The 72089-nt window shown below is 35.9% G+C and overlaps 3 protein-coding genes and 1 pseudogene across 5 annotated transcripts; all 4 read right to left on the bottom strand.

Moving 5' to 3' along the window:
• Nucleotides 1-14348: 14348 nt before the first annotated feature.
• On the bottom strand, nt 14349-19282 carry LOC144439879 (aqualysin-1-like). The gene is made up of 9 exons (XM_078129111.1): nt 19244-19282; nt 18904-19023; nt 18252-18365; nt 17501-17612; nt 17096-17208; nt 16355-16496; nt 16058-16239; nt 14966-15137; nt 14349-14362 (listed from the first exon to the last, which is right to left on the bottom strand). Exons 1-9 carry the CDS (start codon nt 19280-19282, stop codon nt 14349-14351), a joined length of 1008 nt encoding a protein of 335 aa, XP_077985237.1.
• An 8809-nt stretch (nt 19283-28091) lies between these two features.
• Nucleotides 28092-38739, bottom strand: LOC144439878 (aqualysin-1-like). Its single transcript, XM_078129110.1, has 9 exons — nt 38617-38739; nt 36558-36677; nt 34759-34872; nt 34292-34403; nt 32850-32956; nt 30821-30962; nt 30177-30361; nt 29067-29238; nt 28092-28108 (listed from the first exon to the last, which is right to left on the bottom strand). Exons 1-9 carry the CDS (start codon nt 38737-38739, stop codon nt 28092-28094), a joined length of 1092 nt encoding a protein of 363 aa, XP_077985236.1.
• Nucleotides 38740-42690: 3951 nt separating this feature from the next.
• On the bottom strand, nt 42691-59659 carry LOC144440083 (uncharacterized). 3 transcript variants are annotated; one of them, XM_078129336.1, is made up of 6 exons: nt 59631-59659; nt 50781-50862; nt 50041-50196; nt 49094-49237; nt 45713-45844; nt 42691-45180 (listed from the first exon to the last, which is right to left on the bottom strand). In XM_078129336.1, exons 2-6 carry the CDS (start codon nt 50824-50826, stop codon nt 44981-44983), a joined length of 678 nt encoding a protein of 225 aa, XP_077985462.1. In that variant the 5' UTR covers nt 50827-50862; nt 59631-59659; the 3' UTR covers nt 42691-44980. The 3 variants fall into 3 exon arrangements, with proteins under 3 accessions (XP_077985462.1, XP_077985460.1, XP_077985461.1); XM_078129334.1 differs by lacking the exon at nt 59631-59659 and adding an exon at nt 54697-54793; XM_078129335.1 differs by lacking the exon at nt 59631-59659 and adding an exon at nt 54235-54311.
• Nucleotides 59660-70444: 10785 nt separating this feature from the next.
• On the bottom strand, nt 70445-71281 carry LOC144439877 (sepiapterin reductase pseudogene; annotated as a pseudogene).
• Between the last annotated feature and the right edge of the window lie 808 nt (nt 71282-72089).

Here is a 72089-nt window from a genome sequence, read left to right as displayed (position 1 = left end):
TAATTGATAACATTTTTAAAAATTATATATAATCGGTATATATGGTTACATTCAAAGCCTACAAAATGTTTACTGTATACTTAACTTGCAAGTGTTCATTAACAGTTTATTCAGGCAGTACACCCTTCATTCTAATAGAAAGTATCTATCCCATTAGCGTATTCTTGACAACCGTACATGCTAGATACCCTGTATAGTCTCTATGGACGAACACTCACTTAGATACAGGTGGACAAATAGACAAATAGATACAAACAGATATAGCATACGGACAGGTAGGTAGGTAGGTAGGTAGGTAGGTAGGTAGGTAGGTAGATAGATAGGTATACTTACATGGTAGTTATACTATGGACAAATTTACACACCCGATAGTTATAGGACATAACAGACACACCTGATAGTTACAGTATACAGATAAATATATATACCTGTCATAGTTATGGTATACAGACAAATAAACACACCTGATATATATATATATATATATATATATATATATATATATATATATATATATATATATATATATATATATATACTAATTCAGTGTAAGAGGTAAGTCATAAACTGAAGGAAAAGCGCTCAATACTGCGAAGTAGAGCTGTATTTACACAAAATACACAAGTTATGGTACGGAGCCGTTACTCAGAGTTTCACGCTTGAATGCGATCTTCGGACGACTATATATATATATATATATATATATATATATATATATATATATATATATATATATATATATATATATATATATATATATATATATATATATATATATATATATATAGACAAATAGACACCTAATATTTATAGTACATAGAACAAATTCAAACACATGATATTGATCGTTGTTACTACAATAAAAGGATCATTTCCTGTTTAATGAGTTTAACAGGAATGTCAGGAGTTCTTTTGGGGTTTTGTTTGATTATTTATTTAATTGTTTTGAAGGTGAAACCTTGCAAAAATAATTGACATTTGCTCCAAATGTGTCATTTCATTCTAAGTCCATAATTCAGTTGGCGAGGAGATGTATTATAATGCAGGTATACTGCAATGTGTTTAGTGCGAGATATTTGTTCCTAAGCAACACTATACACTATTACGCAAATTTGCAAGTAAATTCTCTGTTTGTTTGTTTTTTATTCAAGAATTTCAGACGTTTGCTTTAAAGGAATGTACAAAGTGGAAGAACCACTCACAGTATTGGTTAACAAAAACAAAACCCTTGCTGGTGGTTCAATATTCAGATCTTGTGCAGGATCCTGTACATGAAACTCGGAACATGTTGGAATTCCTGGGTGAGCCCTTACAGAGAAGTAGACTGAAATGTCTGATAGATGACTTGGATGGTAATTTTAAGAGAAACTCTGACCACACCAGTATCTTAGACCACTTTTCACAGAAGACAAGAGTAGAAATAAATTCGGCACTCAAGGTTATAAATGAATTATTGAAGAAGATAAACCTAAAGGAATTGCAAAAATCTGTGTAACATAACAGGCTTCGTGACAATAGGATAATTATGTCCATTCTAAAACAGTTCACTCTTATCATAATCAAGGAATGGTCCATTTGTCTTCACGTTCTTTCGTACGTGAATGTCTGTCACACCAAAATTCTAATTTATACAAACCTGACACAAATGTATAGATTAAGACCCTATAGTATATCATGTATGTGCAGTGTGAAATCACTTCAAATATTATTTAAATCTACGACCAATCATAATCTCAAAATGCCTGTCATAACTGGTTTCCCATATATGCAAATATCCATACCTAGTCATAAATCCGAAATGTTTGACTTTTCAGAGTTTCTGACTCCAGCTCGAAAGTGGTATTATGTGTTTCTGCCTTTGGTTAACCCTCTGTACTTATGACTTTAATTGTGCCTTGTCAAACCAGAGGGGCTTGAAATTAGCCATATTTGTTTACAAATAGTTGGGTTTTTTGTTTTTTGTTTATGTTCTTTCTTTCTTTCTTTCTTTCTTTACAAAAATTATTTCGTTTGTGTACGTATTTTCTGCTCTTTAAAAATGTCTTTTCCCTACAAGGTGCCATGTAATAAAGTGATCTGCAAATCTTGTTTTTTTTCTAAATCAATTTTAACTTGTTCTTTTGTTGGTTTTATTACACCACCTTCACTATACTATGACTGACTACCTTATAAATTATTTATGAGTTAGTTCTACTGAGCACCCTCAACCGTTGACCCTTCCTCGTCCCCACTCACCATGAAAAAAAAAGAAGACTTTTGTCATTGACATTGATGGCCAGCCTATGGTAGGACCATATATATCCATACATTAGCACTGTTGTTCACTTAACCGCACATTAGTGATGGGGGGGGGGGGGGCTTTGTCTTCGAAGTGGAAGACTTGCTTTGTATTCTCAAAATATTCTAACATACTATGTAAGCTTAAGTAAGCCATGTATGTATGTATGTATGTATGTATGTATGTATGTATGCATGCATGCATGTATGTATGTATGTATGTATGTATGCATGTCTGTCTGTATGTATGCATGCATGTATGTATGTATGTATGTATGTATGTATGAATGTATGCATGTCTACAATATGTATGTATGTATGTATGTATGTATGTATGTATGTATGATGCATGCATGTATGTATGTATGTATGTATGTATGTATGTATGTATGTATGTTGACCTTTCCACAATATATTATCGGGGTTTTTTCTATGTGCATGTCCATGGTACTATGCACATATTTGTTTATGTTTGAATGTCTGACTACACCTCCTTACTAGAGAGGTTTAGATACACATTAGAACGCGTACGCGTACTGGAGCATTTAGACAGGTTCGGCTACAAGTTTTACGTGAACGCGTAGAACCCACGTTCGCGTCGACGTAAACATCCACGAGCAAAAAAAAAACGTTTGACTTCGCGTTAACCGTCCGTGTAGTGTTGCACGCGCAATCTCCATTTCTGATAATGGCTTCCCTTGCAGAATTAGATTTATTAACAGCAATTACCAGTTACTAACACTTGCGCTATTAGAAGATGATGGTAATATATAGTAATTACAGTACTTACAATGCCATCACAGCGGAGCGTTTTAACCTTAATACGATGACTGATGATCAAGTGAAAGTGAATTTTCGGTTCGAAAAGACGGACATTCCCAGATTAGCTTTAGCACTAGGTTTGCCGAAACGCAATACTTTCACTGACAGAAGTGTCGCCTCTGACGTAGATACATTATGCATGGTGTTAAGAAGATTAATTTTTGCATATCCCAACAGACTCTCTGACTTGGAAATTATGTTTGGTAGGCCTAAATGTACACTTTCTACAATGATAAACGAGATGTTTGATGCCATATACGACAGATTTCACCACCTTCTGACACATCTTAACCAGCCATGGCTTGATGGTCACCGCCTTGAAAGTTATGCCAATGCAATACACGACAAAGGTGCCCCATACACCAATTGATTTGGCTTCACTGATGGTACTGTGAGATCTGTTTGTAGGCCGAAATATTTACACCGAATGTGTTACAACGGACACAAAAACGGGTACACAGCATAAAGTTTCAATCACTGGTAATACCCCAGATGGCATCATAGCAAGTCTGTATGGCTCAATCGAGGGTAAACGCCATGATTGCGGCATGTTAAATCAAAGTGGCTCCTTACAAAGCTTGATACCCTTCCAACTGATCCTACAGGCAATGCGTATTGTGTTTAGGGTGACCCAGCCCATCCTATTAGACCACAGTTACAGACACCTTTCAGAGGAGCAGTCATAACGCAAAAGCAGGCAGATTTTAACAAGAGAATGTCATCTGTGTGGGAATGTGTTGAGTGGATATTTGGCAAAATCATCACTAACTTTGCTTTTCTTGACTTTAAGAAGAACCAGAACATATTTTTTTACAACCATTTGCGAACTACTACCTAATAGGCGCATTGCTGACAAGTTGTCACACTTGTTTATATGGCAGTATCACTGGTTCCTATTTTGGAATAGATCCTCCAGTTTTGGAGGACTATTGAGTAGCTCAATAAATGTCCAGGAGAGAGAAGAGAGGGGGAGAGTTGGTAGGAGAGAGAAAGAAATCTAAAGAGAGAGAGACAGAGAGAGACACGTACTTTTAGTCTTACCTTGTGAAAATTCAGCATTTAATGTTTCAAACTACTTTCAAAATGTGTTTCCACGAAAAAGTACAACTCATTTAGATAGTTGACAATATGTTGCTGAGACATATTATTCTTTTATTTCAATAATTTTGTATAAACTCATTTTTGTTGTTCTACTTTACAAAGCATACGAAAACATTTAGTTTTCAGCTTTTCAACCAGTACAGAGTCAGTGTATGTTTATTACCAGCATTTCTAATATTGACAGGTAAAATACATTCTAATCAAGTCACGTATTCACACATACAGACTGTCACAGTGTACTGACAACCACAATATTCAATATTTCAACATGTTTAGAATATGCCAAGATTAGCCGTGTCAACTGTTTCCCAGTAACGAGGCCGGGTGAAGCAATCCATCAATTTTTTCGGCTAAGAATAATATTACACGGCATAGTTTCTAGGCAACCAATAAAGCTACTAAACTAATTTTTGACATGAAACCTGAAAACACCAGTACACCTATGAGAGTACCGGAAATTAAAGTATGGTTACAAAATACTGCATTGTATGCACAGAAAATTATTTTCAAAACACAAGATTTTGACCGAAGGCCCGGTCCGTGCACACAGTTACTGTGCGAGCAAACTGCCTTCACGTAAAATCCATAAGGCCGTCTCCGTGTACGCCAGCGTTGACAAGCAATTTGATGACGTCATCGCAGAAATTCGTGACGCATCCCGTTCGCGTTCACGTACAACGTGTAGCCAAACCCGGAGCCAAACCTGTCTATTATCGCGCAGGCGTACACGTAATGACACGTACAAAGTTGTGTGTAGTTACGCGTTCAGAACGCAAACGTGAAAGAGAGTGGAATGTGGACGCCCGCGTTGGCATCGTTTCTCCAGAAGGCCACACACGTACGTGTCAACGACTCTGTACAAGTTTTCTGAATATGTCGGTATTTTGCTATTTTTCGGCTATTACCTAAACGAAACACCGCACAATTAGTTTACAGTTATGCTTCACAGTTATGCTTCCTAACTTTAACTTGCAAAAACCGATATTTGATAGAAGAAAAATGACACAAAAACAGTTACATGTAGACTGCCATTTTGACTTAGCATCGTCTGATACAGAAGGCGTGGGCAGCTTTGAATCACGTGACTTTGACACTAAGCGTATAGAACACACACGTAAACACGTCCACCCAAATCTCTCTATCTTAGCAAATAAAGGGACTGCTATTCAGATGCGGAAGAGGTCTTAGCTGACATGTATATAATTTGTGTTATTTTTAAATTGTTCATACACATACCCATCATTCCGTGTTGACACAATATACAGAAGTTAGCAAAGTTTCATTTCCTGAATGATATGAATAATATGAACAGTTAGCAATATAATAACCTTTTCATAATATCATTATCTCAAAAACTATTATCTTATATTTGGTTGACTTATGCTATATGTAGCCCTTGCATATCAATTGGGGTAGATGGCGTTCATAGTTCTACATATGTTCACACATTCCAGTCTTTCCCTTTGAAAGAATACCATGTAGTCTCCTCCATTAAGGTTCTATTATTATAACATTAATAAACAATGGAAAAATATGGGGGCGGAAACATAATATGGAACCGAAATGTCCAGGGATGTTTTTTATGAGGAACGAAATTTCTGTGTTTAAGATAAGAAAGGTGATATCTCATGCACGATTCCCTATTGGTATTTCCGGCATGACAGTGTTTCGATTCCGTCATTGTATCAACAACCAGTGGTTTTATTTACACAATAAGCCAGACGTAAGGACGGTTCACGTTGCTGTGCTCTTCAGTTTCTTTGACAGATCTTCCTGGTCCTACCCTTGCCGTGACTGCAGTGCAGAGACTACACAGTCCACCAAAATTATCAAGATGTATCCGTTATTATGGATTAGGCTATGGACATACGTGTATTTGCAGATACTTCTAATAACAACAGGTAAAACAGCTTCATGCTTTGTATTGTTTCTGACAGTTAACATATTACACGTTGAATATTGTTCACACCACACCTTTCAACAAAATGTGAGTTTCGCAATATCTGTAGAATTATGTGCATAATAATACACTATGATAATATGTGTTAAAACCTTTTACAATACACGTATACACAGCATGGTCATCGTATGGGCATATTCCACAGTGTATCATCTTCATTCTCGATCGGTTCAGCGTGTATGCTATTTCAGCATGGTAACACAAGTTGTAAGAAATGTGCTATTCCTTCCCACGGAAATGACTGCGGCGATTTTACCCGAGGTTTCGCAAAGTGATTGTTCTTAAAAGTGGCTGAAGTCGACGACTTATTTTGGATGCACTTAGGATACACTTCAAACTTTGCATCGTTTGTAAATGTCTGTTTTTTGTGAAAAAGAGTGACCGCCATTTTGTTATTCTGTGACTTTCGAAACCTAAAGGCTAACTAAGTAGTTTGGCTTAATCTCGGCGGCAATTTTCTTCTCACTTCCGGTTTTGTTATCTTTCTTGGTATTTACTGAACAAAGTATACATTTGCTCACTCTTACGTGGACATGTATAAGTTCGCAATGATCTTCCCACGTCTTTCAGAGATTAACTTGTATGTGTAGCACCGAAACAGTCGTAAGCACTGTATACTTTCGATTGCTTACCAGTATAAACTTGTCATTTCTGTGTATTGTCACTATAAACGGAATATCTCTCAACAAGCAATAGGGTGTAGACTACGTGCTGCCGACACTTGAGCTTTTACGGCATCACTATAACGTATAAACCAATGACCGACGTATTTTTATGTGGGGAAGTTTATTTTTTGCAAGCGCTTCGCCTTCTTGAGCCCTACATAAACTACGCGTTAAACTACAAAAAGTTCCAAGGGATTGGTGTATTTCCAAAGCAAGGGTTGGAAATCAAGCAGGCAGAATAGTTTCTACTTATGGTGATAAGAACATTTACTATCATGGTGATAATTGAACTTTATATATAAAATACCAGACTTTAGCACCACTTTCATGTGTGAGTTCAAGTAGTTATGTTTTCCGTTGTTTTCCATATGGTCTCTGTGTTATTAGTTTCTTCTCATCAGATGTACAGCCATTACAGATTGGAAGAACAGTTTTATATTGTCTTTTTACGTTGGTGTCAGTGTCCGCCCCCACTATTTCTCGCCAGAGTTAACAATTTTCGCGATTTTATTTTTTTCTCTCGAATATGTAAAAAGAGTTTTAGTATAGGCCTAAGCAAGTTTTAGTATATAATGAGACAATCAAAACAGTCAAAAAAGAACGGTTTAACAACCTGAAATGTAATCCGCAGACCAGCTGTGAAAGAAAGTAAAACAAAGCCTATTAAAATAATCATATTAGAGACCCAAAGCTTATACTGCTTCATGCAATCCAGGCCGACACAAAACTTACCAAGTGGTTTGATAAATTACAAATTAAACCATCGATAACAGAGTGTTGTTTGTCGTAAGACTTGGGGAAAATGTTTATTTTAGTAACTAATGAAATGAAATTACGTGAGTTCCAGTGCGAAATTTCTCCATCGTTTTACCCCATGTAATAAGTTTTTGTGTTATTGGAAAACCAAAGACAATATGAATTGTACACTTTGTCAGGAGATTGATTCTCTTGAACACAAATTATTGTATTGTGAAATAGCGTTAAGATATTGGTGGGGGTTTTTTGGTGATGTTCTTCGTAAATTTTGTCACGTGGAGGTTAAGATTTCTGAACACAATATTATTTTCACTGAATCTCCTGAAGGAATTACAAACAAAACAGATTGTAAAACAGCTCAGTTGTTCATTCTCTTAGGAAAGTGGTGTATTCATAAATATTGGATAGGAAAAAACATTCCGATAGAAACTCTTGTAAAGTACGAGTTTGTTTTAAGATTAAAGATAGCAAAAAGGCTTTTCAGTAAACCCACTGTCTTGTAAAGTTTGAATAGACTAATGACAGTGATGTAAATTTATTGCATGGTTGTTATTATTTTCCTTTTCTTTCATAAGGCTATAAAATTAAAAAATTAAAAATTAAAATATTAGCGACACATTAAATTGTAGCGTTACAGTAATATATACACACGCACATTCAGATCTAATATTGATATATAATTTTATTATTCCTCTACAGATGTTGTTGGTGGTAAAACCGTATATGTTCTGAACGAGGAAAAAGCATCGGACACGCCGACGTGCGGATTATCAATTGGGGAACCATGCAAATCTATACGGTACGCCATCAGTGAAAGGTCGGAGGTCAATGACAGCATCCTCCTCCTGATGAACCAGCAAGGACTGCCATACAGACATGATTCCCAAGCACCAATCAACGTGACCAAGAGTTTGACACTTGAAGGAGCTGTTGCCGGGGTAACGGTCGAGTCGCGTACACAAAGTACATTCCTGTATGTAGATGGGTATAATCATAGCAAAGCATCAGTATTGACTCTGCATTTGTTTGACTTAACGCTCTCTGGTTTCGAGACTGTTATTCGAGCTCGTGATGGCGCTATTCATATCACCAACGTCAACGTGTCCGATTGTTGGTATGGTATACGTGTGAATCACTATCCAATTTTAGTCAAGTACATTCACCTAAACGACAGTTGTTATTGGGAGTGTAATTACATGCTTGTGTCAATTGTCAGAAGTCGTTTCCATGGTGCATTCTTTGGACTTTATATTGATGCATGTTTCCATGTGACCTCAGTTTTATCGTATTCAGCGTTCTACGACACGAATATACGTATTATCATCGATGAACGAACGCCCTCGGTAAATGCTACAGAAACGTTTAAGCCTCGTGATAGTTGCGATTTCCATGCTCCGAAAACGCTGTGTTTTTTAGCAGACAATGTCGCCTTGTCTTATCAGACAATTACCGAACTGAATCCCGCACACATCTACGTCATTGTTAACCCTTTACACGTGAAGGTCAACGATATTGTAGGGTTGATACAGTTGAAAAATTCCGAGATTTTTTCGAACAAGATGGGCGCTATTTTACTGTTCGCAACAAGGACTCAACAAAATTACTGGTTGAACTTGACAGTGAACATTGATGCTGTAACTTTTCGAAACAACACTGGGGGCGCTATCTATTACTCTCTACATGACGGGTTCCCCCATATACAATGTAATATATATGTTAATATTACAAACAGTTTATTTGAAGATAACAAATCTATAGATTTGAAATATGGTGCTGTTGCCATCTGGACCACACTGTACTACGATAACTATTCAGCAATTGGTCTTACAAACATACAGAATACATCGTTTGTACGAAATAGTGTGACAGATCCAGAAGGTAAAGGCGGAGCGCTCAACTTCCTTGGAATTCGTGTTCATTTAGAAGATGTTACATTTATCGATAACACGGCATTTGTCTTGGGAGGCTCAATTTTTGCAAATTATGCTCACCTGGAAGCATACGGTATACTCGTGAACAACTACAATATTTCGCCACCATATTTGGGTGAGGCGTTTTATTTTTCAAATACAGAGAGTTATCTGAAAGATGTAGCTATAAATTCCCATGCCCAATATCAGAGGGAATCTGTCATATTAAGTGATGGGGGAAGTTATAGCCTTTATACTTATACTCTGTCCTGTCCAGAAGGGTTATCGGTTGTTCAATATAACGTACACAAAACAACGGTTTGGGTTTTCCACTTACGGAAATCAGTGGCAGCATATCAAAACCAACACTCCCTCTGTAGTGTCTGTTCGCTTGGCGAATATAACCTTGACAACATATACCATACTGATAAAGAAGTCAAAAGCAACCAAGACAAGAATTGTTTCCCATGTCCTTACGGTGCGGAGTGTTTTGAGGTCCCGCGGGCAAAGCCCGGATTTTGGGGCAGTGTTGTAGTTAATAACGGCACGCGGATTTTGCAAATGTTAAAATGCCCGACAGGATATTGCTGTCAAGGCGACAGCAACTGTCAATCATATACTTCATGTAACGACAATAGGGAAGGCATATTGTGCGGCAGGTGCAAAGATGGGTTCTCTGAAGTTCTCTATTCTGCCGACTGTATTTCAAATGACGATTGTGGAACTGATTGGTTCTGGCCTTTAGCTATCTTATACGCCCTTGTATATTTCGTGTTTCTTCTGTACCACCACGAGCTTGCCAATTTTGTTTCAAAGCAATTATTTTCTTGTTGGAACAACAACCACGATTCGCATGACCCAGCCAGTATGCCACTTCTCACCGAGAGACTAAATCCCTGTCACGTGGATGACTCAGCTGAATTGTTGGATGTGTTCTTCTATTACCATCAAATTGCTATTCTGCTGAGGGTTAGACTCGTAGGCATAGAAGATGTTTATGATATAGAGGATACCATCACAGAGGTAGTCTTTGGTTTCTTTTACTTTCGACTTGGTGCTATATACCATTCAATATGCCCGGTTCCAGGTTTAACACCAGTTTTAAAATTACTGTTTCAAAATTCTCTCGTCGTGGCATACTATGTCCTTCTCTTTTTTGTGTATATTTGCCATGACCTTTTCTGTCGTCGACTAGGCTTCTTCAGAAAGCAAACAAGTCAAATATTTCAATCACGTTTGGCAAAAGGTTTGATGGTTCTACTTATAGTAACATATGTCTCTGTTGCCAAGTGTGTGTTTTCTCTACTCAAATGTGTTCATGTGGACGGGACAGCAGTGTTGTGGGTCGATGGAACACTGGAATGTCGTGAAATCTGGAGAGCTCTGCCACTTGCGTACTGTTTTGTAGTTTTAGTGCCTTTTCCATTCGTTCTCGTATTCGGTAAAGATCGTCTAAAATCCGGCTTGATATCGGCAGCTCAGTTCTTCATGTCATGTTTTATGCCATTGCCATATTTAGCATTCTGGTTCATTACATCGATTGGAAACCGTTGCCTCGGACTAAAATACAGAGCCAAATATGAACTAACTGAAGTCAGTGAAGCAATTCTACATCACTTGGAACATCCATTCAAGACCAGTGTTGATGGCACCGGTGTGATCAAAGGTCAAAGATCATTTTGGGAAGCCATATTGATTGCAAGAAAGCTCATTCTTGTAGCCTTCGCAACGTTTATTCCATACCAAATTTCATCCTCGTCTACTCTTGCTGTGTCGTGCATGTTGTTCACTGTGTTGCATATAGTAGCTTCGCCATATGCTAATACAAAATCAAATATTATAGAAAGCATTGCCTTAATCACACTTTCCTTCATTGCTATAATGAATGCTGTCAAGGCAGTTCTTTCCTCCAGTGGGACAATTCCACAAGGTCCAGTCAGGGATACAGTTATTGTATATAATTGGATAGAAGTTATTTTAACAATAGGATTACCGGTGGTATTAATAGCTCTAACTGCTATAGCTGTTTTTATACGTTTTATTACCTGGTTTGTCAATGTTTTTCGGTGTTTATTAGTCAGGTGCTTACATGTATGTCGTGATGGTGATACGCTCTGATGCAAGACCCAGCGCTCATGAACAATCAATATGTGGTATTAGCCTCGACTGAATTGATACCAGCTGTCACTGCACTCGTTGGCGCTGGAAGCATCACCTCGAATGTTGCCCCATTCATTCGATGTCTTTATTTCTGCGTTCGTAGTACAAATAAGTATCAGTCCAACTACAGTGATACGGTGGGAGAAACTTGTCAGCACAGATGGACTTTAGTATAGCATAACTTGAGTTCAAATAAAAGGACAAGTCGTGTTAAAACGTCTGCGTTATCTTTATTTCACTAGAATCGTTTGATTCGTTGACTGTCATAAACGGTTGATCAAATATACCATGTGTACTGTATGTAAAACTAGCTTGCAGATATTCAGCTAGTCAGTATTGAGACATGGATTATATTTATATATAATCCCATGAAATCAATGTTAGTTTTACGTCATAATGCTCCGAGTATGATTCCGCGGACTAATACAAATTCGAGCCGGTAGGCGAGAATTTGTAGTCCGCGGAATCATACGAGGAGCATTATGACGTAAAACTAACATTGATTTCATGGAATTATATATTTATCACATAACTAAGTATTCCCCGTATTTTTCTAAAATTTTCATTCGTATTTTACGAATACTGCATCATTTCATCGCACTATATTCTTCATCGCGTATTAAAAAATGGCGCCCAACGGCTATGCAAATTGCATAATCGCGTGACCTGTCGCGAGGTCAAGCTTACCACAAACACTGTATCGGTCATACTGTTCTGTGGTTTCTCAACCAAAATTATCGGTTATAACCTTGCGATGTACATGTAATATCGAATTTAGTTTAAAACGTAAGTAGAATTGTCTGAATACGACTTTTGTGTCGTCATTTTAATCATATTTTCTCGGGTTGTGTAAGTTCGGAGATCTGAGCTCGACGGAAAATCGGAAGCTTTCCGGCTGTGACATCGATAATCTACGTGATTTTTAAATAGAATAAAATGTATCAAATACAAATAAAATGTATCAAATACTTCTATGTATCAAACTCATGCCATCCAAGGATATATGTAACGTTACTAACGTAATGTATGCATTTACGTTTTGAAAGCACATAATTATTACGATAAACTTGATCGTAGCGTGGGATTGACACGAACACTTCAACAGTACGGAGAAAAAATAGTTCGGTAGAACAGGGGTGATATGCTCTGAAATCACCCCTGTTTGACGTCACACAGTAGAAGATATGCACGTATTTATGTGATAATTAGTCATATTCCTAAATAAAAAAAATCTTCTGAAATACTCTTTATTTAATACTAATAATGTGCGCCTACGTAATCTATATACCATGCGATATAATAATCAGAATATACAGTGCACGTTGGTTTGTTTAAAATATGGTCAATACTTCCAATAAATGAGATATTAACTCCTAATTCGTTTAAAGTCTCCCTGTTTGTTGAAAGATTCACTCCAGTTTCCCCATCAGTGTTTGTGTACATAGGTTGATCAAATATATAGACCTTTATATTGGATCACTCTGTAATCCACATCAAAAATTGTTTGTAATCGGCTCCAACTAATTTCCTCGCCAATGCCTTTTGACACTTATGTAAATTAGAAGTTGCCAAGCTATCAACTCATGAGGAATGATACTATCCATTTCCAAGTCTTTGTCTTTGGTGTCACTAAATGTCTGAGGAACATGAGTTTTTAGATTTCGTGTGTTATTGTTATGAAGTGCTCCGTACTTTGCCGTGTATTCGAGAGCACATCATATGAAGGGTGTTCCATTTTGGTCCCAAGTTCGCAAACTATATGTTTAGTTCTTTAGACTTTTAATGACTGATTTTCTTCGTCGGAATCAAATGATGGCTTACAGAGATTAGTTTGCATTGCGATGCCATTACAAGCGAGAATGTCAATAACATAATTTGAACATTTAGATTGCAATACTAGTGTGTGTACAATTACCGGGAACGTCATCATATTGCAAACCGCCATTGAAAGCTAGAGGCCAGATAGAAAAGAATAGAAATTTCGAGGATCTGGTCTACACATTTATTATTCAGAAATATTCAGCACTCACTCATCACAACGTAATAAATAGTTACAACAGACTCAACGGTATTTGCTTCTAAATCACAACATTTATTTATTTTCAAAATTCAATAGATTGTTAAAAGTATCATCAGTTTCTTGTCTCCTGAAAATATAAAGATAAATAAAATAAGTAACTCAGATATCGTTATATTAGATTATTAAATTACAATGTATTTGAGAATCTAGTAACATTCTATTTTCCTTCTCACATTTTTATTTTGTTACCTTAAAAGAAATGAAAACTTCACGAATACATAACCCAGGACACAGAAGACTTTACATGAGACAAACCCTGTTAATACATAATAATTCCATCGATTTCCTATGTATTCTTCAAAATTGTTTTGTATCTCATGACAGAATATCCGGATATTCTACATCAAAGACTAGTACAATAAAATATGCTCATAGGCCTTTATCTTCATCATCATAGATAGAGTGTCTCACTGTCTTAGACGTTTGGTTATTTTCGGTGATATTATTACATTCTGAGAGAAATATTCCTAATTTTCAAACTCGTTTGTCTATGTTTTTTATATAAATATATAAATATATTTTGATTTTCTTTCTTTTTCCAGCCAAAAGGGCTACCAAAGTCCTGGCATAAAAGTTCTATATACCTTTTACATATGGAGATACAAGGGCACAACATCTTAAGCTTGTACACCTAAATAACAATAAAAAGAATGTAAAACTATAATGAGCCTAGCTTCAATACATATTTATGTAATTGTAAAACTGTAATATCAGAAATATTGGCATGACGTTATTGTTCTGACAGTTCGATTTTGTCTGTATCTATTTCTATGAATTTTTGTAAAAAGAGAACTACACTGCTGAATTACCTAACGTCAAAACAGACTTATTAATGGTATTGTCAAAATTCTCTCCTGAAAGTCTTTATGTGAGTCTTATAAATATTACTATAATAGTTCGCCGTTATTTGTTATCAGTCTGTTTCGTTCCCGGTACATGTTGTAAAGGTTTCTGAATCACAATGTCAATCATATACAATCTGCAGTACATGAGTGCAAAAAATAACTTGAGTCAACGCCGTTCAAATTTTTAAAAATATTTCAGTAGAATTTCTTTGATAAATAAATGTCATGTTTACTAATTAAAAAAAAAATCCGCAAATATATATTCAATATTTATTAGAATGCGATCATGGAACGAGAACCACTATGTTTTTTACATATAATATATGTAAACTTCAATTCGTTTGTTTTTGTTATGCATTTTCTGCACTCTTCTTAATTTGGATACGTACCTGATTCGTATGCTGCAGCCATGGATGTACCACTAATGGTTGCATAGCAACTATCACAAGTATGAGATGCACTACGAATGTCAACACCAGGTTGGTAAGTATCAACACATGCACCATAGTTGGAGAAACCAGCTCTGTTGCCATCACCATCATTAGCACCGACTGTTGTTGCCTACATGGTGAAATCGTGATAACAGATATATCACAATATAATACACGTCACGTATGTGTTGAGTGAACACCAACCACATAATTTTATTTAATCTCATTGAGTATTACATTTGTTATTGTTCTTATATCTTATTTAGTTTGTGTTGTTCTCGGTAGTTCTGTTATTGTTCATTCTCTTCCAGTTTTGGTGCTGGTGCTGGTGCTGGTGCTGGTGGTAATGAGGCTAGTGGTGGTAGTAGTGGTGGTGGTGGTGGTGGTGGTGGTAATGTTCTTTTTCTTGTTTGTGTTCTTGTTATTGTTGACGTGGTGATATATTCAATAATAACATTGAACTAATACCTCAGCCACATGAGTAGGAGAAACATATTAGGCATCACTGTATATTGTGTTGTTGTTGCTGTTGTTGTTGTTGTTGTTATTATTAGTAGTATCATTGTTGTTGTTGTTGTTGTTGTTATTATTATTATTATTATTATTATTATTATTATTATTATTATTATTGTTGATGGTGGTGGTGTTACTATTCTTAATATTGTTATTGTTATTGTTGTTGGTGGTGGTGGTGGTCATTACATTGTTGTTGTTCCAGTTGTTGTTGATGTTGTTGTTGTTGTTGTTGTTGTTGTTGTTGTTGTTGATGATAATGCTGATGATAATGATGATGATGATGATGATGATGATGATGATGATAATGATGATGATGATAAAGTTGACTTTTGCCGTTACACAAGAAACTTCTAGTCGCTTAGTTAAAAATCATTTACATCAGAAAACAAAATGCCCGTTTCAACGGCACGGAAACAAATGTTCAAGAAAGGTATAAGTCAAAACAAATTGACAATTGTGAAGAAAGGGTTCATGATGATGTTGGTGTTGATACTGATGTTGTGGTGGTGTATTAAATATTAACAGTAAACTTACCTCAGCGACACGAGCAGGAGAGACATTGCAGGCATCACCACCATTATTACCAGCTGCTACTACAGCAGTGTATCCGGCTCTAACGACTTCACGTACAGCCTCGTCAAGAGCGGCATTTGGAGCACCTCCAAAGGACAGGTTAACCACTCCTCCATTTCCACCAGCGGCGACAGCCTCAAGACCTTAATAAGAACAAACAATTAGCTTGCATTATCTATAATAACTTGTAAAAGTAAATAACATCTGTCTTTTTTACTACCTAGGATTTGTCACTTCTTTGGCTGATTTGATACTCACCATCGACGATATCAGATGTAGATCCACTTCCGGCACAGCTGAGAACACGAACACTGAACACGTTTGAGTTTCCTGATTGACCAACAGAGCTGCCTCCAGCAGTACCAGCTACATGTGTACCATGGCCATTACAATCACTACCCTGTGGAAACGACAGTTAGATATTGTCATTCCAAATAACACATTTTATTTTAGATAGTATTGCATCTACTCCTCAGGGAGCCTTCAGGAATTACCGGGGTAAATCAGACCACACTGATACTATGGTACTTAATGCTAGCACTAACCGTAACCCTAGCCCTAACGTTAACCATATCCCTAACCGATGTTGCAGCAGTGGAATGCCAAATTCCTCAGTAAATGCTAAATTACATATCATAATGAGTCAAAGTAAAATGTCATTATCCTCTTATCCCATTTTCTAAAATATGCCCCCCATCCCCATGAACCAATTTGTTAAAGTTGACCCCCCCCCCACTAATTCCCCCCCCCCCGCGCCCTTATAATTACTGGATGCGCCCTTAATTTGTACACATCTTTCATGTCTGTTTTACGAATGACCATATATTCAGCATTCACATTTTGAACACTTATAGTCTCGAACACGTCACCTTTCTATATGACTATATGACAGAACTAGGAATATAACTCGTCTGTTAATTTATGTTGATGTGTCTTGAATACTTGCATCAACAGCTCAAACAGAATCTGACTACCCTAATACATATGATAATAATAAACACTTACATCTCCACCTTCGTAATCGTGGAAACCTGAGGAACGGCCTCCGAATTCAACATGAGAGTGTCTAATACCAGTATCAACAATGTAGATGTCCCCTCCGGCATCAGCTCCTGTTGTGACAGTTTAAAATGACGTCTAGATCAATATTGAAGTGTTGCTCTAAGCAAACTAACCATGTTTACGTAAAAAACTGGCTAACACAGAAACGAAATTTGCTAATTTGTGTATTTCTTAAGGAAACTACTGCAAGACATGGTTCCAGATCAAGAAAACAACATTTATGGTTTCAGACTATTAAGGATTCTTTCCGGACAATCAAATTAAACCTCTTTTAAATGACACCATGTATACGGTGTAAGAACATGGGGACACGAATACTAGTTATTCCAAGTTCTATTTTACCTTGGCTTTTGACAGGAACGGATCTCTGTGCAACACGGTTGAGGTTCCAATTACTGCTTGCTGTCAGAATCATGTCATCTTGAATATATTCGACATCAGCGAGGGAAAGAAGCTGAAATTTAAATTCAATTGTAACAATTAAATACCGTTACGAAGTTTAATCTGTGTTAAAGATATTGTAACATTCGAATTTCCATTTCGAATTATTACTAACTCAGGTTTCGTATATTGCACACCAGAGGAAAAAACCTAATATATTAAGGTATAAAAAAACTCTGGAAACCTGTGTCCGTGGGCATGCGACATGTACCGGGTGGAGAATGTCGGACCTCATTCGGTTTTACACAGATCGACATATGAGAACAAAATACATGGAATGTACACGGTACAGAAATTAGAACTTGAACGGGTACTGAATGAAATGTGTCCGTCTACGAAGAGAGCACTGACTAGACTGCCAGTTCGTACTGAACCAGCGCCCTACACACATGGCAGGTCATTCGACACGTGACCATCAACTGCAGGCCTCTATTTGCTCAAGGTAAATATTATATTTAGGCGAAATGTTGAACCGCTATACTACGTACCGTGTGCAAATACCCTGAGTACACCACACTTACACTCGCTCGTGTCATGTATTTCTGTTATATTACTGTAGAACAGGGATTCAGCTGTTTCAAAGCATGAAACAGCCATGCAATGAATGTTTTTCAAAAAATAAGTTAGTTGATATATTCTTATATTTACTCACTTTGCTCACGTCCTGAGTTTCTACAGCCAAACCATTGAATACTTTTGTCCATGTAGATTTCACAGTCACACCGAAGGGCAGTTTCCTAGAGAAAACAGTTGGGTGAACACCATCCTGTGAACGATAATGCACAAAATTGTCACTGACATCATATCCTCTATCAAAATAATGATAATAATAATAATGTTGGTTTTTATATACGCTTTCCAACTCTGTGCTCAAAGTGATTTTCAATTATTACCTCCGGCACGAATCTATAGTGGCACAACGAAACTTTACTTCCTCAACTCCCTGGAGAGCATACAATCCATTGTAGCCTTTAGCCTTTATACGCGCATAGGATTAAAACATTCACATTGCAACCTCTATTCTATCTGGTCCCAAATTATACAGTTGACTAAGCTACAATCGTGATTCAAATCTTCCCCAAGGACTCAGCCATTCAAAAGCAAACTGCAGCAATGGGGCTCGAACCTGCAACCTACAGATTCCAAGCTTGTCACTCTAGCATCCAATTTGATTATATTCATCACAAGTTATTCTTAAATCTGACGTTAAGTAAATTAATATATACAACTAGACTTTTTTTATGAATATCCTAACCTTGTCGTTTTGGATTCACACGAGATCGAACTGTTTATTTTATAATTACCTTTAGTTTGACAATGTAACGGTTCTGTGCCCTGTCACCGGCAGATCGGTAGTAGGGTACAGCTGCTGCAGCAGCGACCAAGACAGCCAAAATAATACAACGCATGATTCTTATAGAAACCTGTGAATGATAAATAGATGTGTTTTAACATTCAGAAATTCGGCGGTCGGTTGGTTCGGATATAATCTTTAAAGTTCGAAAGATTGAACGGTATGCTTGAATAGTTACTCTTACAAGCAAGTAAAAGTCATTAGACATAACACTTGTTAGATTGTACGAAACTAAAATTAACACAAAGCATTCAAAGTTTTACGTTCCTATAATTTAAGAGTGCACTTACCGGGTCAGCTCCAAAGATGATTTCAATGTGACCGTACATCGCTTTATATAGACAACAAACGACCAATATCAGCACCCTCCGGATCTACCTCTCAAAACCACATGGTCTGTATCTCATGGGTGATTCATGATAAACTGTCACAATGGTTGATAATATCTTGATGCCAGGAAGTAACGATTAGATATGTGTCTATTTTGTAGGTCACATTTAAGCTACCCTTATAGCAAACACATTCACTCAATCAAATAAAAAAAAACAGTTTGTGAAGTACTTTCCATTCGTACATATTAGAGTTCGGTAGAAGAGGTCTTGAGGGGTGTTAGGGTGGAGTTCAACATGTAAATGTTTGATATATTTGTTTAGCTGCCAGTTTCACTTATCGTCTGTGACTGTAGTCAATTTTATAGCTTTTCCTTTCGTCTACTTTTTTTGCTTTCGTGATTGGGAGGAGCTAAATCATCGTTTACTTGGTGGATGCGTCGGGGTCAACGTAGTTCGACTTCTAAAATACAGTATACCTCGCTTTTGATAACATTACGGTTAGTCAATAAACTGATATGATGTATTTATGCAGATTCAACTCCCACGCTAATTTATAGTCAGTAGGGTGGTGAAAGATTTTTTCGTGTTCTGTTCACCAACATAACTTTCAGAAATGTAATTTGATTTTGATGTGAACAAAACTTTGTGTGTTTGAGGACTTCCCCTGCGTTACAATTAATTATACCTTGCGAAAGCCTAGTTATTGTCTCTCAACAGAAAATATTGATTATATACCCTGATCTTTCTACGTCATGACAACCCGTATCTACGTCACTGTTTGTGCAGTGCTCGAAATATCGGTCGAAACGTCATTATCGCCATTATTTTTTCCGGTTTTATAGCAATTTGCTTGAGGAAATGTGATTGCATTATTCCCCAATATCTTTCTTCATTCAGCCGAAAAATACTCGTAACCAAATTTTAAAATAGGTGGGGTAGGTAGATTTTATATTTTATTTTTTTCTTATATTCTTTTTTCATATATGAGTGTCTAGTTCAGGTGGTTATGTTTTCTGTTGTTTTCCATATGGTCTCTGTGTCATTGGTTTCTTCCCATCACATGTACAGCCATTACAGATTGGAAGAACAGTTTTACTGTCTTTTTTTTTTGTCTTTTCAAGTTGATATCAGTTTCCGCGTCCACTTTTTCTTGCGAGACTTCACACAATTTTCGCGATTTTATTATTTTTTTCTCGAATACGTAAAACAAAGTTTAGGGTCGGTAGTGAAAAACTAAGCTGGGTCGGGTAACCGGAACCTAACAATGTTGTCTTAATTAGGCTCAAGTGTGTTGGAGTGAAGCGTTCTCAGTAGACAGTGTTGTAATGCTAACCCGTCACGATATTGCTTTTAAAAAATATTTGTTTCTGTATTCGGAAGAGTTAATTTAGTATGGAACAAAGGAATTTCATGGCATGCAAAATCGGGAAAGAATATTTTGTTTCGTATCAGTCGTTTGCTTCTCTGTTTTGATCTTTCTTGTTGTTTTGTTTTTCACTTTATTACATAAAATGCAGTTGCTTTATTTATTTGGTTTGGGTTCAACTTAGGGAGGAAAGTGGTTTACACTCAGAATGTCAGTTCAAATCCTACTACATACAGGTGCTATGCATTATGCGTTGTTGGTTGTGGGGTAACTCCATGATAGACAGTGGACTGAGTGCGGCGATCGCGAAAGCCTGGACAGTTCCATACCTAGCGCTCAACACAGCTTTGACACATGGTGCCAAATCTGAGTAGAAACCTGCAGAATTCTATGTTTTTTATTTGTGTGAGTTCGTCCTACTGAAAACATGACTGGGAGCAATTCCTAGCATTAAAAATTTTAAAAATTAAAAAGATAATAAATAAATGATTGAATAAATAAATAAATAAATAAATAAATAAATAAATAAATAAATAAATAAATAAATAAATAAATACATACATACATACATACATACATACATACATACATACATACACACATACATACACACACACATCCATCCATCCATCCATCCATCCATCCATACATACATACGTACGTACGTACGTACGTACGTACGTACGTACGTACGTACATACATACATACATACATACATACATAGTTAATAAAACATTCATTTATTAGATTCGATTGGAAAGAAAAGGAAAATCTACACAAACTTCGTAAAATTACATATAGCGATCATATACAGATTGAATGACCTACTTTTTTCTCAAAATATGCAACGTTTCAATATATGGACTAGATAGCCTTTGCCACCAAACGGATATAATAAATCCTAGTATCAGTGTCACATTTTGTCGAAAATAGAATGTTATCATGGAGTTGGCATCAATCAAGACATGCAATTATTTTTTAATACGATATCTTTTTTTTATTTTCTCTGTCTTCAGTACCAAGCTACCAACAAACTAAGATGACGAAAAACTAGAAAGCTTTCCTCGCATGTGGTCAATTTCTCAAGTCATTGGTGCCATGTATGGTTGGTGCTTCTATACTGTAGTGACTACACGGTATGGTTATCGGTAAAAGTGCCATTGCCACAAGCAGCGTTCCATAGACTGCAGTTATATCTGGTTGTAGCCCCGGCAACTTGACCAACCTCAACCTTTACAAACCTGGTTGATAAGTTAAGAGTGTCAGAATTTACAGTACTACACAAATGTTCTGTATGTACATGTTTACCAAGGTCAAGTTTCAAGCGTGTAGTTATGAGTTAAAAGAGAAGAATTACACCATCATTTTTCTGGTATTACTTAGACGGCAATATATGCACATTTCGCAAATGTAAGCCGTGAAATCTTTCACAAGATAGCCTTGACCTTGAGTTAGGTGGTTTAATGCTTACAGCTGTTTCAAAACCACATTGAGTTCCATCGTCAGTCGTGTGATTGATTTAATTCCTCGAATAACAACCATAGGTTAATATGTTGATTAACGTGGCCATAAGCTTATGGATGTGGATCGGGCAATTATTTTGGATTTTAAATTTACAAAACAATTTGATCATGACATCCAACTTTAAAAATCAATTTCAAAAACATAGACCAAGTCTGTGTTTGTAACTCATTACATTGCAAAAAGCTAAAAAATGTATTATTGTACGTACAAAATAACAACGATTTCACACACTTTTCAATCTTTCGCAATTGACTAAGTTACAAACAAGGACTTCGTCTATGTTGTTTCCCATTGATTTTTCAAGTGGGATATCATGATAGAGTTGTCCATATGGCCACTTTAATTCCTCATTATTGTGTGTGATGCCCTTTTTAAGCTTTGGTCTGTTGAGAACAGCTTGGGGTTTTTTTCTCCTGTATGCTATGATACCAGCTGTCAGGAACACCTTATCAAGTGTTTTATTTCGGCAAATAAGGTGCCAGATGTTTGGGGTGTTTTTCGTATCTTACGTCCTGTTAGGTAATGATTACATGATGGCAATAATTATTATTTTGTTCAATGATTTGTGTTTAGTGTATGACAGATATTTTTATAGTTATGTTTGTATAATCTTTTTTTGGCGGGAATTTTTCGATTTCGTATTCTCGTACTTTCAGCTTTTGAATGAACCTATTTCGTTTAGTAAGAAAGTTAGTAATGGTTATTGAACAACAGAATGGCCATAGTGAAGATATTGCACCAACTAAGTGCATAGCGTAGTGGAGCATGAAGTTGGTGCAAAATTTATACTGTAGCCCAACTTGGGCTTATTAACCAGCTTACATCACGTGCACATCAATCACGTGTTAGAAAACTTATATTAAAGATAAATTTTCTCCCTATAATAAAGTTACAAACAGCTGAATAACCCATCCAAGAGTTGAATCCTCACACAATGACATACTACTGAATGTGTTGGAAAAGATATTATGTATTTGAATGGTCATCAAACACACCTGTATGTGGTCAATCGGTTTTGAGAATGTGTTCATTAATTACCAAGTCATTGTGAGCAACAGACCAATGATTGGCCAGTTCATTTTAACAACGTGGCACTTGAGGGGCACAGGCTTCCACCAATTCTGTCATCCGGGGTTTTGCCTTTGATGAAATTATACGCTTATGTGTTTGTCATATCTTCACTTGTCCTTTATCATTATTTTTGTATGGAGGTTGTAGAGATAGCAATCTACACCTTCTCCATAATTTCGACTACAGACCGGTGAGTAAATTGAATCCTCATGACTTCTACAATGTTATATTTTGACGTTCTAAAATGATTGTCTAAAATCGCCTCCTCTGCATGCCTCAAAAGCCTGTGATTCCACTGACTACAGAGTTATCAGTATTGCCCCTCTGTTTTCAAAATCTGATAGCCAGGGTCTTTGCACATTTCATGTCATTTCATTAACAGTCAGTGCATGTGCTACGTGTTTCAAAATCATGCATCGTACATGCTTTTTGTCTGATAGAACGTTATTTTGAATTTATATGTTTCTCTACATGTTAGTGCAAACGACGATTATCTGCAGGTTATAGGGACATTATTTACCATTATTCGGACATAGTGACTATTGATTGGGTGTACAAATTACAACCATCACATGAATGACAAATCAGTTTATGTCTGATCTAACTTTGGTGTGAAAGACATATTTTCGACCTGCAAAAAAAAGACCTCGAATTTGATCAACGTGGAGGTTGTAATTCTGATCTAAACAAAGTGTAGGCATTGAAATCTACCTTTTAATTAAAGTTTCACAGTTTAGGACTAGTTGTCATAATTTGAGTGTGGGCTTTTCAGCTTTCAATTAGTTTTTTGAGCATTTTATTGCTCAGGGGTTTGTACTAAAGTTACTTTTGACCACAAACCTTGAAGAATAAAATGCTCAAAGCTGACAAATAAAAGCTGAAACGAAAACCAGTGTTACTGTGTGCCAATTATTGCATCTAAGTTTAAGACATAATACGTCAAACTAACTAACATCACATTATAATTAAATTTCTGTGTTTACAATTTGTGGTTAGCTTTTCAATAGAAATGCATAATTGTATATTGGAACATATGTTTCATAGTAGTGCAGAGCATAGTCTTAATATTGCATTCGACCGATATCTTGATATTGCACCGAAGGAGTGCAATGTTACACAATGTCGAAGCAATCGGTTTAGACACGTGAAGTAGTGCAATAGTTTGTTGTACGTTCTTGTGTATCGTATTGGTTCACCCTCACCCTTTATAAAGCCTTCTACTACTACTACTACTACTACTACTACTACTACTACTACTACCACCACCACCACCACCACCACCACTACTACTACTACTACTGCTGCTACTACTACTATACTACTACTACTACTACCACTACTATACTACTACCACCACCACTACTACTACTACTACTACTACTACTACTACTACTACTACTACTACTACTGCTGCTGCTGCTGCTGCTGCTGCTGCTGCTGCTGTTACTACTACTACCACTACTACTAATATACTACTTCTACTACTACTACTACTACTACTACTACTACATTTACAATGACTAATTTCGTTATCTGTCTTCGCATTCTTTTGTGATTTTGGTATCCAATCGCTGCCACCAGTTGTAATATCAGTAGTTCGGAATATATCAACCCAATCGTTTTGGAACATTTTTAACAGACAGGTTATGGTGACATTTAATGTTACAGTACCGTACCCTACCCCTAGAGTAATATGTTACTTTGCTGCAAATTGTGTGAAGGAAGGCCTGAAGTTACAATTTAGTAAACATATATTTTCGTTCTTAGACATCTTCCAAAGCATAGCAGCGAGTGTTTGATAGCAGCCAAAGGGAGGATACAACAAGGATTGGGGAGTGCTTGAGAAAGCTCACCCGAAAATATATTTGTGAAATGTTTTATATAATTAGATGTTATTCCCAATGTTTTTCTTCTCTCAGCCAAGGAAAGTACGAGTAACCTAAGGGGCCTTGTCACTGGAAATCACGAGATGAGTAGTGATAAAACACTTTGGTCACGAATATTTTACTGGCTGAATAAAGAAAAAATATTGCAGTATAATATAATTATACATCCTCAATCATAATTTATGAAAAAGGGAGAAAAATAATAGCGATTTGGAAAGTTTAAACTCATTTTGAGCACCAAAGAGCCAGTGACGTAGACACTAGATGTCGTGACGTAGAACGACCATGGTATATGATCCATATTTTCTGTTCGAAGACAATAACTTCGCTTGTGCACTGTATAATGGACATTATTCTGATCGTCTCTGTTATTGAGATTTTACATTGTGTGCTCTATTTAAGTCACATTCAAATAAACAAGAAGTTTACAAGATGAAGGATGACACTTTCTTCCGAAGATCATTGCGAGGATAATCTACTATCGTAATAAACAGCGCCATCTATCATAGAGTGAACAGGCTTGACAGTTTCCAGTCGAAAACTCTCACTTATCAAATGATGTTGTGCATTTTGGTTAAATTGCCACAGTTCCATGTTTTATGAAAATTCACAGGGAAGAGGTAACTACGACTCATTCTATGAACACTCCCAAAGCTCACCATGATTACAGTGTATACATGTACGTCTACGTTTAAGGGTTGTCAGTGGCCGAGTGGTAAAACCACTGCCGTCGGGGTTCGAACCCATTACATTTTGTTTGTATATATATAGTGCAATTGCGAACAATAGCCACTTCAGGAATAAATGACAAAGAGATCTCCTAAATGGCCAAACAAATTGGTTCGCTGCTGCTCAGAATAACAAAAAATGTAAGACGGCAAGGAATTTACCACGCTATAAGTAAGAGTGTCGTCCAGTTTAACTCAGGATATAACTATGACTAAATTTAGTAAGTGGGAATGTTACAAATCAAATGATAAATTTACATAGATTTCTCTACGTAATGTCATTGCTTGAAATGTAAATACAGCAAGGCGTTGAGGAATATGTAGATTATCTGATGAAAGTAAATTGATGAATTTATCAGTAGTTGGAGGTTCAAAGTAAAATCTTGGTAAATACGTAGTTCTCACAACATTAAAAAGGAAAAAACTATCAGAAAATTATACTTAAACTCTACCTGATTTAAATCACATAACTGACATAACCGCATACATCTTTCAATACCATGTTTTCTTTCTGTTTCTATTCGCGAATAGTGCGAAGAGCAACGAAGTCTTGCAAGTAATTTGCATATGGACGGTGGTAACTATGATGTCATTTCCTGCTAGGTTTCCCACAAACCCTTGCTGGAAACCTTCAAAATGGCAGTGTATTAGTACAGTCGGGCTTCCTTGCAAGATTTGAAAGTAAAATAAGGTACGTGCTATTTTACCATCCACATTCATATACATATACAAGTTGCTACCTTTAATTAATGTAAATGTGCTGAAGTCAATAATACGACTGACTGTACTTTTCCTTTTAAAAGAAAAATGAATAGATAAATCTAAAAAAAAAAACGTGTGAAAGTAAACAAAGAAATATTAAAAATAATATTTCCTCTGGACAATTTTGTGCAATCAGCAACATACAATGTGTATATTCTGATCATTATCAGAATTTACAGCGAATTCGGAGTGTACATTACCATATTACCCATATAAACACCTTATATAATAATTGTGTAGGATATAGCCAGGGTACATTTTTCTGCTGACGCAACGACACTTGGCGGTGCGTCTCTGACGGCGTCGTAAAAGAGGCTGTTGTTTACGACGATGAGGGCTGTATAATGTATAATAAAACACCATTCAATCTAACATAATGTGTCGATATATTAACAGCGCCACACTCCAAATATAAAAAGACACACACATCCTTCACTCTACAAGTATATATAAAAATCACATTCACTCCAAACACACTGTGTTGATATATGAACAGCCTCTGACTACAACATTTACAAAAACATATATATTTATTTTATAATTAAACTTGAAGTCGATATTATCGATGTTACTTTCTTGTCTGAAATACAATGCAAAAGTCAGTGATTAGTATGAATCGATGTTGTAAAATACATTACAGTTTAGGCGTATGGCACCCCGATGTTACTCTCATTAAAAGGTACGCCAAAATACAACTGATAGTGCCTTCAAAAAGAACTTGAAGATATATCTATTCCCCAGAGCATTCTAATTGTACAGTACTTCTGAACTCAACATCGTAGTGGAAACTGGCGATTGATTGATTGATTGATTGATTGATTGATTGATTGATTGATTGATTGATTGATTGATTGATTGATTGATTGATTGATTGATTGATTGATTGATTGATTGATTGATTGATTGATTGATTGATTGATTGATTGATTGATTGATTGATTGATTGATTGATTGATTGATTGATTGATTGATTGATTGATTGATTGATTGACTGACTGACTGACTGATTGGTTGACTGATTGTTTGGTTGGTTGGTTGATTGATTGATTGATTGATTGATTGATTGATTGATTGATTTACCCATCCACCCACCCAATCATCCATCCATTCACTCATCCATTTATTTATTTATTTATTTATTCATTCATTCATTCATTCATTCATTCATTCATTCATTCACTGACTGACTGACTGACTGACTGACTGACTGACTGACTGATGATTGATTGATTGATTGATTGATTGATTGATTGATTGATTGATTGATTGATTGATTGATTGATTGATTGATTGATTGATTGATTGATTGATTGATTGATTGATATTATACAGAGACACAGGTTGTCGTGACGTAGAATGACCAGTGTACATAATGCATATTTTCTGTTCAAACACAATAACTTGGCTTATGCATGGTATAATCTGAAGTACATAGTCAAAAGGTTTCCCCTACTTGTATGTGACAATCTTATAATGCTTGTACACCTGAAAATAAGAAAAAGACAGATGAAATTATTATCAATATTAATTTCATTATTTGGTAATGTTTTGAAGCACATGTAGCATTAGTAATTTCATATTCATATACATATTAAGTTGTTTATAGTTCAGTAGATAGATGTAGTCATAATATTTGCATTTTTAATAATGCCGGTATTGATATTTCCATATACCTAGAATACCATACGTTATATTATGTTGAACTATTGAGAAATCCCCCACGCCCAGTCAAATCAAGGTTTTGCCAAGATAAGTTCCTAGTACGTGTATCAATCCGCTTTGTGATATGGCCTTGGTTGTTAAAATAATAACGATTTTAGTTTGTTTTGTAGATAAAGCTAGTACCAATCCAACTTTAGTTGGTAGTTGACACACGTAGATTATAAGGCTTGAACTTGATAAGAGCGTAACTTTGAATTCAAGTTGACGATGGCCAAGTATTTTTTATGATTTAAGTTGACGATGGCCAAGTATATTTTTATTATTTTAACCAGACGACGGTTTATTTTCAATACCATGCCCAACATTATGACCACAAACGTGCAAATTGTTTAGTTTAAACGTATTTTAGCATTTCATGGGATGGGTATATGATAAAACCTTTATGGCATGGTCCTCGGTAGTATAGTACAGCTTACATGTCCTCGCAAGATACGACCCTTCCACTGTACAATGTCTCTCCAAATCCCAACTAGGGGCTATGATGATTAATATACTAATACTTTGGTGAATCTTTTATTTGAATTTTTTCTATGGCATATTGAAACATACATGGTTTTCATTATGTAAGGAACGTTAACGAATACCTCTATTGAAACTTACGGGTCTTGAACAAGATTTCTTTCTGTGGCTAGATATGAATGTTTATTCCTTACTTTTGTTTACTTTTTGTTTACTTCCTGTTCCTCAATCTTTGTACCCTATCTCTTACTTGTAAACCTACCTGATTCATATGCGGCTGCCATGGATGTACCACTTAGTGTTACATAGCAACTATCACAATCGCTAGAGGCGCTAAAGATATTAACACCAGGTTGATAAATATCAACACATGGACCATGGTTGGAGAAAACAGCTTTATTGCCATCATTATCATTGGCACCGACTGTTGTTGCCTACATGGAGAAATCGGGATAACAGACATATCAAAATATAATTCATGTCATGTATAAATTTCGAGTGAACACCAATCACGTTCCTATATTTAATCCAAATGACAAATCAATTTTTTGGTTAGTGATTTTGTTTGTGTTGGTCCTGATGCTACTACTGCTGTTATTGTTGTTTCTTTCTTTGTTTGGTTGATTTTGTTGTTTTTGTTGTTGTTGTTGTTGTTGTTGTTGTTTGCGGTATTGGTGGTGATAAATTGACTATCTTCAGTGACTACAGGGGAAAAGGCTAGGGGAAATCAAGCACAATCTGTTGCATAAAATCCCTCGTCAATTTCATTTTCTTTAATCGTCACCCTCCCTCAATTACAACATAAACACCTCCCCTGTTCAAATGATTAAAAAAAACATTGGTTTGAAATGCTGTCAGACCTGAAAAGGAACTCTAGTCTCTGAACAATGGAAAGGTGTCGATCCCACCGCTGCCACCACATTAATGGTTTTAAAGCCATTGTTATTTCCATCTACCAGAACCACAGGAATTTTGTGGGGAGGCACTACTCCATGAACTAATTCCCGTGTTTTGTTCTCATTGGCATAGCTGAGTTAAAGCCAAAACACCAAAGACTAGATGGACGCACTACTGACATTGTCGGGACTAAGGTAAACATCCCAACACCACTGCATTAACCTCAATATCCTTCCACAGTGTTCCACCTTCACTACAGAAAGACCCACACCTCTCCTCACATCACAACTGACAAATGATTCACTGCAGCAAGTTTTTCAGCAGCGATGTGACAATGGGATGCCAAAAATCACAACATAGTGCAAAATTAGATAATACAATGAGTCAAAGTACCTAATTTTATTTTCTCTAAAATGTGGCCCTTCCCCGAAATATGATATGCAAAATATGACCCACCTTCCCATTAATTACTTACCTCAGCGACACGAGCAGGAGAATAATTACATGCATCATCATTGACGTTGCCAGCTGCTACTACGGCTTCGTATCCAGCTCTAACAACTTCACGCACAGCTTCATCAAAAGCACTGTTTGGACCAGTTCCAAGAGACAAATTGACAACGCCCCCTCCTTTTCCACCAGTTGCAATGGCCTCAAGACCTAAATAACAACAATAGCCCAGACCGTCCTTTATTTTTTAAACATATTTAAGAGTTATATTCCAAATTTCTGTGTTAAAATATGAAATTTATAATGATGTTTTAAAGTGGTCATATGGATGCTAAAGGGGTATTTATTTTTTATATTGTATTTATAAAATAATATTATTTTTTTCTAATTTGAAATACAATGTAAAAGAACATACACTTCAATGTTTGTAAGACAATAAATTGCAAAAAACTAAAAAGTGTGTAAAACGTACAATAACAAACTTTTTACACATTGTGCAATGTTTTGCAATTTATTGAGTTACAAACATGGACTTTAGATATGTTCTTTTAGATTGTATTTCCAAGTAGAAGAGCGTAGTAGAGTTAACGTTGTTTTATCAATTACAATTCCCAGATAAATAGCCAATTTTCATCCACATGGCCACTTCAATACTACGAATTGTCTTACCGCTGATGACATCAGAGATTGATCCGCCTCCAAAGCAGTTAAGGACACGAACACTGAATACTTCAGAGCCTGCTGATTGGCCAACATTATTGCCTCCGGCAGTACCAGCAACATGTGTACCATGACCATTGCAATCATTACCCTGTGGAGATTAACATAGATATAGCAATTCATATCAAAGCGAATGTATTCTAGTTATGTTGTATTGGATAACTGTGTTGTTGCGTTGTATTATATTTACATATAGTGTTAACATATTCATTTTCTGTTCTTGGCTGTTCGTGTTTTCGAACCTGCCTTTTTGAGCGAATCAGCATTACCGTGGTTCACCACTGTTAGTTAGCATTACCTGATGTGGTGTGCAACCGCAGATCAGTCGCTAGACTTTACTGAATACAAAATACAGTGAATATTACTCGAGATACAGAGAGGAATGAACGCAATATAACAGCGAGAGACATGATTGATAAGGTCCAACACAATCTTACTGTGTCGTGAGCCTAAATACAATACTTACATTTGATGCCCTTCATGTTGTTTCAAATTATCAAACAGTAATCAAACTGGTTTTTTTCACTATAATAACAAGTCTTCTGTGTTTGAAGACATATATTGTGTATTGTGCTGTTATTTGATGTCTGAAATATGGTCCTATAATTTCACGCCAAGTTGATAACATCATTTATAACAATCTATTCATATCATAAAGTCATGTTAATTGACCACATGAGCAAATGGGACATCGACTATACACAGTAGAATACATTGGCATAAGCCTGATTGGACAATCTGCAATACTTTAAATGTTGTGTCAATGAAACGACATTCAGTTCTATTGAGTAAATTACAATTTAAGCCCAAGACTGATACAGTGATAATCTAGGTCAAGGTGACTTTTAAAGGAGTCCAAGTTGAGTTTATCCGTATTTGGACGTAGTTTTTGCTTCATATTTAAAACATACTTGCCTTATTCTACTATTCTACTGTTATTCTATGCTACATGTAGGGTGGTAGACACTTGAATATTGCACATGGCGATACCTTTGAAGTTATGAGGCATAACATGTACTTGTATCACAATAGGGTAGACACTTTGGCATAAATGTCAAGGTCGCAAATTTATGTAAAGTGCATATACACTATAGTGTTCGACATTTATGCCAGATTTGATTGAAATTTATTCATGGGTGTCAGAGATATTGATGACCACGACTGGGCACAAGAACAGATGTTTGGACGGACAAGGGTATTCCTATAGCCCCTCCTGGCGTTTTATTATCAATAGTTTATTACCATTTAATTTCATTTCATTTCAATGTTTATGTTCACATTACATATTTCAAAATAAAGTACTACAGTTGTTGAATGATATAGTAAGGGAGACAAAATACCAAGTTGCTAGTCTAGTTCGTCTCCAGATTACAAGATATATTTATTAAAATAAACTATAACTGGGTAGTCATTGATGGTTTCCTTTGTTTTCATCTTTTCAGATTTAATTGATTTAATTTAATCTGCCCGATATGTTCTTATCGTGATATTTAATAGTCAATTCCATGATGGGCTATATCACGTGGCTTATGTTATTATTATTATTATTATTATTATTATTATTATTATTATTATTATTATTATTATTATTATTATTATTATTATTATTATGTTTAATGCTTTGCCTATTACTTCTTCTGTTGACACCAGTTGGAATGTTAATAATATCCGCCCCTCTCAACTGTGTTTATTTCCTAAACAACTCTTAAGCATATTTTCATCTCGATTAACTTTCATTGTATTTGAAGCCGACGATTTTCTGTATCCATGGATTTGCACAGTGTTGTTTACAGTAGCGCCATTTTGTTGTCGTTAGGCTGAATTTTAAATTATTTATTTGTTTTCAAACAGCTTCTGTGATTGCATCTTTGTTCAACACCTTGAATGGTTGTAACTATAACGTATCACAATTATCGATTGACCTTGCAATCCCTGACCCTTGACATAAAGACAACAATGATTGCTTATGCAAACTTACATTGCCACCTTCGTAATCGTAGAAATTTGAAGCACGGCCATCAAATTCGATGTGAGTGTGTCTGATGCCAGTATCGACAATGTAAATATCACCTGGGACATCAACCCCTAGTAATATACAAAGAAAACATGTCATCCTCTAGTATCGGTACCCCAAAGTCCTCCTGCCCAGGAGCGCCTTGGAGAGTACAGCATCAGTGATTGGAACTTGAAGATGACGACTGGACTCAGCCAGTTTCTAATTGCACAAAAATGATTCCTAATTTACATTTCCTTCAACTCTGTATATATTGCACCTAATGCGTTTTTTGACAAATCGTCTTTTTTTCGAAAATTTACCAAAATACTCGTAGCAACGGTTGCTACCGTGTGATTTTACTGGAGGTCATACTGTGGGTCAGCCTCTCCATACAGCCATCTTCAACCATTGATACTATATTACCGCTGACTCTCTAGGTGACGGGAGTCAGAAGATTCTGGGTAGCCGAGGTATATCATCATCCTCGTATTTCGATGTGCTAGTCATTTCCAATCGAGGAAAATGATTGTTGTTATGTTTGATGGACGGATGTTTTTCAAAATGACAAACAAAGGGATTTAAATATTACGAACAAAAGGGAAAGCAAACAACAAATGAACATATTTATCACATAAATGTGCAGAAAGAAAAGAGACATATGAACAGATGTTTGGATGGATAGTTAGTTAGATAGAGTAGACAGACAGACAGACAGACAGACAGACAGACAGGTTGGTTGGTTTGTTGGATGGTTGGCTGGTTGGTTGGTTGGTTGGTTGGTTGGTTGGTTGGTTGACAGAGCTTTAGACTGTGTTTAGAGCTCCGGAATGATAAGTAGACAGTAAGTATATGTGTGTTTGCTCTACATGTAGAGTTATATATATATATATATATATATATATATATATATATATATATATATATATATATATATATATATATATATATATATAATAATAATAATTGACTGGATGTAGATAAAACCACATAAAAGTGCTCAATACGGGTAGTAGAGCGAATTATATACAGATTTTGAAAATTTGAACCAAATTATATGCTATAGACCCTACAGAACTGTTTCGTGAGGTGCGTAGTCCTCACTCATAAACAGTTCTGTAGGGTCTATAGCATATAATTTGGTTCAAATTTTCAAAATCTGTATATATATATATATATATATATATATATATATATATATATATATATATATATATATATATATATATATATATATATATATATATATATATATATATATATATATATATATATTTGTGTCTGTCTGTCTGTGTCAGTGTGTCTGTGTGTGTAGTGTTATACAGTGTCAAACAAAGTGAAGCATTAATTGTAGGACAAGACATGTTTTCAGACACCCTTTGTTGTGTTCGTATTGTATCCAGTGTCAACTTTACTGTTTTGCCTACCTTGGCGTTTGACTGGGATGTCACTCTGTGCAATACGATTAAAATTCCAGTTTGAGGAAGCTCTGACGACCATATCGTCTTCTACATACTCGACGCCCTCAAGGGAAAGGAGCTGAAGGAAAAATTGTACATCAGATGTGTTCAACAATCACCAGTTACATAAAACAAATAAAGCCCTCCTTCCTGAATGACATGACGGACGGCATTCCATCACAAACAAGGAGATGGGTTCTCTCAGCTGACGCAAAAACAAAAGAAGGACATAACGTCTGACTATCTTGTACTGCTGTAGAGTGGACACTGCTTTACGACTGTCACAATAAACAGATCTTAGTTTTCTCCGAAAGGCACCATGTATAGTCATAAAAAAGGCTGTTTTACAGACTGTAACTTTCAACTTGATTCAATTTTTTTTAAATAAAAAAATAATCAACGCCAATTTAAAATATACTTTGATATTTACTCACTTTGCTCACGTCCTGAGTTTCCACAGCCAAACCATTGAATACTTTTGTCCATGTACACTTCACAGTGACGCCAAAGGGCAGTTTCTTAGAAAAAGCAGTTGGGTGAGTACCATCCTGTGAACGGTAACATATAAAAAATGACTATGAGCTTCAAATATGATGATTAGACTGAGCCCATTTTTGTCATAGTGAATATACAAAGTTCGGGTGGTGTGACGTCGTTTATTAAGGTTGAATGCAGCTTGGGGACAAATTCCCTTAAAATTAAAGTCGTCAATTCTCTCCAAAGCCAAAAGTAAAAGGCTATGTAGCGAAAATGATAAACTATAAAACTGCCAATCAAAGTTTGCCCTGTATATTCATGACAGTGGAAAGTCAATTAACTAGCAGAAAATAATACATGTAACCAATTTGAAAACTATTATAGAAAACAAAACTGAATAAAAAAATATTGATTTGCACTTGTCAAAACATCCTTAATAGCCAATCACACTCTGGCCATATGGGGCACTACAAACTGAAGCAATCGGTCATGCCCAAATTCAACTAGAAATTAGAAATTTGGTCCTAATTTCTGTTACCTAATTGAACATCTCCAACAGAACACCCTAAGTATTGTCAGATTTCCAAAATTTGTGACAGGAATAACATAATTATTTTGAATGGGCAAATAAAGCCATACGGTCCGCAATCGGTCACGGACCGCACCCATCTGGAATATAATCTATTTTTGCACAATAGCAGAAGTAGGTGTAAACACTGCAATAGAAACATGCCAAGATCAAAAATTATAGATTAAATATTTGAATTTAGAAATCGATAAGTACCCTTATTTTTGATAGTTTACATTAAAAGATTACTTGGACATTATATGCCACAGATTCTATATAAGCCAGTTTACGGAGTTGCAATGACAGTAGAAAAGTAGAAACTAGAAACAACACAAATACATAGATTATTCATTGAACGGTGAAAATAAAATTTGGAATTTACACTTATTTCGAATTTCCTCATTGAAGTTTATATCGGAAAATAACATGGCCGTTAGATGTCACGGATTGGCCTTGGATGAGTCATCTTTAACATTTCAAGCAAATATAGACTTAAAACTGTGCTAGCTTAAACTGGAGTATTATTTTCCGATCTGACCATCCACTGAAAATTGTTAAAATGCTTATAATTGTACACGTCAACTGGAGGTCAGTTTTATATATGTGTAGTATAGTAACATGTCAAATTTATCGTGATCGCGTTATTTTTAGGGTGCGGACCTAGAAATCAATTTGATTGGATTTATAGTACTATTTTATGTGTACAGCTTCGCAAATATCTTTACCCACTGATTTCTGTATGTGATGTCAATTAAGTGGTCTGAGTTTAAATGCAACGGAACAGTTTCAAAATATTCCAGTTGCAGATAGTCTTAAAGCTTATGAAGTTAAAATACTCCTCGGAACTAAAATAACAAATTCAAATTTTGCTGTTAATTTGTGCCAGAAAATAAAAACTCAGTCTCAGTTAAAACCAAGATAGAAAATCAGAAGTTATCGTACAAGTTTTTTTTTTTAAATAGTGTTCTCAACACCATTTTAAGATTCAACATGGCCGCTTAATACTGCGTTAACTTAATGGGGGTGGGGGAAGATTTTTTGAAAATATGCAGTGAAGCCTTAAAATTCTTTTTGACAAACATTGAAATGGTAAGTTTTAAAGATTTGTAAGAACTTTGATTATTAAGGATATCGGTCACCAAGGCGCAGTCTGTCTTAATACTTTGTAGGCGAGTATACAAAACATACCTTCAGCTTAACGATGTAACTATTCTTGGTGGTTTCATCATTAGAGCGGTAGTAGGGTGCAGCTGCTACGGCAGCGATCAAGACAGCCAAAATAATACAACGCATGATACTTATAGAAACCTGTAAAGTAAAAATAAAGTGTGAGTTGTCAAAAAAGAAGAACAACATGCATCAATAAAACAACACAAAAAAAAAATATTTTATTTTTGCCCAAACAGCAAACCGAACAATGTGTCCATGACGTGATCTTTGATTGATTTCGTTACCTTCAGTCCTCGCCATTTTGATACGCATACATGACTTGAAAAGTATACATATTTGTTTAAACTGTTCTCCAATAACTGTTTCGCTAAAAGAAAATACGAAGACGGTACTACATAGAAATGGAGAGATCTTCCCATGAATTAGTATTGTTAGATACAAACCACAGTTGTAGTACATCGATCTATGTAAATATAGAATCGTCATAATTTGCCTATCGTGTGTATATATCTCTACTTGCCATATGTGACTACTATGCGACTACTTTTGTGTTTCTACAACAAATAGACGAAGAACTGTCACACAATGGTAAAATAGTTAGTTGATCTTCCCGGGTAGGTAACCTACAATTGCCTTATTCGTTTCTTGGTGGTTTTTATCAGTGATAAAGAGGCGAATACGTGGCACAATTAGTTTGTGTTAAGTTCTGGGCCACACCTTGGGGGGGGGGGGGTTACCGGTATCCATGAGGTGCATATACGTGGCATATTTGATAATCGGTTTCTTAAGAAACAAAAACGAGACACAATCGCACACTACTTTATATAATGAAAACAATTTGGTTTGTACTTACAAGGTAAGTCCGACAACTGGTATAGATCTAGTGTCAATGGCTTATGTAGATTAAGTAGTCTGTACCACCAACCATCAGAACTGCATATCAAACGCATATGGTCCGTATCTCACGAGTTATTGATTGATTCACTGATTACAAGTCTTCGTCGAAGATATAGTCCCTTAACTTTTCAACTGACTAAATCATAATCTGAACGTCAGGACAAATATGGCGGCCATACAATTAGACTTTTGAAATAAAGTGATGTACGTATTGAATTGATATCTGAATTTTTGAGACAAATATGGCAGCCATTCAACCATTATGGTGAAGGCCGCGAAAAAAAAGTGACGTGCATATGCTGACTATAGCAACCGACATTTGTAACAGGTTTGGCTGAAATCGCCCATGCATGTCTGTGATACAGATGATAACGGCCAGCCGGGCCCCAATGTAGTAATCCCTCTGGGCTTTGCCCTTTGGGAACTATGTATGAAAATGGTCAAAACATTGTTTTTTTCATAAAATCGAATTTGCAAATCATGCTAAAGCTGCAAATAGACAATTATTTTTAACATTACATACTTCTCAATAGTATAAACAATGAAGTTATCTGTGGGTAATGTTGTGTGTGTAGCTGCTGTACTCATGGCAAGAAATCGTTATGAACTCGCATTTTACGGTACAGGTCCTAACATCATTCCTGCATCGACAAGAACACATTGAAATTACACATAAAACGTAACCATTCACAAGCCACGTTGTGGCAATAATGGTAAGCTATGACTGAAAGTGTATGACCTGTCTATGCCTCTTATTGACTATTTAAATTAGCATTACCATATATAGGCATCGTGGGCAAATCAAAATATACCATGACACTGAATTCAAAACCAAGCTTTCACTCAGAGTTATACAGGACTATGCATGTTTTATATCACGTGGCTATGGAACTGTCAAAGGCTTTCTCAGTCAGTCCACGGCCCGCCAAACATAGCACCTGTGGGCTCCATGCGAGTAATCGTCCCCAACTGTCATTACTCCGGGAGTTCCTCGAAATTCGCGCTCGACTTGTGAGTGAGACACAGCTGCAGTTGAAAGTGATACAGCGTACCCAACGAGTCTGTAGAACTCTCATCTTGGGTTTGAAGTCCTCTGTCTTCCGTGGGATTCGATCCCGTGATCCCCCATCGCTAATCCTGAGTTCTAAAAACGCCACAGGAAGCCCGCCATTACTCACACGGAGCCCATAGGTGCTAAGTTTGGCGGGCCTGGTGACTCCGGGATAACCTGTGAACTGACTGGGAAAGCCTTGACAGTTCCATAGCCACGTGCACCACTATAGCATCTCGCTATGCCTGGCATGTCGATGCATTTATTGTACAAACTTTGTGACGAAATTCCCCTCTGCTCTCTTTACAACTAACAATCCCATCATTGAATGGCTGTCAGCAGTGATTTCGCTAATGTGTTCTGATATTATGGAACAATGGTGGCTGTGGTGACAATGGTGGGATGCCGAAATTACAAAACAAAGCAATTTAGATGATAAAACTGGTCATAGTAAAATGTTACCTTCCCCTGGTTTCATTCTCTTATGTGGTCCTCCCCTCAAAAAAGATTTGATTCTACCTCAATTGGATACACTCAGTTCCATTAGACAGACAACAAAGTTTGATATTAATGATACAACGATGTTAAATTAGCTACTAGAACACAATACATCATTGCAACTTTGTTTATTATATCAGATTAGATTTCCCACAGTGTCGCTATGCTGAAGACTCTACTTAAAACACCACTGGTGAAATGTACACTAATTAATTAACATCAGGGAGTGAAAGGTTACACTGTTATCAATCGGGAAACTTGCTGCTAGTAGGTAGTTTTAGCACAGCTTGAGACAGGCTAAGAAATACAGTTGGTCGAACATCGATGTATATCATTAGAGTTAATGTACTTTGTTGTTTACATTCCGGTCATTTTTCAGAGACCCACCCAAGCAATGGCCTACTTTCTGATGACGCAGCAATACTGTCCTACGACATAAATTAAATACAGTTTGTATCATTGTTCCTCGCATGTCTGACAATACATAATTCACCCTGTCATGACTATTGATGACGTGCAACACAGCTGTTTTGGGGGTCGTTGAAAACAATACTCAAAACATTGATGAGATTACCTTTACGTAATGTTTAATATTGTTTCAATATGACAAAACAACATTTCATCTTGCAACAATCTAACGATTTTTCTTATCTTTTGCTAGTCTTCGGAAAGACCCTTGACTACACCAATTTAGGGTTACCAAGGGGCGACGTAAAGGTCCATTTCGGATTTTAAAAACTGAATTCCTATCGTTTTGCCTAACCCCCCCCCCCCCCCTCCCCACCTCCTCTCCCGGATTAAAAACAAGAGAAAATAAATTCACTAAATCACACGTTTAGTAATATTTTGCTAAAACTCTTCGACAAACTGTAAATATCGCTGATATTCTATATGGGTGAGGCATGAACGCACGCACACACACATACATACACACATACATACATACATACATTCATACGTACGTACGTACGTACGCACGCACACACACACACACACACACATACATACATACATACATACATACATACATACATACATACATACATACATACATACATACACACAGACATACATACATACATACATACATACATACATACATACATACATACATACATACATACATATCTTTAGAGTTAATGTTCGTTGTTGTTTGCATTTCAGTTATTTTTCATCCAGCCACCCACACAATGGCCTACTTACCGATATCACGTGGCAATACTGTCGCACGACATAAAGTAAACACAGATTGTATCAGTATTCCTTAGATATCAGAAAATACATAATTCATCCAGTCAATTTTTTATAATGACGTGCAAAACAGCTGTTTTGGTGTCGTTTAAAACGGTACGAGGGAATTTGTTAGGTAAAATAACCCACTCGTAATATTGTACTCCATGAACGGTATTGCGTCACCAGTGGATAAAGGTATTTGTGTAACTGCATACACGATAAGTCAAATCAAATTATTTTTTGGGTCCGCACCTTAAAGTCCGCGCCCTCAACGGCGATCACAATTTCAACCTGTTTCTCTACTGCTTATGTATAATATCGATCACTGATTGATATGTAAACGGTCTAACTGTAGTAAATATTTTGTAGTTGAATACATTTTTCACATTGAAACAGATTCTTAAACCTGCCAAAATACTACCTACAGATAATACTCATTTTTGAACTTTTTGCAATGCAATGAGTTGTTTCACATTGATTTTTCAAGTACGAAGACATGATAAAAAAATTTCATAAAATAAAATTCCAGAGTAGATACCCATTCCAATTGTATCACTAGGTCAAATAACGGGGGAGTTTAAATAACATAACCAGCTGGTTTCTTCAGGGTATTGTCTCAAACGAGTTATCTATAGCATGAAAAAACAAATGATGTTTGTTTTTTTACATCAGTTTCATATCAGTGTTTATTGGCTCTGCTTGATACAACCATGAAAAAAAACAAGAAAAAACTGCACATGCTACAATCTCGTGCTACTTTTCTCTAAACGAAATAAACTATTTAGAATTTCTGCAACTAGATGCAGACACGTTGGCGCCAATGTTTCATGTTTAACTGCACATGCTACAATCTCTTGCTACTTTTCTCTAGACGAAATAAACTACTAGTATTTAGAATTTCTGCAACTAGATGCAGACACGTTGGCGCCAATGTTTTCATATGTGCATTTGATGTCTACACGGTGGCGCGTCATTTCATTAGACTATGTTAAAGTGGCCATATGGATGAGAATTTAGTATTTATTTTGGATTTTTATTTGATAAAACAGCATTACTAAGTTTTTCTACTTGAAAAAATAATGTGAAATAACATATACCAAGTCTATGTTCACAACTCAATAAACGGCAAAACATTAAACAATGTGTAAAATGTTTGTTATTGTACGTACAATAACAAACGTTTTGCACTTTTTGCATCTTTTTGCAATGTATTGAGTTATGAACACGGACTTAGTATATGTTATTTCACATTATTTTTTCAAGTAGAAAAACTTAGTGAAGCTGTTTTATCAAATAAAAATCCAAAATAAATACCAAATTCTCATCCATATGGCCACTTTAACGGTTTCTGTGTGGTTGTGTATCAAATAGGGCCAGTGAACGCTAACCTGAAAAGGGCGGTTAATTTTTGTATGTCATTGCTTATCTTGGAGATCACTTAGTGGTTTTATCATTTTTGGTATGTCATGTTGATTTATATATATGATTTATCATGCATTCACACTAAACTGCGTGTGATACGTGTCTCCATGTTTTCTTGACTGTCGTCAAGGCTTCCTAAGGTAGAGAATAATTCAAGGAATGAGAAAGGTAGTGTGTATGGAGTGGAGAGAAAGAGAGATAAAGTGTGCATAACGTAGACAGTCCAATTCGCAAGTGTGCGCAGGTACAGTATCATTGAGTCCACACTTCATCACATACATACATACATACATACATACATACATACATATATACATACATACATACATACATACATACATACATACATACATACATACATACATACACAAACAAAAGACAGACAGACAGACAGACAGACAGACAGACAGACAGACAGACAGACAGACAGACAGACAGACAGACAGACATATAGATAGACAAAAAGTCTGACTGACTGATATAGTTTAGTGTTATAATGCCAGTCATTCTGATATCGCATGAGAATCGTTCACATGTTCAATATGTGTTCTCTCAATCACACGTTCACATGTTAGTGTTCGTTAAAACATGTCATCTGATATCGTGGCATGGTTTTCTGCTATTATTACATGTGTTTATCCAAAACAGCTAATATTCGTAAAAAATGACACTGTGCGATCACGCGCTTCCGCGTAGAGCGAACGAACGAGTCCTCATTTGCATAATATTTGCATGCAGGTATTATGCTCATGCACCGGTGCAAGCAATCTCTGGTGCATATGGAATAATACAATTTAGAGAGTAACCATAACTTGAAATTTGTAGCAATAGACAAATTAATGAAGCGATGACGTAATTGTTGGCTGCATTCAAATATTGCAACCGATATCAGAATCATAGGGGAAAATACGCATGCGCAAACCTACAGTCCTTATATGTAAATTTCATATTTCAATGCCCCAAAAAAACTTAACACTTTAAAATTTTCGATTAGTTATATGCACTCTAAACATTATTAAGGAAATAAACACGAATATCTTAATCACAGATGTTTTATTTTCCCATTTAGTTGTACCAAAAGAAAATGATACATGTTGTCATCACATGGGGTGATACAATACAAGAGCTATTAAAATACAAAAAGTGAATAATTTGCATATATGTAAATGATGATATTCTCAGTAAGTTTTCATTTGAAGGCACCGCCGTGTTTAAAAGCTACAAGACAGTAGATTGACACAGGTTTTAACGATGACCTTTCAGTCTGTCTTGGTTGAGGATCCTCATCAGAATGATAAATGTCAAAGTTACAGCTGACCTCTACAAACAGACGCTACACATTCGATCCCATTATCAACAGAGACGGGAGCATCAAGTTACCTAGCATCACAGCCTTGCCTTGTCTGTGCTAACATCTTTCATTCGGCTGGTCATACCGCCACCTAGTGACCAGCAGTCCAGCACAGTAACAAACTGTTTTTTTTTATGTATTGGATATATCCTCGACCGCGGGACATCCGGGCAATTAATTAAAGGCATTATTCACCAAAAACCCCTCAGATTAGATACAAGTTTGAAAATCAGTTCTAGTATCGATAAGTCTTGTTAGATATATGAAATTTGTTTCTGTAAAGATTGTTGCAGAAAATGTGTGCATGTTTTGTTGACTTCACTGTATATGTAGCTGGGTTTATTTTCACCACATCACAGGCCCAATGCAACGGGAAGCGATTTGAACGTAGGGTTACTCCGCGATCGAGAATACGTGATTTGGGTTGAAATGGCCTATAGTCAAACCGTGTTGGGATTTTGGCTATCGTGCCTCCCAACGGCACATAGTATAAGCCTAGTGATTTTTTTTTACATTGGCCAAAACCCAGCACTAATTAATTCTTACTGGGTTTCTAAATTTACCTACGCTGAGATGACGTCAGTAGCACCAACGTGTAATTGGCGCCAACGACGACAGTGGAGCAGTACGGATGTAAACATGATGACAATATGTACATACTTTAGGTTTGAAGACACAAACGTTAGGTATTAGAAGGTAAGCGATAGCCAAAGTGCCCACATGACTTGACTCTAAGCCTGGGTTGAATAAGTCACGAAAGTCGTGTATTCTGCCCGGTCAGTAACTCAGTAATATCATTGCTAAAAGTATTGTTTTTAAAAACAATAATTTTAATAATAATATTACTGAGTAGCAACACTTGCATAATATATTATTGCGATCAATATTGCTTGTGTTGATTTTCCTATTGGCAAGTCATGTGACATAAGTCTTGAATTCATTATAAAATGGTAATCCGCTATACACGTGTCTAATTCGTCGCTATTTACAAATAAATTTACATATTTCCAAACTACTAATATACAGTTATTAGTAATCAAATCACTTTTTGAAAAGACTCGATATTAAATTGATATGTATATTACAGCTACCAAAAACGTCTATAGATACTGCATCTTGCTATACCAAACAATATTCAGATATATATTCAGATTAGCGTAGTTTATTGTTTTCTTTTCTTAAAATGGATGTGATCGTTCATCATAATGTAATCATGTGTACACACAAGTACGTCAGAACGTTCTAGGAAATAGACATTTTCATAAACTATTGGCTCTGGAGAGTCATTTCATGATTTTATATTACCTATATATACTTGCGATTTCAGAGAAACATCAAGTTGAGATTGTGCCTTTCTATGGTATCTTTACTATGAGCTATTGCATCATGGGAGTCAGCGAAAATAATATATGCAGTTTGCACACTGAATATTCATGAGTTTTGAGTGCCTATACCGGAACAGTTTAAAACAGCTCATGAATATTCAGTGTGCAATTTGAATACACCATGTCTGTTAACTTGGTGTTTTTCTGAAAGCGCTAGTAATTCTACATGATGTAAAAATATGAAACGGGGTATTTATTTGTATTAAATTTGCATATGGATAATTGATTATTCAAAAATATTTTGCATTATCAAATAGAAAAGACGTTGAATCAAAAGTGAGGCTTTTGACTAGAACTACCAATAGTATTCCACGTTTGTATGTACATCGTAAGACAAGCAATGCAATAGGTTGGTGTACATCTGACGTATAATTTTAGGCCGTCGGGATCCTCGGAAAGGATAATATTGAAATTTATATCATGAAAACAAATCAATGGGGTGAATTTACTGTCACTTTAAAAACAAAAGTGAACACTAATTCTCACTTGATCGGTCAATAGCCTCACTTTCAAATCTTCACGTGTACAAAAACACATTTCACGTGTACAAACACGCACATTTCACGTGTACAAACACGCACAGTTACACTCGAACTGTGCAAGGTTAACCAATCAGTGCGGATAACAAGAATGCACTGATCAATACGATTGGAGTCATATAGATGTAAGCTGCACCCGCTCTAGTGTTACAATTGTCGCCATTACATATGTAGGTGCATGCTTGGCCACTTCTGCAATCAGTTGGTTCAACAACATCCTCATCAGTACAATACCGAACGACGCTACTGCCAAGGGAGAGAAGAGCTAGAAAAAAAAGAATAAAATAAAATATATATATATAAAATATATTAACCGAATAAAATCGCTGTTATCATCTTGTTATGATCTATTTTTCACATTTTGTGCGTAACACCAAATATGTAGTGAATATTTACAGATATAGGCCTACACGTGTGATGTTCTAGGGTTATTTCATTGGGTCATCATTTTTGAATAATTATGCTAATTACCTATGATGTCACAGCCATTTCATTGGTAATTAGGCAGTCGATCTGCTGTAATTAACCATTCAAAAGTCATCTTTTTTTGTTCTGAAATAACCCGTCGCAATGGCCGTTGCGTCGAATACTGTGTTAACTCTATCTTGAGAAAATACACGATTGTCTATTTCCCTGAAATGAAAAAGGCCGAACTTCAAGTTTCTGGCATGATTTCAAAAGGAACAAAAAACGAGCATATGGTAAAACTTTGGAGGGATTTTAAGAACTTTTGTTTGCAGTGAAATAAGTCGCCGAGGTGAATTCATCTTTAAAAATACTTAACTAGAGCTACTTACAGCTTGCGTAGGTTGTGATATCAGAGGCACAGTTATCTCCACCTGTGAAGCATGGTAAAGCTTCTGTCGCCGCCGCGTTGTCATAACAATCTGAATCATAAGTTTTGTCACACTGGTAACAGGTGTTATAAGCTGATTTCGTGACAAAAAAGACAACATATACAATTAATATACACGTGTTTTTTTTCTATTCGGTCGATATAAAATCTTTATAGAATGAATGGAGGGATAGAGGGAGGGATGGACGGATGCATTGATGCATGGATGGAGGGAGAGATGGAGGGATGTGTGTTCAGGTCTGTATGCATCAAGAGCATAAAGTCATGTATTGTTGTGTCACTATAGATTGAATAGACTCTATAGATAGATGAGACTCTATAGATTGAATAGAGTATAGATTGAATAGACTATATATTGAATAGACTCTAGATTGAAGAGACTATAGATTGAATAGACTATAGATTGATAGACTCTATATATTGAATAGGCTATAGATTGAATAGACTATAGATTGAATAGACTCTATATATTGAATAGGCTATAAATTGAAGAGACTATAGATTGAATAGACTCTATATGTGGAGTCATGATGGGTGAATGGTTAGCGTGACTGGCTTGGAATCTACAGGTTGCAGGTTCGAGCCCTGTCGCTGCTTGCTGTTTGTTTCTGAGTGGCTAAAGTCCTTGGGCAAGATTTGAACCACGACTGTGCTTCAGTCAACCCAGCTGTATAATTGGGGACCTGGTAGGATGTAGGTTGCAATGTGAAGGCTTTAATCCTATGCGCTTAAATGGCTGCAATGGATTGTATGCTCCCCGGGGAGTTGAGGAAGACTAAAGGGCCGTTGTGCCGTTCTGATCCGAGCCAGGGGTAATAAATTGTAAAGCGCTTTGAGCACGGTATGGGAAAGCGCTATATAAGAACCGAACATTATTATTATTATTATATATTGAATATGCTATAGAATGAAGAGACTCTATAGATTGAATAGACTATATATATTGAATAGGCTATAGATTGAAGAGACTGTAGATTGAATAGACTCTATATATTGAATAGACTATAGATTAAATCGACTATAGATTGAATAGACTCTATAGATTGAATAGACTATAGATTGAATAGACTATAGATTGAAGAGACAATAGATTGAATAGACTAGATAAATGAGACTCAATAGATTGAATAGACTCTATAGATTGAATAGACTATATATTGAATAGACTATAGATTGAAGAGACTATAGATTGAATAGACTATATATTGAATAGGCTATAGATTGAAGAGACTCTATAGATTGAATATACTATAGATTGAATAGACTATAGATTGAAGAGACTATAGATTGAAGAGACTATAGATTGAATAGACTATAGATTGAAGAGACTCTATAGATTGAATAGACTCCATAGATTGAATAGACTATAGATTGAATAGACTCTATAGATTGAATAGACTCTATATATTGAATAGGCTATAGATTGAATAGACTATTTTTTGAAGAGACTATAGATTGAATAGACTCTATAGATTGAATAGACTATATATATTGAATAGGCTATAGATTGAAGAGACTCTGTAGATTGAATAGACTCTATATATTGAATAGACTATAGATTAAATAGACTATAGATTGAATAGACTCTATAGATTGAATAGACTATAGATTGAATAGACTATAGATTGAAGAGACTATAGATTGAATATACTATAGATTGAATAGACTATATATTGAATAGGCTATAGATTGAAGAGACTCTATAGATTGAATAGACTATAGATTGAAGAGACTATAGATTGAAGAGACTATAGATTGAATAGACTATAGATTGAAGAGACTCTATAGATTGAATAGACTCCATAGATTGAATAGACTATAGATTGAATAGACTCTATAGATTGAATAGACTATAGATTGAATAGACTCTATAGATTGAATAGACTATAGATTGAATAGACTATAGATTGAATAGGCTCTATAGATTGAAGACTCTATAGATTGAATAGACTCTATAGATTGAATAGACTCTATATATTGAATAGGCTATAGATTGAATAGACTATTTTTGAAGAGACTATAGATTGAATAGACTCTATAGATTGAAGACTCTATAGATTGAATAGACTCTATAGATTGAATAGACTCTATATATTGAATAGGCTATAGATTGAATAGACTATTTTTTGAAGAGACTATAGATTGAATAGACTCTATAGATTGAATAGACTATATATATTGAATAGGCTATAGATTGAAGAGACTCTGTAGATTGAAGAGACTCTATAGATTGAATAGACTCCATAGATTGAATAGACTATAGATTGAATAGACTCTATAGATTGAATAGACTATAGATTGAATAGACTCTATAGATTGAATAGACTATAGATTGAATAGACTATAGATTGAATAGACTCTATAGATTGAACTCTATAGATTGAATAGACTCTATATATTGAATAGGCTATAGATTGAATAGACTATTTTTTGAAGAGACTATAGATTGAATAGACTCTATAGATTGAATAGACTATATATATTGAATAGGCTATAGATTGAAGAGACTCTGTAGATTGAATAGACTCTATATATTGAATAGACTATAGATTAAATAGACTATAGATTGAATAGACTCTATAGATTGAATAGACTATAGATTGAATATACTATAGATTGAAGAGACTATAGATTGAATATACTATAGATTGAATAGACTATATATTGAATAGGCTATAGATTGAAGAGACTCTATAGATTGAATAGACTATAGATTGAAGAGACTATAGATTGAAGAGACTATAGATTGAATAGACTATAGATTGAAGAGACTCTATAGATTGAATAGACTCCATAGATTGAATAGACTATAGATTGAATAGACTCTATAGATTGAATAGACTATAGATTGAATAGACTCTATAGATTGAATAGACTATAGATTGAATAGACTATAGATTGAATAGACTCTATAGATTGAAGACTCTATAGATTGAATAGACTCTATAGATTGAATAGACTCTATATATTGAATAGGCTATAGATTGAATAGACTATTTTTGAAGAGACTATAGATTGAATAGACTCTATAGATTGAATAGACTCTATAGATTGAATAGAGTATAGATTGAAGAGACTATAGATTGAATAGACTCTATAGATTGAATAGACTCTATATATTGAATAGACTATAGATTGAATAGACTATAGATTGAAAAAATTCTATAATTTTCGAGACTCTAGAGACTGAAGAGACTCTATATACTGAAGAAAATTAAGAACTCTGAGTAGACTTCTTTTTATATGCTCAGCAACAACACCGGGTTTGAAAGAAACTTATCTAGCTAATTTGAAATGACAATTGCACACATAAAGTTCTTACCACTGTCATCAGTATTGCAAGAGTCAGTGTCATTACATGTACAGACATATTTAATGTATGTTGATAAATCCACATTATCACAGCCGTCCTCCCAGTCGTACGAATTAGAGGTGTCGCATCCACGTTCCACTCTAAGATTGTCAACTATTAATAACAGAGAAAAACGTACTTATGTGTTAAGTAGTGATGCTGAAAGATTCACGCACACACACACACACACACACTCACACACACACACACATACACAGAGAGATACACACGCGTGCGCACACAGACAGACAGACAGAACGACAGACATACATACATACATACATACATACATACATACATACATACATACATACATACATACATACATACTTGCATGCATGCATGCATGCATACATAAATACATACATACATACATACATACATACATACATACATACATACATACATACATACATACATACATACATACATACATACATACATACATACATAAATACATACATACATACATAAATACATACATACATACATACATACATACATACATACATACATACATACATACATACATACATACATACATACATACATAAATACATACATACATGATTGTATTAAAGAGGCTATATGGATTGGGTATTTATTTTAGTTTTTTAATTTATAAAACAACTTTATCGTGGCCTCCTTCTTGGAAAATCAATGTGAGGCAACATATGCCTAGTCCTTGTTTGTTAATCAATAAATTGCGAAAGATAAATATACGTTTGTTCTTGTACGTACAAGAACAAACTTGTTAGCACATTCTCTAAAGCTTTTTGCAATGGAATGACTTACAAACACAGATTTGATCAATGTTATTTCACATTGATGAAATATAATGAGTTATAAATCACTCTAATTTTGTGGACGACAATGTTACATTGACAACATGCAATCAAAAATCAAGAGCTACTCACAAATATCGTAATATCCGTATGTATAACAACGCGTATTACATTCAACGGTGGACACAGTTTCTGGGGCTTCAAGACAATCTCTGTTAGTATCATAGTACCATTCGTTATATGAACATTCAGCACACAGCTCTGCACAATACACAGCGCCTAGACACACTGGAATAGAAACAAATAAAATCCCTTCAGTTTTTGACGATACATTTTCCCGCCAAATTTTAGCTTACATTAGATACATTTTCCCGCCAAATTTCAATTTACTTTAGATTCATTTTCCTGCCAAATTTACAAATTACTGTAGACACATATTGTGAAAACAATTATTTATAGAGCTTCAATCTCCTCAATAGAAACACGTGGTGAAAGACGCTAAGAAATGAAGTTAAAGTGTTAGATATTAACTTTACTTTGTGCAATTCATCTCCTCACCTCCCTTTTCTATTTAACTACAGTTGTTATATATGCTGGTATATAAATAGGCCTGTATCGACTTCCCGCCACTTCCTTGACCGACTATATAGAGAGATTCTGTCCGTGTGATGAACTTTGGTGGTGACGCGGAAAACTTGTGATATGACATTGCTTTCTCATCCCGAAAACTCACTAAATGCAAATGAGGTTAAATGTCTGTTTTCACACAATTATATAAAACTATCATTAATTACGTCATTACATCATCTATTACGTCATTGACAACCATTTTCACTGGACTATGATACTGGTCCTGAATACGATAAACTTACCACTCAAAAGCACAACCAACTTGACGGTAACGTTGAAAAATGCCATTTTTCTATCTCAGAGTAAAAAGTTTGGTTGTCTCACCTAAGAAGTAAATAAGAAAAAGATCGTATACAATTTGGGTCAGAAACATAGTGCCACGTCAACAGCGCCCTCTATGTTGGGAAACAACTATTGGTGATGATTTGTACTGTCAAACAACATGAGGTTATTCTTGTTACAACAAGAAAATATTGAAGGGAAAATTATCATGAAAATCTGAAAAAGTTGTGGAAAGGAAGAGGTGAAACTTAAAAATTATTATTAACAATAATACATATTTGGTTCCAGGTTATGTTTTTTAGCCTCATTCACATAATATATTTTGTTTACAAATAACAATAATCTAAATCGTGATCGCCGTCGAGGGCGCTGAGTTTTGGGTGCGGACCCAAAAATCAGTTTGAGTTGATTTATCAACAACAGATACGTTTAGCCCCAGATGAGGTATACTGTTCACAGTGTACGATATTACGAGTAAGTTATTGTATTTAATATAACAACAACAACATCAACAACAACAACAACAACAACATTTTTAAACGTTCCAGTTACTGCTAGTGCAGCTTTCTAGGCCAGGGTTTAATTGAATAACAGGTTCTCGCACAGTTGTTATTTTACTAGTGGAACCATGAAGCCTATATATAGGATTCAACTTCACCCATTGCCCTTTTTTCTATAGCTCTGCCATATAACAATTCTGTACCATGTTATGGGTATGTATTTCAGGTTTGTAGTGATAGGAAATCAGTTTCTACACTTGATAGAATTCAAATGAAATAAACCATTTAAATGTAAAAACCGAACTATCAACTATCAAACCTCTCTCTGTCTATTGTAATTATGCGAAAAATGCCAATTAAATGTTGATCAACTATCATATCAGAACGCGTCACTTGTTAAAGAACGAAATGTGATACCAACGTGCTTGAGGTTACAGGTTACAGATTACAGGTTTTAGACACGACTTCTGCACATATCATTGAGGACTTGATTTTCTTCTAAACCATGTACTAGCAAACAAAACGTCCCGTTATTGTGTACATACCCGTTGCTGGCCTCGAATAGTTAATGATATTTATTTAACACATGTCATCACTTTAACTTCAAGCCCTCAATGATATTTGCAGAAGAAAGTGCCAGTCGTGTCGACATTGTAACCTCATGCACGGTGGTATAACATTCCAACAAGTAAAACATGTAGTGTGATAAGCACGGCACGTATACCTCGTTAGTCGTTAAGGGTGTGTTAATGTTATTTGTTGAGAAAATAATTCAGTCTAAGCTCTAATTTAGGTCAAACCTTGACGTAGACTTTTTTTCCCGATTTCCATCGACTTTATTCGGGCACTAAGTAGACGTCATCTTAACCCTTATGCTGCTATGAATATATACTTATTCTGCATAATATATATCTCGGGTTGATAGGCATCTACTCGTGCCCTTATATCCAATATATTAATTGTGTAGTTACTGCTGTGTGGGAATGGGCAGTGTGCCCTCAAGGCAATTTCTTTTGACAAAGTTGATGTGTACCCTCTCCCCACCCCCTCCCCATCTGTTACTGTCAGTTTTTATCATTTTGACCTACAAAAAATATATTTTTCATATTGGTTTTAACATAACAGGTGTTTTGCTGTAAGTTCAAGCGCTAAACTGCAAACTCTGCTGTTCAGGCCATTCATATCTTATATACCAAATGGTAGGTATCGATAACACAAATGAAATAGGTCGATGTATACAAAAGATACAATGTGTATTCAAATGAGAGTGTCAACACACTGCCCACACATACAGTAGCTCTTTACTTGACCTGGACAAGTCAACATATAAGAAACCGTTCCTGATAGGACAGCGCTGCGCTGCCTTTAGTCTCCCCTGGCAACCTAACACAACAAACTTACTAGACATGTATTCATACATTGTGTATATCAAGATGTATTCATATTCTGTTGTTTTGTTTTTCTGACGTCAAGACATCTCCATGGTAACTCTGTAGACTTGGATTTTTGAGCGTTGCATTCACTGGCGTAAGTGTAATAAAAATCAGTACCATATGTTACATTTTACTAACACCAGTAACAGAACAGCCGTGAACAATTCAACTCTATGATCACTTTAGTAGTATAAGTACATATAGTGGTAAAATTGAATCGTAACTTTACCTCCACAATGACAGCCCTTTCATGTTAGTATTCACTAACTCTGTTTGATACAGTCATGCAGAAATTATAAGAAACTGTACATGTTACACTTTAAGATAGCAATATTGAATGGATACAGTTTCTCGCCACATTGTGTCTAAGTGAAATGAACTCAACGTGCCACCATGCAGCCATCAAATGCTGACATCAAAACATTGACGCCCGCCTGTCTGTGTCTAGTTACAGTATTTTAAATGGTATTTATTTCATTCAGACTAAATGTAGCAAGAAATTGCTACCTTGCTATCTCAAACTTAGGAGCATCTACTGCTTTTTTTGTTGGTTTCTGGGTGGCTGTATCAAACAAAGCTAATGAACACTAACATGAGACGGGCTATATAAGAATGAAACGACTCGTTGAATTTAATATTAGTGTTGTTTCCTCAGCTCACATACATCGTGAAGTGAACGTTTTACCGCTTTCAGGAAAACATTTGCTCGTTGATAGTTCGGTTTCTAAAAGTATCGCCGGGACCACAACTAAAAACATTACATGCATGGTTTTGACATCCGAGCTAAATTGCCCCATGTTGGTAAATTGTTGAATTAGAAACTACCAATTTTATCCAGGGCAAAGGAAAAATGGTACAATAATCTGTTCTTTTCCCGATATAGTAACACAAAATTTAACAGAAGACAATAGAGACGACCAGTTTTTTTTCTACTTTTCTGTTTTTCATGTGTTTCTTGATCAATACATTGTTTCTATATAAGACCTCTTCTTACACGACCTCAATAATTCGATGAATGGTACAACCATCTGCTTTGCTGGCTCGACATTGAAATATTTCATCATTTGTGACAAAGTTTTGACATTAAACTTAAGGACATGTACAGGTGTTGATCAACGAATTCTATGGTCGTCGCATTGAAAAGTTCGCTAACTTAGTTTGGGTGACTGTAAAACTGAAACAGCATTTAGAATTTGTCATCAAAATCGATCGCCGTGTTTGGAACATGAAATACAAACGAAAAGTCACGTTTCACCATGTCTTTCCACCCTGGGGTAAAGCTTGAGCCGGGGATGGGTAAATGTGGTGAGTATAAGACGAAGTTCGACTTTGACTTTCCCTTTGGACTGTGCACTGTGTCTCTTACTACCCCTTGAAAGACATGGTGGCTCGGTGAGTCACAGGCAGGGTAAATGTTGGGTAGAGGTTGGTAAATTAGACTTTTCGTGTACGTATTATTAATTTGATTATACTGTACTCACCAAACGGCGCTTTAACTGCAAGTGGAAAACGCTCCCTTTTTCGACGCTCACATCGTGGTTAAGCATATGCACATACATCGAACACACACAATATGACTGGGGAACCCATATTCCGTCGTCTCTATGGCAACTGTTCATATACTTATGGATTGTTCTTACCTAGTTACCCATGATGCTATGAGTTTTAGGGAAATACATTTGAAAACGATCTCCATCGATGAAAGTAAACCGTTTTGCCAACCCGACGTAATTTCAGAACGAAATAACTATATGCATTATGTTTGACCCTACCGACTCAAACTCAACAAACTGCAGTTTTAAATTCACAATGATTTGCTTTGGTTTCGATGAAACCCGTCTAATCCCTTCTTAGTTCGTTCATATATAAGTGATATAACTTTTAAATCGGATTAGTTATACCAAAGATAATTTCAAAGAGAGAGAGAGAAATCCAAGCCTTACCAGATATCCTTCGTATCAGTCGCAGCTAGTTGAATGAAGTGAACAAATTTAAATACAACTACGGCCGATTTGTATATTAATGTTTAGAAAGAATGGCGTTCATCGGAGCCATAGCAACAGTTGTTCCATTTGCTTTAGTGGCCCTGACCTGACCAACTTGCATGCCTTTATGTTCAATCACAGTACATATTATTGAGGTTCATTGGAGGCCGGAGGAGTGCAGATCACGATGGGTAAAAAACTACTGTGATAGCTCATTGCGTACCCTTTGCTAGTGAGTCTCCACCGTGCACACTTCGATCGTGTGGTACGTTACGATGGTGGCTGCTCCGTGCTTAGGTACACCCATATTTGGGAGTATTTTCCACTCGCCATAACTTTCACAACAATTCATCATTTTCGATACTACAAAAGCGTAAGTCTCGACTGATATTTCTCCCTCCGCGCTACAAGAATCAATTTGGGAATTTATATTATTGATACGAATACTGATTTTTCGGCGATTTCGTGAAGCATACTTGACCCCGAGTTCGTAAATTTAGGCCCGGTTTTTTGCCCATTTGTTTTTTCGCCCAAAATTTACAAATTTTACCAAATAGATGAATTCTTGTGTACTTTAACGTTCAAACTACTGTAACTTGACACAGACACATGGGCGTCAATTTTATGACGTCAACATTTGATGTCGGCATGGTAGCACCTTTAGTTCATTTCATATAGATAAAACGTGGCAAGAAATTGTATTCATTCAATATCTTACTGTGTAAGTTCTTATTACCAAAAAAACAGAGCCAGTGAACACTAACATGTATAAGGGCTGTAATTGTTGAGGTAACAGTTTCATGCTTGTCATCCGGAGAACATTGATTGAGTGAAGTTACGATTCAATTTTCCCACGATATATACTTTAGTCATTATAGAGTGAAATTGTTCACGGCTGTTCTGTTAATATAAAGTAACGTATGGTATTGATTTTTGTTCACTTGCGACAATGAAAGCAACGCTTAAAAGCCCAAGTCTACAGAGTTACCATGGAGACGTCTGATATCTGAGAGGTCAGTAAAACAAAACGGAATATGAATACATCTCGATATACACAGTGTATGGATGAATACATGTATAGTAAGTTTGTTGTGCTAGGTTGCCAGGGGAGACTAAAGAAAGCGTAGCGCTGTCCCGTCAGGAACGGTTTCTTATATTATGTTTTCTTCTCAAAGTGGCAGTACAGAACTATTGTATGTCTTAGCAGTGTTAATACTGTCATTTAAATACACATTATATGTATTAGCATAATTGGGTGTATACGATAAGAATGTCCTGAACAACAGAATTTGCAGTTTGGTGCTTCAACTTACAGCAAAGCATCTGTTTATTACAACCAATATGAAAAATAGTTGGGGTTTTTTGTGTGTCAGTGGTACATTAATTCAATTGACGGCTGTTCTGTCATTAAAAAGCAACGTATCGTATGGTGCATCAATTAATTGCCTTGAGGACAAACTGCCTATTCCCACACTACAGCAATAGTACTAACAGCACAATCACTCTATTGAAATTGAAAATAGTACACATCACCGTTTGACCTAATTTCGAGCTTATTTACACTTGTTTTCACAACAAATAGCGTACCCTTAACGACTAGTAAGGTATAAGAGTCGTAGTTGGCACAGTATGTGTTTAACTTGTCACGCAAAGAACGAAATGTGGTACAATTGCTGACATCTGACAATGGACGAACAGAAGCTGTACAAAAACAGGGAAAGTAAACAACTGAATTGGATTAAAAACACTTGGCACAGCATGTTGGAAGTACAGAGAATTATATTACATTTCATCATTTGATAAAGACAGCTGTATGGCCTCTTTACCATAACAGTTCACAAACAAATCAGAAGTTCTCCTGGTATTACATGTACACATAAAGGGGACATAAAACTGTTCTTATCAAATGATGGAATGCAATCCAAGTCTCTGCTGAGCCAAGTGTTATTAATCCAATTCATTTGTTGACTTTCCCTGTTTGTAACAGGTTCCATTCGTTCACGGTCTGATGTCAGCAGTTGTACATCTGGCACTTTCTTTCTTCTACAAATATCATTGAAGACATCAGCGATTTGTCAAATAAACAAAATATGAAAAATAGAGATCATGATATAATTGGTGTTTTTTAAACACTGATCGCATGATGACAACAAACAGCTAGGTTTGGTAGTTGATAGTTCGGTTTATAATTTTTTTTCAGTTGTTTTTATCAAGCGTAGAAACCGAGTTCCTATAACTAAAAACCTGAAATACATACCCGTGTATCGTAATAACATGGTACAGAATTGTTGTCTGACAGAGCTATAGAAAAAAGGGCAATGGATGAAGTTAAATCCTATATATAGGCTTCCAGGTTCCACTGATGAAATAACAAATGTGTGAGAACCTGTCATTCAAACCCGCCCTAGTAGTAACCTGAACGTTTAAAAATGCTGTTTGTTTGATAGAATAACTTGCTCGTAATATCGTACACTGTAAACAGTATGCCTCACCTGTGGCTAAATGTACATGTTGTTGATAAATCATCTCAAATTGATTTTTGGGTCCGCACCCAATACTCAGCGCCCTCGACGACGATCACGATTTCAACCCTCATTATTTAATGCATATTCATTGGTATGATTTTAACAATGTTAAATGAATATAGTCTAATTATCTGATGGAAAAATTATACTCGAAGTAGAGATGTCAATTTGACCTTTTTTTGCCAGACAATCGCCTACCTGGCTATTCAATTTTGTGTACATTGTGTGTTTTGTTTATTACGTCTTCTGTCTAGCAGTACATCTCTTGGTCACCGGCGTGGCTGATTATAAATAGTTATGGAGTCATGATAGTCGAATGTTATGATTAGTGTGGTTGACTCGGAATCTGGAAATTACGGACTTGTACTTGAGTCTGGCTGTCCCTTTGCAAGGTTTGAACTAGGCTGTAATGACGTCATCAGTCCGGGCTAATCAGCCTGCTCTAAATGTTTGGGGAAAGGGAGATTAGACCACGCCTTTAACGGATGATTTATTGGTCTAGATTTGAACCCCATCACGCTGTATAGCTGTGTTGGGACCTAGTAATGGTTGTTATGTACGTGAAGGCTTTAATCCCATATGTTTACACATGTCACAGAGACTGTTTGTATGTATGTATGTACAATGAAAATGTTAAAAAATAGCCGCCAGGCAAACTAACAAGAAAGCCAGCTCAGCAGTAATGAGGCTGTCGACCCAGTTCCACAGAACAAACAACATGCACATTGCTTTTCCTACGAGTTCTCCGAGAGGAGTAGAACAAGGGATATGCAAGCCTCTCTTCGGATCGGGATTATTTATTTAATCTTTTTCACAAGAATTCATCATTTTAGATACTATAGTAAAAGCGAAAATATCGAGTTATATTTCTTCCTATATGCTACAAAATCAATTTGAGAATTATTGATAGGAATACTGATTTTTCGGCGATTTCGTGAAGCAGAACTTGACCCTGAGTTCGTAAAGTTCACTGGCTCTGTTTGAAACAACCACACATAACTAGACACATATGAAACGAGCTAAAGGTGCCACCATGCCGACATCAAACATTGGCGCCCATGTGTCTGCGCCTAGTTGCAGTACTGTAACAGTCATTCAGACTATATGACATGTAGCAAGAAATTACGATCTTGCTACCAAGTGTAGCAACTGCAGCTTTGGTATCTGGACGGTTGTATCAAAGAGAGCCAATGCACACTAACATGAAAGGGGCTGTATACGAATAAAACGACTCGTAAGCTCACACACCTCGTGATATGAACCTTTCGCGGCTTGCGGGAAAACATTCGTTCATTGATAGTTCGGTTTCTAAATTTATCGCCGGGACCTATATACTCAAAATACACACGAATGCTTCTAACATCTGAACTCCTATTTTAGCTTTCCCAATGTTAGTAAGTTGTTGAATTAAAAACAGCCAATTTTGCATCCAAGGTAAAGGGAAATGGTGCAATAATCTGTTTTACTCAATCTTTTCCCAATGTTCTCCTATTTTGATAATATATAGAGACACAAAATATAACAGCAGACAAAACAGTTGTTTTCTATACTGCTGTGTGTCATGTGATTCTTGATCAACACATTGTTTCTATATAAGACCTCTTCTTAAACGACATCAATAATTCGATGAATAGTACCGCCATAATATTCTGTTGGTTCGAGAATGAAATATTTCATTTGACCATGAGTTCAGGCGTGACCATGTCTTTTTGTTTGTTTGGGGGATTTTGTTTGGTTTTGGTTTCTTTTTGCTTTTTGGTCTTTTTTTTCATTATCAGACAACTTAGCTTTTGATTTCAAAACTCTGATCCAAACTGCATGATGATACGGTTGCCTCTGATACGATTTGTGACAAGCTTTGGCATTAAACGCATAGTTGACTGACATGTGTTCGATCAACGAATTCTATGGTCGTCGCATTGAAAAGTTTTACGCGAGGATTGGGTATAAAACTGAAACTGCATTTAGAATTCTGTCATTGAAATCCATCGTCGTGTATGGATCATGCAATATATACGAAAAGTCATAATTCACCATGTCTTTCCACCCTGGGTAAAGCTGGAGCGGGGGGGGGGTAAAAGTGGTGAGTATAAGACGACGCTCCGACTGTGACTCTCCCCTGGGGCTGTGCACTGCGTCTCGTACATACCCCTGGACAGAGATGGTGGTTAGGCAAACCTTTTTTCCAACCCGACGTACTTTCAGAACGATTTAATTATATTCACAATGTTGTGACAGACAGACTCAAAATCAACAAGAATATTTTGTCTTCTCCTACTTAGTTTGTTTATATATAAGTGAGTTTGCTTTTAAATCGGATTAGATATACCAAAGATAACTTCAGAGATTAAGAAAATAAAGCCTTACCATATATCCCTCGACTTAAGTATCAGTCGTCGCTAGCTGAATAAAGTAAAACCACTTGCACAGAATTGTGTTATGGGTTGAAAGGATGGCGTCCATCGTAGCCATAGCAACGGGTTATTCCATTTACACATGTGGCCTTGACCTTGAAAGTAAATGAAGTACTGAATGCCTCTATACTCAATCGAACTGCATTGTTAGGTTTAAATCCCTTGGAAAGAGGGGACAATTTGATGTGTAACGCAAGGTCAAAATGAACATTTCACGATTAGTATTCTTCTGAGATGACAACATTAACAGTTATTAAAAGATCATCGATGTCAAATAATGACTAATTACAGGTAGTCTCGATCACATTGTTTAGCTACTTTTCACATTTGTCAATATTACTTGCATTGAATTAATGCAACGGCACTCTCCTGTTTTATTCGTTTATGGATTTTATCGTCCAATTACTTGAGCGTTGTATTATAATAAGTTATGTTCACGAGAATTTAAAGTTTGAAAAAAGTATGGAATCACTTTCAGAATTGTTCGTTATAAAACAACCAAGTTAGGTTCAATTAATGTAACACACTTCGAACTATGCAGTTTTCTCTTGACTCAATGTTAAAAATAAAATAAGTGAACAAGTAACATAATTTCAAAATTCTTTTCAAAATGTGGTATTGCGTTTGCGTATTTTTTTCTATATTGTAACCATGACAACTGAAATGTTGGGATTGACAGTCATTTCGTAAGACATGGACGTCGACATTGCAATGTGCTTTCAGAATTCCATAAATAATCCGAAAAAAGGCTTACATGGCCCTGATCTACACCTCTCCCCCCCCCACCATTAAATGGGATAACCCGTAGTCTTGAAAAGTAGTATATTGTTTGTTCTATGGAACTGGGTCAATAAATGTAGAGAATAAAGACATCTGGTACAAAGTTATGATTGTGCACGATAATAATATGGAACGCTTCGTTGCATTTTCTTGTATGTGTGTCAGTGCGAGCACATCGCTTTATCTGCGTTACAAATTTATCTGGTATTTCTTTTCAAGGATATCGAATAAAAGTCAGAAACAGAAGCAGGTTTAAAACAGACAAGATTTGGTATCCGTGAGTGTAAATCGTGATAATAATACTGCTTTTAGAATTGCACTTGATAACGTCACTCCTTTAATATTTTGTTGACCATGACGGTCGATACAAAACGCAGGTACAGGTCAGGCATAGGTCAGGTACAGTCAGGTACAGCTCAGGTTAGGCATAGGTCAAGTCAGGTACAGGTCAGGTACAGTCAGGCACAGGTCAGGTCAGGTACAGTCAGGCACAGGTCAGGTCAGGTACAGTCAGGCACAGGTCAGGTCAGGTACTGTCAGATACAGTCAGGTACATGTCAAGTCAGGTACAGTAAGTATGGAATGAATGTTATTTTTTAGGTTCACATTCAAATCCAAAGATGTGAAGTCCGTCACTATGTTTGTTGTAGATTTTCGATAAGTTATCATCAGGTTATTTTTCTCAGCAATTCGCCATCAGTTATGATTGAGTTTTTTCAAAATTGCCACACAATTAATGTCTCTTGTACATCCTTGGTGCTTTTAAGAGGCCATAGCTTGAAGTTCTCCTCATCCGTTCAAAATTCAACCACTTGCCAGATCCGATTTATCATATCAACATTAGCTCTGTACCCATTACACCAGTCACATTAGCTCATAACATTGGAGTATTCTTCAATAATATCCACATTTTTAACCACCACGTCAAGAATACCTGCAAATCAATCTATACACATCTTCGTCGCATTGCATCCATAAGGCAATACATCACCGATGGCGTTTGTCTTACTATAATCCATGCAATCCTATCAGCCAAGCTTGACTACAGTAATGCATTATTATACAGACTTCCTGACACCACCATAAACCTATTACAACGTGCTCAAAATACAGCGGCAAGGATCATCTCTCGTACCAAGAAGTTTGAACATATCTCTCCGGTTCTCATCAGCCTGCATTGTTTACCAGTTCGTTTCAGGATTGATTACAAAATGTTACTGTTGACATATAAAGCCCTTCGTAGCTTAACTCCAGATTACATTTGTGATCTCCTCCAGCCATACACACCATGTTGCACTCTTCGTTCTACAAACAAGAATCTGCTTGCAACAACAACTTACAGACAAGTCACCTATGGAGGTCATTCATTGTCGCCCCCAAACTATGGAAGTCTTTGCCACTTGACATTCGCCAAGCCTCCAGCCTGGATTGTTTCAAAACAAAACTGAAGACTTATTTGTTCACCAAAGCATACGGTGTGCTTTAGCCATTACTGAACAGAACATTGTTCTGGAAATCTGCTATAGAAATTTGATTGATAGATTGAGTGAGTGATTGATTTATTGATTGATTGATTGATTGATTGATTGATTGATTGATTGATTGATTGATTGATTGATTGATTGATTGATTGATTGATTGGTTGATTGATTGATTGATTGATTGATTGATTGATTGATTGATTGGCCAGAGTGCACAGGACATATGTACAGGCACTTTGAAAATGTTGGGTGTGAAAAACAAAAAAGATGGCAGACGCTCATATTGGCAAATCGTCGAATTTTGTGCAATTTCAGTATTTATTAATTACACGGGAAGATTTTCACACCTAAAATATACCATTGTAATATGTTTAGGACAAGAATGTACGAAAATGACTTGGCTAAATGAAGTGACAATTGTCCTTCAAGAACAAAACACCTTGGGAAGTCCGAGGGCTGTCTTTTGCGTATAGCCCTACTGTCTTGGCGAACTTTGTTTGGCGCAGACTTATTTTAATTTTCACATTCAAGCCCTCGCACGAATGACTGAATGATGACTGTCTGTCTGTCTGTCTGATAATTGTAGTGAAAATTGCTGAACGGGATGAATGTTTTTGACACGTACTAATAGCTGTTCACTTACTACTTTTTCTCAATTTTAAGAGCTTATTCTCCAACTCAAGCCTGTTTGTGTAATTATATGTCTACATTTCTCCTACTTGTGATTTTTGTTGATGCATGCTTTTGACGTGCAATGAATAAAATTTCAACTTGATCCTGGAGCCAATTTCACTACAAGATATATGGGGTGAGGGAGGGGACTATGTAATCATAGACGTATCCGGAATGCATACACAATGCGCACATTTGTCATCATGGCATACCAAGATGATTTTTAATTTTCGAGTACTTAGATTGTTGAATTAGCATTTATAAAAATAAAGGTGAGATTTGCCATGAAAACCAATAAAATATTGCGAATAAAAAATAAGATGACGGACCGTTGGATCCCAATGTAAAGGATAAGGAGTTTTTCCAGGGTCAGGTTTGGGTTGGTGCTAATTTATTGAAACAAATGAAGGCTATGCTAATATTGGATGATTTTGGTATGTGATTTGGGTCGACACTGAGTCAAGTACAGAATGAAGTGTGAATGGAACCCAAAATCTAGCTCATCAGTTTTACTACTTCTGTCGCCTCAGAATGAAACTAACATGTGTAGTCTGAACATTGTATAATATGTATTATGTGTGTCAACAGACAAAAAGCGGATAATCCGGACATGCGCATCAAACGACCAAGAACTTTAAATCCAGCATCGATATATAGTTCACTACATCTCTCAAAATTGTATATATTTTTCCAATTTTACTGTTAATTATTAACAGTTAACAACGTGTTCTGTAGATTGCAAAATAGAATCGAATTTGAAAAACAGAAAATCTTTGAAGGCAGACAAAATATTTTTCGAAAGTACACACAACATTCAAGATTTCATTGAAATAGTTAGAAACAAATATTTTACATATACATTATACTGTAACTTCTACATCCTTCTAAATTAAGCCACTGTAGAAGTTTGAAATCAGTTTTTTTTAAAAGTGAAATCAGTTTTGTTGAAACGAATCATTGTCTGATCTACAAAACTCTGACTAACATTGCTACATTTTATTGTCTGGCTCAACAAATATCTTACTAACGTTGCTACATATACAAATGTAGCCCATTTAAATGTCTGAAAAAGTAGGTGTTGGTACAATTTATGATTTTGCTATGATCTGCTAAGATAACGGTAGCACACAGAAAGAAAATGTATCAATGTTCATTGGTACACATTTATATGACCTCGCAAAATAAAAAGAGGAACATTTCACGGTCGTTTTAACTCTAAGTTGACCGTTTCAATAAAAGAAAGAAAAAAACATGAGTAGATACGAGATTCTGGTCACTCTTTGAATACAAAGTACAAAAATTTGTATGGTGCACATCGAATGTGTCCATTGTTGATGTTTCATTACTACAGCATGTGTATAGAAGAGAGTGTCAATAGATTGAATAGTACCATTGACGATCAGCCGTTGATCGCGGCTTCAGTGTTAGTAGCTCTCTACTCCCAGTGAAGTCGGGACATTATATATACATGTTTAACATTGTTATGGTTACCTGGGCTATCAGGAGTTCCCCATATATTTATTACAACCGGTAGGTAAGTGGATACAGATTTTTTTTAATGTATGTAAATAGCCTAGTAACAAGACCACGCCCATAGTAACAGCCAAATGGTGGTGTATATTGCAACGATAACAGGGATCGTTAGACAAGTGACTAAAGATTCAAAAAATGTATGCAAATATGCCTAGTAACAAGACAACGCCAAATGATGTATATATTTTTTTTAATCCCTTTGAATTGATACATGTGTGCTTCAACGCCATTGGCGCTATTTTTTGTTACAAATTTATGCAAAACAAAATACATACACTGATAGCGCGCAACATATAAAATGATATATTTTATCCCACTGTGAACACAAATCAACATCTGTACACATGTGCATCTGTACACATGTGTACACATGTGCATGCTCACTGTGTTCATAGTAAAGACAACAGGTATAATCATTTAATGTGTGAGAGGGCGCTGTTCATGGTGACGTCTTAACCTTTTCACTTTCCCATCTTGTTGTAGGTGAGTGATTTTATGCCTTCAGAAAACGATTTAATCTGCATAATAATTCAAACCATCCAGACTTTTTATGTATGGCAAGTGATGGATTACATGTTTATTGATATCTTTATGAAGTTTGGGAAGTTTTCGTATAGATTTTACTACGTTTTGTACCATTGAAAAATATATGTCATAGTCGCATGTATTTAGTATTGCGTTATATTGATGTATGTTTGATGAGCTTGTAACTTTTGTATTGTAGTATTTTATTGTAAAGTTGTTATTCCTTTGACTTTTCATCTTACAATCATGCTGTAGATGGTGATGAAGAAATTAAACCAGCAAAGTGTCCAATGGTTAGAGAGGCCGGCTTGGAATCTGCAGGTTGCAGGTTCGAGTCCCATCACTGCCATTTGTTCCTGATTGGCTAAAGTCCTTAATTGGGCAAGATCTGAACAACGACTGTGCCTCAGTCAACCCACCTGTATAATTGGGGACCTGGTAAGATACAGGTTGCCATGTGAATGCTTACACAACTATCATCGTAGACGAGGAAGGACACCGAAATTCAAATCAAAATATCAGTTAGGATAGCAATAGCATGGTAGCGTTAGTCCTTCGAGTCTACATATATGTAGGTGGACTGTAAGATACGTCGTGACGTTTCGCCCTCACCGGCCTCCTAAGGGTTTGGCCGATGTGTGAGGGCGCCCCGTCATGGCGTAACTTACAGACTAACATGTCGGCTAACCCTACCAACTTATCCCGTGAGTTTATCATTAAGACACCTGAACAGGAATATGTGTCAATAAAATGACATCTTTTTCCCAGAAAAGAAATCTTTACGTTTTCAAAACATTATATTGACCAATAATACCAAAACGAATATACAAAAAAAGGAAATGATTTTTTTTTCTTTTATTAAATATATATAAGATTGATCACTTACAGATACAAAAAAACACACCAAAAAACCATGTTACAGGAATTAAGTTCAAAATATTATAGTTCAGTATGTTTCAGCTCTTGTTCTATATTGAATATCATAGTAAATTCCCTTCTTAGCATAGTATGTTAAGGTATTATACTTTCCACTACCCAATAGTTATGTATGGACCATTTGGCAATTAAGATTTAAAGGTTAACAATAGATCGCTTTCTGACCACCTGTTCGAGTTAACTTGCAAGTTACAATTAAAAGATAATATCTGTATTTGATAAACTAACATTTCTTTGCTGATGTTGACTTATGATATTGGAAATCGTATGCCAGGGTTTCTTCACTTCACAACATTCTAAATATCTGTGTTCCAATAAATCTATCATTCCACAATGTTTACAAATCATACAGTCTATTTTCTTCCAGTAATACAGATATTTCTTACGTGACAAAATTCTATGGAGAACTTTCCATTGAAACTCCCGTGACTTGATTTCCTGTGTTACACTCGTTAAATCGATATATTTACTGACAATCTTTGAATCTCTTTTCGATATGCCAATAAGAACTATCGATAAACGTTTAGTAGGGAATTATACTTAGCAAGAGGTACACACGGAATCACTGCACAGGGACACGGCCAGGATAAGACATCAAGATGATTTATTAGCTGACACCGGCTGGAACACCACTTCAATACAGGTTCAGGGAGATTCAAAATCTTAGAATCTCCCCAACAAGCCCCAAGTTACCATCCATATAGCCCAGAAAGTTACAATAGTTATACTATATTATAGCCCAGAAAAGGGGCGTCTCTCGATATGCAAAGCATATTAAAATCACAACACAATTCTTATTCTAGATCTGCATCCGGCGTCATGATACGTTTCAAACATCCGATTGGTTGGTTGGTTGGGAGTTCACTATATTTACATATGATCACATGATATTCAAAGTATTACTGCCACGTATCAATGTTCGTTGCCATCTTAACAAACACATACATAACGCTTTCAATATTAATATATTCTTATGACAGGTGATGCCGACTAGCAATGTATACAAATTCTATTCCTTTGAAATCGTAATAAGTTTGTTTGACATCTGTATCTAAAGTTCAAAGCTTATTCAATGGTTCCCTTTGTTTCAAGCCCAGCAGTTTTACTTGAACGTGACACTATCCTAACAAAAGCTATACAAACATCACTGGAGATTAAGATTTAGGCACTTATTGTTCTCACTACTAATATGTTTTTCCATTGTTTTGTTCAATTGTATTCTTTTGTTATTTATAATTATTATCTTTATTTATTTTGCAACCAAGCACAAAGAGGTGGTTGAAATCATGCAATTTAAAATCGCAAATACACAGGAAAACACAGACTAAAAGAGTACAGACAGCAAGGCTAAAATGTTTAAGAATGATTCCTAATGAAATGTTAAAAAGCTAAAGAAAGGTAAGACATAAAAAAATACTGATTACTGTTAAAAAGGTCTATACAAGCTCAAAAACATTCTGTCAAGCCATCATTGGTAATTGTACAAAGCGTATGGTATGAAACTGTTTTTGAATCGTTCGGTTCTACATCTAGGAATACTATATTTTTTTTGAGTGACGGGTCTTCCTTGTTGAGGTTGGATTGATCAAGTAATTTAATTTGTCATTACTAATACATATTTTCCCAAAAAATGATTGGCATATTGTATCTCTCCTCTGCGTTAGAGTTTTGATATTGGTAGGGACACATTCCGGATATGTCTGAGGAAAAATGATCCGGAATGCTCTTTTTTGTACCATCTCAATTTGTTGTGCTTGGTCACTTGTAAGTGCATTATGCCACACTGGACATGCGTATTCTACCACTGGTCATATAATTGAGGTATAGTACAGCAATAAGTGCTTAGTACTCAATCCCAATCTCTTGAGTAGAGTAAGAAAATACAACCGTTTAGTTGCTTTACTGTATATATAATCAACATGATCTGACCATGAAAGAGTATTATTTATCATTACCCCGAGAAGTTTCTGAACAGAGATTCTTTCGACGACTGTGTCATTTATTTTGGTGAGGCGAATTTCTCGATGGTCTTTCTTAAATGAGATTATCATGTCTTTTGTTTTGTCTGGATTTAATTTCATATTGTTTGCCTTAGACCAGTCAGTTGTGTAGTTTATTGCCTGTTGCATATTACTCCTAGTTGATAAAGTTTCGGATAAAGTGGTATTATCCATGAAATTATGTGACCGAGTTTGTGGTTTCAGGTCGTTAATCATAATGGGGAATAACAAAGGACCCAACCATGAACCTTGTGGGACTGATCCATTCAGTTTGGCCCAGTCAGAGACTTCTTTGCCGAGAATAACACGTTGTTGCCTATCACGTGTCTTTGTAGTTATAATTGTGTTATAATTTCTATATGACTTCGTGTTTTGTATGAAGTATTTTACATGAGCAGTGAATGACTAAAACTATTTGTCATCACGCATGAAATAGTTCCTTATTCTCGTCATTCTATGATTCCAAAAACTATGGTGGGGTCTTAGGATGGTGAATTATTTTAGGACCACTCTATGATCGATCATAAACCCGCTCCCATGAAATGGGTAAACATTTTCCTGATGCCCCCCCCCCCCCTGCAGGTAGTTTGTCTGTCATTAGGTATTGGCATGGAAATACACTTACATACTTTCGATTCATCATTGAATACATTCCAAGTTACATAACATAGATTGCTGCAGCAACAAGTATCAAATTAATCTGTATGATTAATATATATATATATATATATATATATATATATATATATATATATATATATATATATATATATATATATATATATATATATATATATATATATATATATATAACCTTTGTTCACAAATGTATGTTATATACCTCCTCATTGATATTGCATTCAGAAATCAATAAATGTATTTTTCTACCACCAAGCCACTCCAAAGTGGGCGTGTAGTCTGGTCAACCTAGCGGATATATAGTCCTATTAAACAGGGACATAATTGGAACAGAGGTATTGTTAGCAATCTGGCACAGAATTTTATGCTGAACAATATATCAAATGTCTAGATAAATCTAAATTGTGGAACATGTAGAAAAAAGTTTTAGTAGTATAAATAGGGAAAATATAATACTCTTATATATAATTGTTTAGCTTACTTTGAGGTGGTTTGATGATTGAAAAGTTCAATCAAAATCGAGTGTCAATAACTATGCATGAACAGAAAATATGTCGGATTACTAATATATTGTTTTATTTATTAATTATACTAATTTACACTTGTTTAACATGCAAGATTATTTAACAAGGGAAATATTTAATGATGAAAGGAAGGTTTTCAAGTATTCATATGGGCGTTCACAAAAATGTATACTTATTGTACGTTACATGTAATCTGTAATCTTGATTAAAGTACACACACACACACACACACACACACACACACACACACACACACACACACACACACACACACTATGGTGTCCAATCCATGACAAAATTAGAATGTCGAATAGTGGAACCCTGAAATCAAATGTGTAACTGGGAAATTGGGTTTAGAAGAATGAGTAGTCGAATGAAACAGGAAGCAGAGTAATCGAATGTCGAACTGTACAATAGAATACAGAATTAAACATGGAAAATAGAATACAAAATTGAAAAATGGAAAGTTGAGTTGTAAAATTTCATTCAGAAGTGAAAGTTCAGTTGTTTAATTGCATTCAGTTTTGGAATGACGAATTGTAAAATGGAATATAGAACAGAAAAATAGATATTTGAGTTGTAAAATTGAAATAAGAATAGCAAAATGAGGAGTTATAATTTTGTCATTGATTGAACACCACACACACACACACACACACACACACACACACACACACAAATACACACACACACACTAACACACACACACACACACTAACACACACACTCACACACACACACACATATTCAGTCTGTTTAAATTCAATATAAATGTGTGAACAATCATAAAGTGGCTCACAGGTAATTCATGACCTTCAGACCTCCCCATTGACATTACTTGCATTGGTTGTTGAACAAGTGATATTTCATGAATATTTTTCACTAATTATGCTAATTAAGAAACGTCATTTTTCACCATGTTCACCACTTAATTTGTTCTAGACTTTTGATATGTTATTCAGCATACAATTCTGAGTAAGATGCATAAAAAAGTATTTCTGTTGCAGTTATGTCGAGGTTCGGCATAAATTTCCGCTAAGACTGACTTGACTATAAACATAGACTGTATGCTTACTGTGTCGACACACGATACCTCTACTGTCTAGATGAATGGGGGACCTAGCGTGCGTTCGATACTGACGTGCCCATGGCAAATCAGACTGTCGTATTTAACTTTAAAAGAAGCAAATGAAAGAGATGTAGCGACTTTGAAAACTATAGATTTTTTGAGTATATACATATGTACACAAAAAAACGGACATTTCCAAGGAGAAGACTTTTCGGCATTTTCAAAGCCAGTTTTAATATTCCACCACTGATAAAACGATATTCTGATCCGCAGCAGTTCAACAACTGCAAAGGTAGTAGTTGAATAACAGTTGATATTAACTAAATTCAATGAGAAAACAGGATAGTCTCAACATAGTACTGACAAGGTTTCCTGAAGTTATGACTTGCTTTGCCCTCCTAACAGAGCATCATCGGGTCAGTAAATATTAACCAACATCTAAACAAACTATGCTGAATAAAAGTGATAAATATATTGAGTAATTATATACATATGTCCATGAGACAAATATTGATGAACTTAAAACTCCCCGGTTTTATATCCATTCACCATGCCACGTGTACAATAAGAAAGAATGTACTGATATGAAAAGAATCATTATCGTAGGGTTATTCTGTAATGAACTTCTTGTGTTCTTCGCCGACGACGTCGTAGTATTCCACGTGTTCACCATTCGTAAAGGAATCTTCCTCAATTAATTGCATCAACACCTTACAAGTCTTCTCCACTGTTAACAGGTTACCTGATGATAATGTCTCTTCTAGTCGCAGTTTCACGTATGGATTTATTGAGGTCGCTAGGAGCTCTGTTAACATATCGGTGTTAACTATCCCGAGGACATAGTTAACGATACGTATGTCAGGTTCTTCCAACGCCAGGACTTTGAACAGCATATCTTTGGCCGCTTTTGAAGTACAATTTAAAGTGGAGTATGCATACGGATGTATTGCACTGGAAGTCGACATATTGAAGACAGAGCGACGGAGATCTTCTCTCTTCTTGAAAACATTAAGAAATTTCGAGGTCACACAAATAACTGATACTAGGTTAAAATCGAAGTAATTTTGCACCTCCATCGGGTCATCGAAGTCGCCAATTTTCTTCGTATTATCACCCATTGATGCAGCGTTGATGAAAAGTGCGGCATGTTGGAATTTCTGTGAATCCACAGAGTCCAGCAATTTCGATACATTTGATGGAATGGAGGCCATATCACCAAGGTCGCAAGCCACCACCGTGATCTCAATCTCAGTACCACGCTTCAAAGTTACAAGTCGTTTCGTTTCTTCTAGTCTTTCTTCTGAACGACCCGTTAAAACGAGTTTGGAATTCTTCCCCATTCTCTCTGCAAGTTCAAGAGCGATTCCACGTCCTATACCTCTACTTGCACCAGTTATAAGACAAAATGTCGGCACCGCAAATACAGACACTGCTTTGTCAGCCATGATTGTGTTATCTACTCGACTCTAGGTTTAACTGCACCCTATTATCCTGGTTGTCACAAATGTTCCATTATGCACCAAATACAAATTTGAATGTGAATCGTTAAAATGCCTGTATCTATATAAGGGACCGGTCAGTTTCTTCGGCCTGGGGGGGGGGGTCCGGTGGATTGGTAGGGGGGTCACCCTGTTTTTGAAATTGGCAGTGGGGGGGGGGGTCATGCTGTTTTGAAAATTGTGGATAGGGGGGGTCATTGTGTTTTAAATTGTGATGGAAGAAAAAAATCCTTTCTACAATGGCATATAGCCTTGTCTGAAATGTGGTACATGTCAATATTTGTTCTTGTCCCTGTTTCTTACATGAATTCTTTAATATTACTTATTAGTTCAAACATAACTATACATATACATATACATGTATTACCTTGCTACCACACTTGTCACTCAGAACATGTCATGTAAATGCTTGGCTGTTTCACAATCAATGCTTCATTTACATTGCAGTTTGGGACAAAAGTGAACTTGAAGGTTTCGTAATGGCAATTTTCATAGATAGTTTATAAATGAAGTTAATCTAAATTGTTCTACTCGTCATGTTATTGACACTACAAATCAGCACATCTCATCAGATTCCAGTTTCTATTATACACTAGGTATGACCACCTAAAGTTCTCTAACATACCAGTGATTTTATTATACACATATTAATGCCCCTATACTAATGTTACATGTCTATTTTATGTGATATAGGAAACTCATTTAAAACGTACATTTTCAAAGCTTGGAAATATTACCTCAAAGGTTATGAATA

Source organism: Glandiceps talaboti, chromosome 9, assembly GCF_964340395.1.
Source record: "Glandiceps talaboti chromosome 9, keGlaTala1.1, whole genome shotgun sequence".
NCBI lineage: Eukaryota > Metazoa > Hemichordata > Enteropneusta > Spengelidae > Glandiceps > Glandiceps talaboti.
Note: the sequence above shows the minus strand (reverse complement) of the source record. Positions and strands in the feature narration are given on the sequence as shown.

Bases quoted from the DNA above. Each gene is read 5' to 3' on its own strand.
- LOC144440083 (XM_078129336.1), bottom strand. From the start codon at position 50,826: ATGGCATTTTTCAACGTTACCGTCAAGTTGGTTGTGCTTTTGAGTG. The intron at 50,197-50,780 runs GTAAGTTTATCG...TTTCTATTCCAG, and splicing joins GTTGGTTGTGCTTTTGAGTG to TGTGTCTAGGCGCTGTGTAT. The intron at 45,181-45,712 runs GTAAGTAGCTCT...TTTTTTTTCTAG, and splicing joins TATCACAACCTACGCAAGCT to CTCTTCTCTCCCTTGGCAGT.
- LOC144439878 (XM_078129110.1), bottom strand. From the start codon at position 38,739: ATGCCAGGCATAGCGAGATGCTATAGTGGTGCACGTGGCTATGGAACT. The intron at 32,957-34,291 runs GTAGGCAAAACA...GTATATTACTAG, and splicing joins CATCCCAGTCAAACGCCAAG to GGGTTGATGTCCCAGGTGAT. The intron at 29,239-30,176 runs GTAAGTAATTAA...TTCTCCATGTAG, and splicing joins CTCCTGCTCGTGTCGCTGAG to GCAACAACAGTCGGTGCCAA.
- LOC144439879 (XM_078129111.1), bottom strand. From the start codon at position 19,282: ATGTACGGTCACATTGAAATCATCTTTGGAGCTGACCCG. The intron at 16,497-17,095 runs GTTTATTATTAT...TCGTTTCCACAG, and splicing joins ACGAAGGTGGAGATGTAAGT to GGTAGTGATTGTAATGGCCA. The intron at 16,240-16,354 runs GTGAGTATCAAA...GTTCTTATTAAG, and splicing joins TACATCTGATATCGTCGATG to GTCTTGAGGCTGTCGCCGCT.